The sequence below is a fragment of the Tenrec ecaudatus genome, chromosome 16 (assembly GCF_050624435.1).
Source record: "Tenrec ecaudatus isolate mTenEca1 chromosome 16, mTenEca1.hap1, whole genome shotgun sequence".
In the NCBI taxonomy this organism is placed as follows: domain Eukaryota; kingdom Metazoa; phylum Chordata; class Mammalia; order Afrosoricida; family Tenrecidae; genus Tenrec; species Tenrec ecaudatus.
In genome coordinates this window covers 51444596-51516525 of record NC_134545.1, presented here as the reverse complement: position 1 = coordinate 51516525, position 71930 = coordinate 51444596, and positions in this window count along the sequence as shown.

Genomic DNA, 71930 nt, shown 5'->3' with positions numbered 1-71930 from the left:
GGACCCTCAAGAGGGGCTAAGGTGAGCATGCACCCTAAATGTGTCTGTCTCCTTTGTCATATTCTCTCTCCTACCTTTCCTATCCTCTATGACTGCGCTATAATCTTTATATGTTATCACCGTGCAGTTGTGCCCGCTGGTCCTTCCGTTGCTGGAGGCTGGCTTCCTCTGCCCGTGGGGTCTGCACGGGGTTAGGCAGTGTTTCCTGCTGTGGTGCATGGGCCGCAATGAGACGGAAGACGCGACAGCACCCGACAGCAACAGATTCATCACGGTAGAAACAAAAACCGAAAAGGCCTTAGAATCTGTTTTAAAATAGCTATCTGTTAACATACACAGCATCTGTTTATGAACAAAGCCTCTATTTTCTAAAACAAAAATATTTCGTGTAAAGAATGGCATTGTTTTATACATCGGCAAATCTTGCTGATGTCCGGATTAATGGAGCCCAGCTGGAGCTGCAAGCCGGTTTGCGGATCCAGTCTCTTCCTAGAGGTTGTTTTTGGTTGAAGTACATGAGACAATTTGGTTTCGCATAGATATGTGGTTTGAAAAGGAAGCCCCTGTTGACCTCTTGGAAGGCTTTTGGGAGCCCCACCAGCTCTTAGTCAGTATTTCAAGCGCTACTGCCTTTCAGCAATGCCTTTAATAGGCAGGGAAGCGTTCCTCACTACAATATTACGTTCAGCACACTAATGACTCCCAAAGGAGCATGACTTCTTAAAGATCTTACACTGGTTTAATGCAAGAAACACAACTGGGATCTGGCTATTTTGACTCCGGAGACAGTGCTCTTCCAATGGGAACGCAGGCACCCTTAGGAAGTCTTTTATTGAAAGTCCTTTACTGAAAGGAAAACTAAAATTTTACATACTGAAAATGCTCTACTTACACTTACGTAAGGTAAAAAAACTTTTTATTGTGATTTGGATTAAAGTTTACATGGCAAAACAGTTTTCTGTTTAATAATTCATGGATGTTTTGTTTCGCCATTGAGTGCCACCCCCCACAGTACAGCACGCACTCCCTCACTCCCACATTTCCCATTAATTTTCCTTCTTATCTCTTCTTGCCTGTGAGCTTCGCCTTTGAGCAAATCATGCTCGTCTGATCTCAAATTGTGATTGTTTTAAGAAGGGCACACTACCCCCTTCGTGTTACTGTTCATCTTGTACATCCTTTGTTTATTGTTTGGTTTAAAATAGAATCAAGGGGTACGTTCAGTTCAAGGGTAGAAGAGAAACTAAGGGCCACAGGCTGGGGTGGGGGCGGCGGGGAACGTTCCACCAGTCTCTATCTAACCAGTAAGCCTGATCTTTTACACTGTTATTTATTATTTTGAGTTTTGTTCAATGTTTTCCTTTCCCTCTATCCAGGACCTTCTGGTGTTATCCTGATCAGGATGGCTGGTAGTGGTAGTGGGACACAATCTATTTCTTCTAGGTTGTAGAGGCTGAAGTTCATGAGGCCCATTTGTTCTTTGGACTAATTGTTTCTTTTTTGTTATTAGTCATTTTATTAGGGGCTCATACAACTCTTATCACAATCCATACATACATCAATTGTGTAAAGCACATTTGTACTTTCATTGCCCTCATCATTCTCAAAACATTTGCTCTCCACCTAAGCCCCTGGTATCAGCTTCTCATTTTACCCCCTCCCTCCCTGCTCCCCTCCCTCTCCCTCATGAACCCTTGATGATATACAAATTAGTATTTTGCCCGATCTTGCCCTGTCTGACATCTCCCTTCACCCACTTTTCTGTTGTCCGTCCCCCAGGGAGGAGGTTACATGTAGATGCTTGTAATCGGTTCCCCCTTTCCAACCCAGCTTCCCTCTACCCTGCCAGTATCGCCACTCACACCACTGGTCCTGAAGGGAAAACGCGCCCAGGATTCCCTGTGTTTCCAGTTCCTGTCTGTACCAGTGTACATCCTCTGGTCTAACCAGACTTGCAAGGTAGAATTGGGATCATGGTAGTGGGGGGGAGGGAAGAAGGAAGCATTTAGGAACTAGAGGAAAGTTGTATTTTTCAGCATTGCTACATTGCACCCTGACTGGCTCGTCTCCTCCCTGAGACCCTTCTGTAAGGGGATGTCCAGTGGCCTACACATGGGCTTTGGGTCTCCACTCTGTACTCCCCTCCCCCCATTCACTATGGTAAGATTTTTTGTTCTGATGATGCCTGACACCTGACCCCTTCTACACCTCGTGATCGCATAGGCTGGTGTGCTTCTTCCATGTGGGCATTGTTGCTTCTGAGCTAGATGGCTGCTTGTTTACCTTCAAGGCTTTAAGACCCCAGACGCTATATCTTTTGATCGCCGGGGACCATCAGCTTTCTTCACCACATTTGCTTATTCACCCGCTTTGTCTTCAGTGGTTGTGTCAGGAAGGTGAGTATCATAGAACACCAATTTAATAAAAGAAAGTGTTCTTGTATTGAGGGAGTACTTGAGTGGAGGCCCAATGTCCTTCTGCTACCTTAATACTAAACTTATAAATATATGCACATAGATAGATTTCCCCATCCTCATATATGAATATATTTGCAGATATGCAAATCTTTATCTAGACCTTTGCCTCCCAGCTCTTTCCTCTATTTACTTTGACTTTCCTCCTGTCCCACTATCATGCTTAGTCTCCATCAGAGTTTCAGCAATTCCTCTTGGTTACATTACCTTTGATCATGCCCTACCAGGCCTCCTACAACCTCCTCACCACTGATTTGGATCACTTGTTGTTGCCTTGTCCCTGGGTTTGTTAACACCACTACCTTTCCTCCCATCTACCCCTCTTCCATGTCCCCCCCCCCCCGCCCGAACTGTTGGTTCCATTGTTTTGCCCTCAGATTATTCATCCAGCCTGTCTTATTTACATAGACCTGTAGAGATAATAACATGCAGAGCAAAACCAAGCAACAATATACAACAAAACAACAACAAACCAATGACAGAAAATCAAAACAAAATACAGTAAGTAAGGAAAGCTTGTAGTTAGTTCAAGGATTGTTTGTTTGCCTTTAAGAGTGTTTTCCAGTCCAGTCTGTTGGGGCACAATGCCATGGCCCAAAAGTCCACCTTCAGCATTCCCTGGGGACCTCACCGCTGCATTCCCTTACTGTTCTGTTGCACCCCCTTAGTGTTTTGCCTCGGTGTGGTGGGATCAGATCGGGTGAAATTCTCACACTGTGTCTCTGGTGTCGCCTGTAGGGCTATGGGTCAGTGAGAGGTGTCATGTCTCATAGTGGGACCGGCCATGTGGTCCTCTCTGTGGACTGGCTGCTCTAATTGGTAGCATCAACCTCACGGCCTGGTGGGGCAGGGTGTGCTCCACTCTCTCCTCCTCCCCCTTATCTGCTCCGATCAGATATGTCCCTCTTCCAGAGCTGTAGATTCAGTGCCGTCCTTTGAAATAAATTCTTCTAGGGGGAGGGGCAGGTGTCCATTTAGTAGTTAGGATTGGGGCCAGCTCCCCAGACCTCTCCACTGGTTCCCTACTCCATGTTGGCATGTTGCATTCACATCTTGGAGCACTGGATTGGAATCTGGTCCCTCTTTCCCTGTGGAGATATAAACAATGCCCTCCCCGTGGGTGGGTCAGTGCCCTGTGCCCCGCTACTTATTTATTATTATGTTTTTTCCTTTGCCCACCTCCTTTTTAGTTGTCTACCATGTGTATCCCTGTGTTTGGTCTGGTCCCTGCCTTATTACCTGGTCCTCACCCCAGGAATGCTTTTATACAGTAGCTTTTTCCCTGTGCCACTTTTGCATGTTTTTTTAAAGCTTACCTCAGTGGACTCATGTTGTAATTGTCCTTTTGTGCTTGGCTTACTTCGCTTAGCATGATTTCCTCCAGTTCTTCCCATGCAGCGATGTGCCTCATACGTTCATCACTGCTTTTTAGTGATGCGTAGTACTCCATTGTATGTATATACCACAGTCTTTTAATCCAATCGTCAGTTGATGGAAACTTGGGTTGCTTCCAGCTCCTTGCAATTGTGAACTGTGCCGCAATGAACATTGGAGCACAGATGTCTGGCCTTGGTTTGTTTCTTGCCTCTTCTGGGTATATGCCCACTAGGGAGATTGCTGGGTCATATGGTAACTCTATTTCCATCTGTTTTAGATATCGCCAGATCGATTTCCTTAGTGGCTGTAAATACTTACAGGCCCACCAGCAGTGGATGAGAGTTCCTGTCTCCCCACAGCCCCTCCAACACTTGTTGCTTTCTGATTTTTGAATTGGGCTAGCTTTGAGGGTGTTACATAGTACCTAATTGTTGTTTTAATTTGCATTTCTCTTATCGCTAAAAATCTGGAGCATTTTTTCATATGTTTGTTGGTGCTTCGGATTTCTGCCCCTGTGAAACTTCTGTTCAGATCCTTTGCCCACCTCCTCATTTGGGCAATTAGATTTTTTCTTTTTGGAAGCTAGCAGAGTATTGTAGATTTTAATAATAAGGCCTTTGTTTGATGTGTCATTGCTAAAGATGTTTTCCCAGTCTGTGCACTCTCTTATTACTTTCCGGGTGAGTTATTTCGATGTACACAGGTGTTTTATCTTCAATATATCCCATTTGTCAATTTGTGCCTCTCTGTGTTTGTGTCTTTCCCTATTTCTTTTTTTTTTCCTCACAGAAATGTCTCACAGGCAGCGGAACTGACCCCCACTGGCAGAAGGGAAGCTCACAGGGCTCGCCTGGGAATGTGGCTCTTCTTCTCCTGCGAATCCAACAGCTGCCACCAGTGGCAGAAAGGAGCTCATTGAGAAGCGCCTTCCCTGTTTCTGATCGCCCGTGTATTCCCTGTGGCACAGTTCTCAAGTTGGTCCCAATTCCCTCATTGATGGCCCTCATAGTTTGGGGTTTAACTTCAAGGTCTGTGATCCACCATGAGTTTATTCTTGCGCATGCAGTGAGATAAGGGTCTTGCTTCATTTTTCTGCAGGTAAATATCGAGTTTTCCCAGCACCATTTGTTAAAGAGGGCATCTGCTTCCCACTTGATATATTTTTTTTTCCCACTTGATATTTTTGGGGTCCTTATCAAAGATCAGTTTCCATCTCTTAGCTATTATGAATAACGCTGCCATTCACACGGATGTGCTCACATCTATTTCTGTCGTGGTTCTTAGTTCTCTAAGATGTTTGCCTACTGATAGCATTCCCAGAACATGCGGAATTTCTGTTTTCAGTCCTTAAGGAAGTGGCATACCTTGATCCATAGTGGCTGCACCAGTTTTCAGCTCCACCAGCAATGCACGAACGCTCTAGCCTCCTCACAACATTGCCGGCACCCGTTGGTTCCCTTCTTTGTAATGTTTCCAGGAGTGCTGGGGTGAGATGAAGTGTCCTTTTTGGGCATCTCTTTAATGCTGTTCATTTCTTCATGTGTTTGCTGGTCATCTGAGCGTCTGCTGGGGTGAAATGTTTGTTCATGTCTTCTGCTCATTTCAAAATTAAATAGTTAATTGTTTTGTTGTTGAAGCCTTCTCTAATTTCTAGAGATTAGTCTCTTGTTTGATCTATCCTTGATGAAAATTTTCCCCAGTCTGTAGGCTCTATTTTGATGCACATAGATGTTGAATTTTAAGGAAGTCCCAAACATCTAGTTTGTCTTCTGCTATTTACGCATGTTCAGCTATATTTGAGAATGTATTTATGTCATGTACTAAGACCCTGTACTTTTGCTTTGACATTGTTTGTAGTTTTAGATTTTACATTAAAGTGTTAGATTCATTGAGTTAGGCTTGATATAGGGTGTGTGATATGGACCCTGTTTCACTTTTAGTAAATGGATATCCAGTTTTGCTAATACCATTTGTTAAGTAGACCACCTCTTTCCTGTTTAATGGATTTTAGCCCTTTGTAAAAGATCAGCTGTACATAGGTGGATGGACTTCTTTCTGGGTTTTCGGTTACATTACATTGATTGATGTGGCTGTCACTGTGCCAGGAACGGACTGTCTTGACTACCATGGTTGCGGTTTTGAGATTGGAATGTGTGAGACGTCATACTTTGTCCTTCTTTAGTAATTCTTTACTTTCAAGGTCTCTTTCCTTTTTATATAAAGATGGTGGTTAGTTTTCCCATCTCTTTAAAGAATGACGGTGGACTCTGAATAAGTTTCAGATTGTATCTATACATTGTTTTGGGTAGCATCAACATTTTTATAATGTAAATCTTTGAATCCCATGAGTATGGTACATTCTTCCACTTATGTCGATTTTGTTTGGTTTCCTGTAGAAATGTTTTGTAGTTTTCTTTGTACAGGTCTTTTGCTTCTTTGGTTAGATTTAGTCCTAAATATCTTATCTTTTTGGGTGGCTATTCTAAATGATGACGGGTTCCTGAGTTTCTTTTAGCGCTCTCTTTGTTAATGTAAAATAATTTGACTGATATTTGTATATTGGTCTCATACCCTACCATTTTGCTGAATCTTTCAATTATTTCCATTGATATTCTTGCGGGATTTTCTATGCATAGGACCAGATCATCTGCAAATAGGGAAGATTCTGCTTCTTTGTCAATTTGGACAGCTTTGCTTTCTTTTTCTTGCCTGGTGTTCTGGTTAAAACTTTCAATGCTAATATTGGATAGGAATGCCTGGTTCTTGTTATCAAGGAGATTTCCTTCAGTTTCTCTCTATCGAGTGTAATACTGGTGATTTTATATATATATATGTCTTTTATTATTTTAAGACATTTCCTGTCAACTCCTATGTTGCTGAGCATTTTTATCAAGAATGAATATTGTAATGCCTCTTCTGCACCAGTTAATATAATAATGTAGTTCTTTCCCTTTGTTTTATTTATGTGATGGATTAAATGTACTGTTTTTCTAGTGTTGAACTATCCTTGCATAACTTGTATGGATCCTACTTGTTTATGATGGATTGGTTCTGTGTGGCATATTGCTGGATTCCACTGGTTAGGATTTTGTTGAGAACGTTTGGATCTATGTTCACAAGGGACCAGTTATATTCGTCTATAATTGCGTGTTCTGCTCACCTCACAAAATGATATATATTATGGCGATTTTCTTCTTGGATCTGTCCTGTTGGGTGTACATTCAGCTTTGTGACTGCATCGTCTCATCTTTTATGTTAGGTGGTGGCTGAGGTTAGGGTGCTTGTTCCTGGGAGAAGAATTTCCAGACCCAGAGTGTGGTTGGAGGGAGGGTTGGTGGTTGTGGAAGGAGTTCTTACTCAGCAGGGTGGCCAGCAATGGGTAACTCATCTGGCACTGTGAGTTCTGCTGTTCTGATGAGGTGGGGCTCAACCATCTTCATGTGTGAGGTCTTGTACCAGGAGCCCAGTCCACAAGGATGCCACCGTGACTCTAGGCAGAGTAGATTCATCAAGTGGGCGAGGGAGGGGGATGGTATAACTGGCCACTGCAGGGCTTTGTGTGGTGATGGCCACTATGGCCACCAGAGGGTGCAGGGAACAATAAAAGATGCCACCTTTCCCATTTTCTGCCACTGCTATGGGTGCAGCGCTGAGTACGCAGAGCTGATGATCAGGGTGCTATTTTGATTGAAGGCTGTTACAAAATTCAAGATGGCCGCACTGTGTCCACTCAACGGACAGTTCAGCCCTCTGTGTCTCCTCTCTGGCCACTTTGGTTCATCCTGTTCTTCTGGTTGGCATTCAATCCACTTCTCTTTCTCTTCTGAATTCAGGCTTCCTGAATCATCATCCATATCTGCTTCATTTGGTCTCTATGTTTTTGTGGGAGATGGTCTATGTAGTCCACCATCTTGCCAGAAACTCTATAATTTATTATTTTCTTCTCCCGTTTAAAACAGCCCCTTCTAGCCTGATACTTCCTTGATCTCTCCATTTGGAGACTCTGTAGCTGGACCAGCTAGTCCCTCTTTGTGCTTTGTAATTGTTATCATCTACAAATTGATGCCTCTGGTTCTGTATTTTTAGCCTTTGGCAGTTTTATTTTCTTTTGGATACTTCCACGTGAGGATTGGTCTGGGGGATGTTGCCATTGGTGTGAATTGGTGGTTCTCTGTACAAGGGATTTCCTTTAGTATTTCTTGTAAAGTTGGTTTAGTTTTTATCACTCACTCATTTACTGCCATCCAGTCGATGCTGACCCATAGTGACCCTGTAGGGCAGGGTAGAACTTCTCCTGTGGGTTTCCATGGCCAGAACACTCCAGGAATAGAAAGCCCCATCTAAAATTTTAGCATGAATCTTCTGGAGTTCTAATTTATTTATTTCTAATTTTGCATGGTTTCTAATTTCCCATTTATTTCCTCCATTTATTCTTATACTGCTCCCTGAAGAGTTTTGTTTGTATTTCCCTTGATCTCACTCTCAATTCATTGAAGGGACTTAAATGCAGTTAAAAAATTTTTTCTCAAAAATTTTTTTTTTTCTCAAGTCATCCCAGTACCATTTTTTGGCTTGTATTTTGGTCACTTGTTGGGGCCACCCTCTCTTCTTTCTCCGTGTGAACTGAGGAGGTCTGTTATCTCTGGGACACTATGGTGTTTGGGGGCTTGTAGAGAGCTGAGGATTGAACCTTGCTGTGTTTCAGTTAGGGTTTTCCGGTTTTATTTCATATCCCTGGGAGAGCAGTGTGCTACTCTGCTGGTTAGTTTGGCAGCTTGGAGCATCCGCCACCTGTCTCCTGGTGCGCGCGGTAGAGAAGGTGGGGTTGTGTGTGTGGTTTCCCGCTCACCGTTCAGAGGGAGCCGACGAGGGTGGGCTGGATTCACGGTAGAAGAGTGGGTGGTGGCACTTGCACAGCATGCGGGGTGGCCAAAGGGGTGAATGTGGTTTGGTCGTGTGGGCATCGGTGCTGCCTCCCTCCACGTGGGACCCCAAATAAATTAAATAAATAAAAGCCTCAGCTGTGGTTGTGGTGAGGTGCCGTTGAGTCTGTTCTGACCTTGTGACAACAGAATGAACTGCGGCCTGGTCAGTGCTATCGTCTCACGTGTTCCGAGGCTTGAGCCCATCGTGGAAGCCGCTGTGTCCACCCACCTCCTGGTGGGACGTCCACTCTCCCCCTGCTCCTTTGCTGTGCCAAGCAGGAGGGCCTTTCCCAGGGTTTAGTCTCTCCTGGTAACATGCCCAAACGACGAGACACGAAGCCTCCCTATCGATGCTTACTAGGAGCAGTCTACTCCTTTCAAGCAAGCTCTTTTATGACACATTTTTGGGCAGTTTATTCTTTTGGCCACCCAAGGTAGTTTCAATATATTCACCAATGCCCTCATTAAAATGCATGGCTGCTTCTTCGGTCTTTTTTCTTCAGTGTCTAACTTTCACATGTATATGAGGGAATTGGATCAGGCACACCTTTGTCCTCAAAATAATATCCTCACCTTTCAACACTTTAAAGAGGTCGTGTACAGCAGATTTACACCATGTGATGTGCTGTCTGATTTATTGACTCCTGTTTCCATGAGCATTGGTTGTGGACCCAAGAAAGACAAAATCCTTCACTGTTTCAATCTTTTCTCCATTTATCATGATGTTACCCATCGGTCCAGTTGTGTGGATTTTGTGTTCTTTACATTGAGTTGTCATCCATACTGAAGACTGCAATCCTTGATCTTCATCAGCAAGGGCTTCAAGTCCTCCTCATTTTCAGCAAGCAAGGTGGTGTCATCGGCAATGACAAGTTGGTCATGAGCCTTCCTTTAAGCTTAGTGCTACCCTCTTCTTCAGACAATCCAGCTTCTCTCAATAAACATTCAGCCTACAGATTGAATAAGTAGGGTTGAGAGGCTAAAACCTAGTTGTACCAGCTTCAAACCTGATTTGAAACCATATAGTACTTCCTTGTACTGTTGGCACAACTGCCTCTTGATTCCCTGTACAAGTTCTGTGGAAGCACAATGACGTGATCTGGGATTCCCATTCTTCTCAAGGCTATCCATTCTTTGTTAAGACCCATACAGTCTAATGCCTTTGCCTAGTCAAACACAAGTGCACATCTTTCTGGAATTCTTTACTTTCAGCCAAGAGTCATTTGACATTGGCGATGATCTCTCTTGTTCCATGTCCTCTTCTGCACCTCTGGGAGCTCTCTGTAATGCTCTGCTGAAACATTGTTAGAGGTCTTTCAACAAAATTTTACTTGCATATGATTGATATTAATGATATTGTTCTGTAATTTACACATTTTATGGGGTCACTTTTCTTTAGAATGGGCACAAATTTAGATCTCTGACAGTCTGTTGGCCCAGTAACTGTCTTCCAACTTTCCTGGCATAGACGAGTGAATTCCTCCAGTGCTTCGTTGGCTTGTTGGAACATTTCAATGGGATTCCATCAATTCCTGGAGCTATGTTTTTGGCTAATTCCTTCAGCACAGCTTGGACTTCCTAGCTGCCCTTTGAAATTTTCTGTTCAGCTTTTCTTTGATCTTATCACTTTTCCCATTTGCCTTAGCTACTCTACAATTAAGAGCAAGTGTCAGTCTTTTCTGACATTGACTTTGATCTTTTAATTTTTCTTTCCTTTTAAGTGACTTTTTGCTTTCTTCATGTGTGATGTACTTGATGTCATCCCACAGCTCATCACGTCTTCTGTCACTAGGGTTCAGTGCAGTAAATCTGTTCTTAAAATGTTCTCAAAATTCAGATGGGATTTGCTCAAGCTTGTATTTGGCTTTCGTGGACTTGCTTTCATTTTCTTCCGCTTCAATGTGAACTTGCATAGAAGCAACCAAACTGTTGCACAGTCCGCCCCAGTCTGGTTTTAGTCGCTGATAATGAGCTTCTTCATCATGTCTTCCCACAGATGCAGTCAGTTTTATTTCTGTCAATATTCCAGAAGCTCATGTATGGAAAAGTTCATGTATGGAGTTGCCTTTTGTGATGCTGATAAAAAGGTATTTGTAACGAAGAAGTCATTGGACTTGCAAAATTCTACCGTGTGACCTCCAGCTTCGTTTCTGTCACAAAGGCCAGGCTTTCCAACTCCTGCCGCTTCCTTTTTGCTTCCAGCTTTTGCATTCCAATCCCCAGTGACTATGAATACATCTTGACTGCCTGTTTGATTAATTTCAGATGGAAGACTTTGGGAAAAAAAGATCACATTTCTTCATCACGAACTTTGGTGGCTGGTGTATAAATTTGAATAATACTGTACTAACTGGATTTCCTTGAACTTGGATAGAGATTATCAATCACAGACAGCATCGTACCTGACGCTGTCCTTTTTGAGGATGAATATAAAGCTATTCCCCTTGAATAGGTCATTTCTGGCATAGTAAACCATATGACCATTCTGATTGAAAATGGTCAATACCAGTTCATTTCGGCACACGAATGCTTAGGATAATTTTATTTTTGATAATTTTCTACTTTCCAAGAATCATAGTTTGCACATTCCAAGTTCCAGTCATTGATAGATGCTTGTAACCGTTTCTTCTCATTTTGAGGCTTACCCCACGGCAAATGAAGGTGCTGAAGATTTACGTCTGCAGGCTTACTCCATCCGTGGTATGATGATCCACTTAGCAGCCTTTGCCCTAAAGTTCCCAATTCAAACCAACACCCCATATATTTCCAAGTACCACCAGAAGACAGGAAGTACCACCTGGTTGAGAAAAATGTGAGAGCAAATAAACACTAACTTCAGGGTAAATAAAAATGAGATTTTGGGTTCATAACGTGAAAGTACAAGTTTAGTGCTATTATTGTAAAAGAAATAGGTAAGTAGATTTTTGAAAAACATACATTAAAAACATCACTGGGAGTTCACCATATGGAAACCCCTGGATTCAAAACATGATCTTGAGCCATCAAGAAGTTTAGACTCAATCTGGGAGAAACTTGAAAAGCAAAGGATGAGAGGACAATTCAAGTCACACATTCCATATATACTTGAGTATAGGCCGACCCCAATCTCAGCCGAGGCACCTAATTCTGCCACAAAAACTGCATTAAAAATTTTCTGGAAAAACTCAGCTTATGCATGAGTATATACAGTCTATCATATATACTATAAGGTGCCCTAGTACAAGGTGAGGGAACAGCAGCTTTCTGAATATCATTCAAGTGTAAGCTACTGCATATTTTCCCAAGTATTCACTCTTCTCTAAAATTTGGGGAGGGTATCAACTGGCCATTTCTTCTTCCAGAGACAACTTGTGTTTGTTTTTCTGCGAGCTATAGAGATATTTCTGACCTGGAACTAATGGGACACCTTCCAACCGTCCCAAGCTTAGTTTAGAGCATCAAGCTCAGCTCTTCCCTTTGCTGTTGCTAGTAGATGTACAAGGGGGTGACCCCCGCACCCCCAATCAGAATTGGTCTGGGTGGAGAGGAGCTTTTGTAGTATGCATTTTCCCCACTAGGCGAGCATTGAGCAACTTGGTCTGAGTTAGTGCACCCAGTGGCATTGCCTGGGAAGGTTCTCTCTAGTCACGGCGAATTTTTCGTTAAAGCCGGTTCGCATGAACCTTGGATTTTGTGGTGGCAGCTTTAAGAGAACAACGTGCAGCAGTGAAATCTTGCTTTCTGCTAATGGCATTGGAACCGTGGTGATGTGGAGCACAGCTTACAAGACAGCGCTGCGGGAAAACTCAAGTGGACAAGTGGTTTCTCATTTCAAAACACGTGAATTCTTGATTGATGGCAAACCTCATTCTGGACATCCATCAACTTTCCGGATGGACAAAAATGTCAGCTATTAGTGCATTTGGAGGTCATTCCATCAGGTCAGACTGGTAATCAAGCTTTCTGTTTAGAGGTTCTGAAAAGACTGCATAACAGTGTTGTGGTTGTCACCTAATTTGGTGTTAATTTAAGGTTTAAGAGTGTAGGGGTGGAGTCTGGGCTGTCAATCTGGAGATAGCCAATGAGACTTCAAGACAAGCCACATGGATGCAGCCAGACCTCGGAAGCTGGAGAAGGCAGAGAGAACCCTGCCAGCACTGAGCTGCTTACAACGCCACTGGACCCAAAGACTTTCTACCAACTGGCTTATGATTGCCCTGTATTTGGCTTCATTGCATATGTTTCGTGAGTCTGAAGAGGACGTTATAGATTGGTATCAGACATATGGTCTAATATTAGATTTATGGCCTTGGACTGGACTGGGATGTTTTCTCAATGTTCAATTGCTCTTGTATATAAATCTCTTTCTTACACACATATTTGTGTCCATGGATGTGTTTCTCTAGCCTACCCAGACTAACACAAGTGTGTAACAAAACAGGCCTGTTTTGTGGCAGACGGGGGACTGGTTCTGCCACCACAACAATGCACCAGCTCAGGCAGCCATCTCAGTGTGCCAGTTTTTGGCTAAAAAACAGCATGCCTCTCTTGCTCCATACACCTTAGTCACCTGACCTCACTCCATACAACTTCTTTTTGTTTCTGAAAATGATGAGGGACAGGAAAGGACAGTGAGTTGACAACTTTAGAAGAGGTAAATGAAAACACACACACACACACGAGGGAGGTGCTGTCAGGCATCCAAACAAATGCGTTTGAAAAATGTTTCTAATAAAAAAAATCCATCAATCAATAGACTATCAAGGAAGCATTTTCCCTCCTGCAAAAAAAAAAAAAGAAAAGAAAAATGTTTCCAAGAATGGAATCGCAGATTTGACAAATATATTAACTGCAATGGAGAGTACTTTTAGGCGATAAGGTTGTTTTGTAAAAAATCAAATTAAATTAAATACATAGCTTTGAAAAGAAATTTCTGTTTTGGGGGGGGGTACCCCCTCTTATTTGTCATCAGGCCAATACCACCTTGGGGTTTCAACTCCGTCACAGTTGCTCTCTCAAATATTTCCCTAATGCTCTGCAAGCCCAGAGTCGTAGTTTACAAGGTGTGTTAACATGTCTACAAGGCTTGGTTCGTAACAGGAGGGCCTTTTCACTGCCCAGTTGCCTGATTGTTGGAATTAGAAATCCTGACTTTCTATCTCCCCAGCCATTATTTCTTACGCATGATCCATCCCTACAAGATACTTCAGAGAGAACAAGAGCAGGTCCTCCTGTTAGGTAGCTACATTTAGGGACAGAGGGCTTGTCACTTCCCAGGCCTGCAAAAGGCCCCATAGTCATAGAGAAGGCTGGAAAGAAAACAGGCACACCATCAGACACCTATGGGAGAAACCCAGAATTGCGCATGCTCAGACACAAGGCCCAGGTAAAACCAATACCTTGAGCACACCCACCTTAGGTATATCACACAGGTGAGGCCGAACTCTACTAATGGAATCAGCAAATACCTTCAACCATGCCTCCCCCAGTCAAGAGGAGGGATAGAATACAGGCAAGGATCATGTCCCGGCACGCTCTCTTGCTCACTTGACTTCTTGGTCCCTGGTCCCCCCCAGTTCTGAATGTGTGGGTACTCTTTTCCACGTGGTTGTTCATGCCCAGTTTTGAACCCCAGCGTGGGTTCCCCGCGGCTTGGCACGCTTTCCAGAAATAGCGCGTACCCTTTTCCACTGTAAACCCTGGGACCGTCCTGCCCTTAAAAACTCACTGGGATTACAAGAGGTGCTTCGGCGTGAATTCTTTCAGCGCTGTGAAGCAAAGACCCGAGGGACAGCCCACTCCAGAAACCTCACCCTTCCCTTCCCAGAGCACCTCCCAGGAGGAAACATGTGTAATGTCCTGCCTCACCTGCCAGCCCTCCCGTGTCGACTGCCCACGCCTTAGCCTCACGTCTCAGGATGGGGTTGCAATCTCCCTACTGGTTTCAGCCCAGCCCTAGACTTCAGTGGGCAGAGTGACCCTCGGGAGCCGAGGCCTGCCGCATAGCCAGCCTGCCCCACAGGCAGCCCGCCCCACAGACAGCCCGTCCCACAGACAGCCCGCCCCACAGACAGCCCGCCCCACAGCCAGCCGGCCCTCGATCCTCCATGCAGCCTCAGCTCCAGGGCTTCCTTTTGGGAAGCACCACAAGTTCATGGGGTTGTAGGGGAAGAGAGGACAGGGTGGGAGGCTCTGGGATGCTTAGCGCTGGAGAACAGAATCGGCAGGTGCAGCACGGGCCACGCAGCCCCAGCAACATATGCTCACAGTCCCTGGAACAAGCGTCGCTTGTTAAAGGAGAGAAACAAAACAGCCCGTCTTTCTCCGGGTAGAATTAATACGCCTCTGAGGCTGCGTAACTTCTCAAGGAGTCCAGCATGGCTGCCGTTGATGTGTTTGGTCAGGCTGACTGCCAGCCGTGCCCCGTCCCCCGTCCCCTCCATCCCGTAGGGTCTGCCAGCAGTAAATCACTCACAGGCTCTGGCTGAGGGGGGCAAAGCCCTGGGACGTCTGGGGGCCTGGGCCGAAAGGCTCCTCTCACAGCCTCCCTCTGCTTCTTCCCAACTGCAGACAAGCAACTGGTGGCTGAGAAGGATTTGGGGGAGGTAGGGCCAGGGAGGACGAGGTGGTAGAGAGGAGAAAGACCCTACGCGGTGGCCCGCTCTGCTGAGGTCTGTGGGTCCTCCAGGGCCTTTCAAACGTGAAGGTGCCCTCACATCTGGTGGCCTCGCTGAGGTGCGGCTTGGGGGTTGGGCCTGAGGCTCTGCATGTCTAACTAGCTCCCTTTGCCGCTGGTCTAGGATAAAGGGCGTTACCAGTCTAAAAAGGGTCGCCGTGGTAGACGCTGGTGGAGCAGCCCCATAGAATGATCTGGAAGGTTTTAAAATATGCCTAGTACATCCCAGTCAATTGAATCAGAGTCCCTCTACAGGATGCCTGGGACCTCCCTACCCTCAACATCCCCCACTCCCCACCCCCTTCCATCAAGTCATTTCTGACCCATCGTGGTGTAGGGGTTCTGAGCCTGCACATCTCTACAGGAGCAGACAGCTTCTGCTTTCTTCAGAGGAGAGGCTGGGGGATTTGAACCACCAACCTGGCTGTGAGCAGCTCAAACAAATTTTTTTTTGAATGTGCAACCAGGACTGAGACCCACTAGACCAGAGTGTGGAACAAGTGGAGCATCATACGTTCCCTTCCTTGAAGTTTGGGGCCTCTGATCAACTAATTAGGGCTCCTGCAGGAATGGCGGGAATGGCTTCACCTGGTGCTCTTTGCAGGCTCATCTTAAATTGCCCTGGGTGGTGGGGGCGCGCTTCACCACAAAGAAATGCTGAAGCGTTCAAGTCAAGAAACCTGCGAGGACAAATGACCAGGTCACACCTTGCCCACATGGTGATGCTACGTGGTCTTGTCCCAGCAATGTCATGCCTCAGTCCTGCATGGCAGAGCTCCTCTTTGGGTTTGTCTGTTCAGGCCAGGATTCTCAGAGGCCCTGTGCTTCCCACTGCTCTGGGTCTTCTCTTCCTTGCTAGCTCCTCTGAGCGCCCCTTCCCAGGGGCAGCTGGGAAGACTGTGCTCTCCCCACCGAAGGCCCGAGTCCCAGGTGAGGACAGTGGGCATGAGGGGCGAATGCCCCAAGACCTGCTCATCTGGTGCCCGTTGTCCCCTGCAGCAGACTCAAGGCACCTTGCAAGAGCATCTTCAAGGACCAGGCTCGGGCCGCCCTCAGTCCTGAGCTACTGGGATTCCTTCTGCATAGGCCCCAAGCCCCTTCTCCTTGGTCTTGGGGAGCCAGGTGGAGCCAGTTCCACAGGGGAAGGGCATTCTTGCCCAAAGAGTTTCTAGAGGATTAGAGAAGCCAGAAGGTTTTAGGTCATGTAAAATGAAGAGGGGCACATGGGCACATCAGGGAGACGGCGGCACTGGGCGTGGGGCCTGCCCATGACTTCAGTTGGAGAACGTTCAGCCTGCTCCTTCCTCGGGGTCATTTTCAGCTCCACAGCAAGAGCAGGTGCTCTGCAGCGATGGGAAGGAGGGCTCTTGGGATCCAGTGTCGGGGTGCTCGTTGATTGGAGGATCCTTCCCCTGAGTCATGGGGGTACTGCTCTGCGGTGGTCAGGAGTGCCAGCTCTGGGGCTCCCAGGCCTGGGCTCAATCCTGGCCGTGCACTTGCCAGAGGTGGGTCAGAAGACCTCTTTGAGCTGGTTCCTTCTTCTGCAAAATAACGGCAATAAAGTAAAAATGGAACTGAATAAACACAAAGCAGGTATTCCGCCTAGCGCATATGGTGCCAGACATCAATGAAGGGGCTTCGAAAAGTTTGTGGGAAAACTCCATGATCTTCTAAATTCATTTCCAGCAAAGCTTTAAGCCCGTTCCTATTATCCATCCACCCAACCACCTACCTATGTAAAACTGTATCCAACCATCTATCCATCCATGCACCCATACACCCATTCAACTGAACTTATATGATTAGATGAAGGGGCCTTCAGGTTCACCTAGACATGTGCGTTGCTCGCTGTTAGGTGTGCTCACCCGGGACCTCCTTCAGAAGTCCGAGGCACGGTCAGGCAGCTGACAGCTGAACCATGCTGATGCAAACAGTCTTCCGACTAGAACATACTGGCCTGGTAACCACTCCTCGTCATAATGAGGAGGAAGCTGAGGAAAAGAAATACCAGAACACCCGCCCTCAACTCCACCCCCCCTGCCTCCACCACCACCATTACCACCACCACCATTACCACCAGCACCACCACCCCTCCATCAGCAGCCCCGCCCTCCACCAGTTCTGTGGCCCAGTGACAAGGCCAGACTTGTGGGGGTGGTTGTTAGGTGCTGCAAAGTCGGGTACAATTCCTAGGGACCTTATGACTAGGCCCCCATCTGGGCTCTTTCTCCCTCCCATCCTCCCCTGGTGGTGGTGGTGGTGGTGGTGGTGGTGGTGTGTGTGTGTGTGTGTGTGTGTGTGTGTGTGTGTGTTTGTGTGTTGGGGCGGGGGGTGTAACCCAGCAGCCGGCAGCCACCACATGGCCTTCCCTCCTACGGACCCCCTCACCCCCTGACACTCTCCTCACGCCCACACTGAGCGCTGTCGGGGACAGGGATTTATTCCTTCGGGCCAGCTTTCCACCTTTTATTCCCTGTGTTATTTATGGCTCCCGCCTTTCATCTTTTGCCTGACCTGCCCAAAGCGCCCATTATGTCACTCTGGCTATGGCCGCATCAATCTCCAGCCAGAGAGCCCCCAGCCCCACCCTCATCACTTATTTATTGGGGCTTCTTAGGGCCCCACCAGCAGCTGTCCTTGTGTGTGGATGGTGCTGACTGGCATCCTCCTCAGAGAGGACCATTGTGAGGGGCCTTGGGACCAGCAGTCAGACGGTCTATAGCAGGCTCATCTGGGGCCCGGGAGGGAGGGGGTTAGAACAGTGGTAGGGAGCAGCCGTCTGAATGTCAGGGGTCCCGAGTCCCTTGGCTTGAGGCAAAGAGCAGCTCTTTCTGTAACAGGAAGCATGGAGGGATGCAGATGGGAGTTTCCCGGGCAAGTGCGTCCCAAACGGTTTACACATTAGCGAAAGCTCATGAAAAAGAAGGGTTCTTTAAGTAAGCATGGGAGGATCTGAGTTGAAAATCAGGAAACCGATGTCTTTACTGGGGGTTTGGCCAGATTCTTGCCCTGCTGTTGTGCCCTGGATATTGTGGCTGTTTGGTGTCGTGGAACCAGTTCTGACTCACAGTGACCTGATGTACAATAGGGCGAGCTACTGCCTGGTCCTGCACCATCCTCACAATTGCTCTTAGGTTTGAGCCCATGATTGGAGCCACTGTGCCAATCCATCTTGTCGAAAGGCTTCCTCTTTTTTGTTGTTCCCGTACTTCACCAAGCAGAATGTCCTTCTGCAGGGACTGGCCTCTCCTGACAACATGTCCAAAGTACCTGAGACCAAGTCTCACCATCCTTGCCTCTAAGGAGCATTCTGGCTGTAATTGCTCCCAGACAGATCTGTTTGTTCTTTTGGGAGTCCATGGTACTTTTAATATTCTTCACCGAACACTATCATTCAAATGCATCCGTTTTTCTTTGGTGTTCCGCATTCAATGCCCAACTTTCACATGCATATGCAGCGATTGAAGTCAAGACCCTGGTTTGGATCAGGTGCCCTTTAGTCCTCTAAGTAATCTCCTTGCTTTTCAAGACATTAAAGAGGTCTTGTGCAGCAGACTAACCAAATGCAATGCATTGGTTGATCTCTTGACTCCTGTTTCCAGGAGCATTGATTGTGAATCCAGGCCAGATGAAATCCTTGACCGCTTCAGCCGTTTCTCCATTATCCTGATGCCACCTCCTGGTCCCGTGGCAAGGGTGGGGGTTTTCCGTACCCTGAGCTGCCATCCACATGGAAGACTGCCATCCTTGATCTCCATCAGCAAGGCCTTCAAATCCTCCCCACTTTCCTTAAGCAAGATTGTGTCATCTGCATATCATAGGTTGTTAATATGCCTTCCTCCAATCCTGATGCCACATTCTTCTTCATATAATGCAGCTGCTCTGCCTGCGGCTGCAGGGTGGGACTGTGGCATGGAGAATAGACAAGGGGAGGACCCCGGGCCCTGCAGGGTTTGTGCCTTGCTGAGTACACTTTGGGGAACACTGGGTTAAGACATGGTGGGAAAGGTCAAGGAAGGGGGAGAGGTGTGGGAGGAAGCTGCCTGGTCTGGCCTTTCCTGGGACAGTCCGTGGTAACAGCCAGGAACTGTGCCCGGGTTTGGGGCCATGTAAGGTGAGAGAGGTTGCGGGTCACGGGCCAGGGACGGTCCCCTGCAGCTCCATCCATTTGCAGAAGAGGTTTGGACCGGACTCCAGGCTCCCCAGGGTGACGCGACCTGACAGCACTGTGGGTTGAACAAGGTCTGTCCGACAAAGAACTGTCTCACCTGACAGACAGTGACCTATCTAACTGCAGGGGCTTCAGAGATACTGTCTGATGAATTACGAAGCCTCCCAGGAGCCTGCCCAGGGGCACCAGCGGAACACTGACTCCGCTCAGCACCGAAGCAGCCTCTCAGAGCCATACTGGGAAGATAGTCAACTGCAAAGCCAAAGCCATTGCATCCGAGTGGATTCCAATTCCAAACACGGCTATAGGACCGATTAGAATGGCGCTGTGGGATTATCAAGGCTGTGAACATGTATGGGGGCAGAATGTCACGTCTTTCTCCCATGGAGTGGCTGGTGGGTTGGGACCACCAGTCTTTCAAGTTACAGCCACATGGGTAATCTCGGTGCCACCAAGGCTCCCGGGCAATACAGTAGGGAGCAGAAAACAGTAGTTAGGGGTTTCTGTTATTATTTGCATGATTAGTTATTCTGTCCGGAACCATGAGGAAAGCATTTCACCTGATAGTCACGTCCAGATCCATCTTCCCAGAGCTCTTTGTCGCAGGTGGATTTGCTCCTCAACAATCCTCAAATGCCTCCCTTGGTCTGCAGGAGAAATGCCCTCTCAATGGTTGGCTAAATCTCTTCCCCAGGTGGGTGCCCTCCTTCCTCCCTGGACACCATATTCCATCATCTCCATTCCGCACTCTGCCCCGCCACAGCGCTTCCCTCCTGTAGGCCTTTGATCAACCCTTCCTTGCCCCCTCCAAAGTTTCCTCACTCTCCGCTGAATCGACCTTCAAGGCTGCTGAAATTCCATCTCCTCCAAAACTGCTCTAGCCTGCCAAGGCGGCCAGTTTTTCATGGCCTCCCCCCGTTCTTGCTGCGTCACCTGCTCACCCCTGGGGACTTGCCACTAGCAACCCAACCACAAAGTCAACCTCTTGATGCCACGAGTCAGCAGCTTGATTTCTACATGAGCACTCCCTGAGTGTTAGCGAGCCCCTTCCTATGTCCTGGTAATACAGATTCTGACTCCGCGGCGGCGAATACAGCATCCAGGTGATGCTGATGCTGCTGGTCCTGAGACTATACTTGGAGTAGTGTGAGTTGAGGGTCCTCAACTCTAGGGAACTTACAGCCAGATGTAGTGTTTTCACCAATAAAACTCTTCAGGTGATTCTGATGTGCGCATGCTTCCTTACCCCCTAGACTGCAGGTAAGTGAAGTGATGTGGGCGAGGAGGCTTAGGTGAGAAGCCCTGGGCAGGCTGGGGAAGCCAAAGCACTGTAGCATTTTATGGGGGAGTGCCCATTAACTGCCAGACATTTGGAGGCCATCTAAGGAGAGCATCTCCCCCTACTGAGACGTCACCCCCTGCCCTCGAGGCACAGATAGATCACAGCTCTTTCAGGCCCCGCTGCTGCCAGTGGAGCCGACAGAGCGCTGTGCCAGGAGTCCCCTCCTCCTGCGCACCAGCCCAGTGGGGCACTTGTCTGCCGGGGACCCTTGGCACCCAGGAAACAGGTCCTGGTGGTGCTGAGTTAGAAGGCACAGGGCGCCCTCTGCTGGGATGCATGAACTACTTCTCCCCAGAGACCCCCTGGGAGCAGGACACCCAAGAATCAGAGGAAGAGGGGTGGGGTAAGGAGATGGGGGAAGATGGGGAAAGGGCAGGGCAGGGAAGGTTTTTCTGCCTCTCCTCCCTCTGTCTCCTGATTCCAGGATGCACAAAACCAAAATCAAGTCAGAAGCGGGTTCCTGTTAAGACTTAGGGGGTCGAGCCAATTTGCTATTGCCCTCACATGGCCAAAGCACTGGCGGCTGGCGCCTTCTCCACTGTCACCTTCTCTCTGTCACTCTCAGGGGCACAGACACGCAGCGGCTCGGGCTTGGAGAGGACCGATGGAAACACGAGTGCTGCTCTGGGTCCCCCTAGAGGGGTCCAACTCTGTGCACCCCCAGATCCTTGTCGTGGCACCTTTGTGGTTCAAAGCAACTGGGGTCAGTGTGGGGTTTGTGGGGACGGGCGTTAGAATTCAGTGTGGGGGCCAGAGTCCAAGGGCATTCTTGCAGGGTCTGGAGTCAACTCGTACCCACAGCTGAGGCTCAGCAGTCATGAGATCAGCACTGGGTGACCAGGTCTATCTCAGTAAAGGTAATGGCGTGGGTCTGTCCACTGGGGAGAGGGCTGTGCTGGGAGCCCCAGGCAGGAGAAGACGGAGAAAGAGGAGCTTGCCTGGGTCTCTTCTCGGTTCCTCCTGCTCCCACCCTGGGCTAGGTGGTGGCATTCTGGGCGGGTGCCCCTGGGTGGTGCGGATGGGTAAGGCGTTTAGTTGGACGTTGGTCTCTACCCAGAGGCCCCTCAAGCCTGGTGATCGACTTCCCAGACCTTGGCCACTGAGAACACGGTGGAGCAGAGTTCTCTGCAGACACATAGCGGATGGTCACGGGTCGGTATTGACTCAATGACAGTGGGTTAATTGTTTCAGGATCAGTACATAGTGCGGCCAAGGCAAGCCCCCTGGTTGGGTTCTTCAGTGGGTTTAGCCCTTGGCTTTGTCTCAAGTAAGCAATGCCCCTCTCTAACTTCACTGGCCTTGTTACAAGAACAGGTAAGTATAGACAATGCTGAGGAAGATGGGCCCGGCTTTGTTTGGGACAAATAATTAGCATATTCACATGTGCAGTGATTGATACTCCTGTGTGCTTTATGGATGTAAGACACTGTGGCTCTTATCAGAGTCTCAGAGGACCATTGCTGTGAGGTGCTGATGAGTCAGGTCCGACTCAGCAGCAGAATGAAACTCTGTGCCATTATGACAATTGTCCTCATGTTTGAGCAGATCGATGCAGCCGCTGTGTCAATCCAGCTGTCAAAGGTCTTCTTCCTCTTTTTCAGTGTCCTGATACTTTACCAAGCATGACACCCACCCACAGCTGTTCTCTCCCGATAGCACGTTCAAAGTCAGACCAACTCTCACCATTCTGGCCTCGAAGAGCACTCTGGCTATCCCTTTTCCCACACAGAATTGTTTGTTCTTTTGACAGTCCATGGTAGTTTCAACATGATTTGCCAGTTCCACAGTTCAAAAGCCTCGGTTCTTCTTCAGTTTCCTTAGTCAAATCCAACTTTCACATGCACACGAGGCAATTGAAAATACCATGTCTTGGGTCAGGTGCACCTTAGTCCTCAAAGTAACCTGAGTTCTCTTTGCCTTTCCATCTTTAAAAGAGGTCTTGCGCAGCAGATTGACCCAATGGCAGGCGTCCTTTGATCTTGACTGCTGCTTCCATGAGCTTTGGTTGTAGGTCGAAGTAAGACAAAGTCTTTGACAACTTCAGTCTTCCCTCCATTTGTCATGATGTTGCCTCCTGGTCCAGCTGTGAGCACTCTGCCTTTCTCTTCATTGAGTGTGTCCCGTCCTGAAGACTGTGATCCTGGGTTAACACAGAAGATTGTGTCATCTGCATGTCCCAGGTTGTTAAGAAGCCTTTGTGCAATCCAGATGCCACATTCTTCTTCATGTAACCCAGCTTCTCTGGTGATTTGCTCAGCATCCAGGTTGAATAAGTGTGGCGAGAGGATGCAACCCCGACACACACCTGGCCTGATTTTAAACCAGGTGGCATTCCCTTCCACTGTTTGCACACTGCCCCTTGATCCATCTGCAGCTTCTGGGTGAGCACGATGTAGCGTTCGGGGCTCCCGTGCTTCTCAAGGCTGTCCATGGTTTGTTATGGTCCACACAGTTGAATGCTTTAGCACAGTCGGTAAAGCACAACTCAACACCTCTCTGGTATTCTCTGCTTTCAGCCAAGAACCACCTGACATCAGTCATCCTATCTCTTATTCCATGTCCTCTTCTGAATCTGGCCTGAACCTCTGGTAGCTCCGTATCAATGTACTGCTGCAACCATTGTTGGATGATCTTCAGCAACATTTTACTTGCCTGTGATATCAATGATATAGTTCTATTATTTGAACATCCAGTTGGGTCACCTTTCTTTGGAATGGGCACAAATATGGGTCTCTTCTACTTAGTTAGCCAAGTATCTGTGTTCCAAATTTCCTGGAATTGACAAGGAAGTGCTTCCAGTGCGTCAGCAGCTGGTTGAAACATCCCAGTTGGGATCCCATCAGTTCCTGGAGCCTTGTTTTTGGCGAATGCTTCCAGTGCGGCTTGGGTGTCTTCCTTCAGCTCCATTGATTCTTGATCATATGCAACCTCTTGGAGTGGTTGAGTGTCACCTACTTCTTTTTGGCCCAGTGACTCTGTGCATTGCTTCCATGTGCTTTGATGCCTCCTTCACCGTTCACTCTTTTGCCCACAGGACCTTTCAATATTACAACTTGAGGCGTGGATGTTTTCTTTAGGGCTTTCAGTTTAAGATATGCCACGTGCTCTTCCTTTTTGTCACTCTAAGTCTAGTGCTTTGAACGTTCATTATAACACTTTACTTTGTCCTCGCAAGCTGCCCTTCGAGATTTCCCGTTCAGCTCTTTGGCTTCATCATTACTTCCATGTTCCTATGTACTCTGTGAATAAGAGCAAGGTTCAGAGTCTCTTTCGACATCCACTTTGATCTCCTTTTTCCTTTCCTGTCTTTTAAAATTACCTTTTGCTTTCGTCATGGAGGTGTTTGGGATGTCATCTCACAGCTCACCGGGCCTTCTGTCATTAGTGTGCAATGCATCAAATCTGTTCTTGAGATGCTTCAGAATTCAGGTGACATCGACCCAAGGTCTTATTTTGGCTCTGTGCCCACAGCCTATTACAATAATGACCAACTTAAGGATTGTTCGCTAGGGCTATCCTCAGCTGTCTTACTATGTTTTTCATTTTATAGCGATCAACTTGAGGGGAAATAAAGAATATTTGCACAAACATAGAAACTCTTACAAAAATATCAAACTGTGAAGAATTTGTTTCTAGCCATGTCCTCCATCTAGATGTGCACTTGTCTACAGGCAGGGTTTCCATCTCTCCGATCTTTCCCCCATTTGCCACCTAACCAAGCACAGTGTCTTTCTCCAGGGACTCGTCTTTCCTGACAATACATCCAAAGGATATAAGATGAAGTCTTGCCATCCTTGCCTCTGAAGAGCTCTCTGGCCAAACATCTTCCAAGACAGATGGCTTTATCCTTGTAGCAGTCCATGGCACTTTCAATATTCTTCTCCAGCTCCACCATTCAAGGGCATCTGTTCTTACACAATATTATTTACTCAATGCATATGAGGCAATGAGAATTTGAAATTTCATTCTGCATCCTCCCCCCACCCCGTCTTTGATCAGAATTCTTCTATGGAATCTTTGATCAAAATATTCAGTAATGTTAGGAAGGCACCACCCAGTGCTTCTGGTCATGTGGCAAAGAAGGGAGTTTGTTCATGGAGGTAATGAACCACACATTCCATTCTCCGATAACAAACTCACCTCCTTCTTCTGGTTCTCCTTGTGAGTAGAGACTAATCATTGTGTCTGGGATGCCCACTTGCAAGACCCTAAGCACCCCCAGTGAATTAAGAGATGGAACGGAAGGTAAACCTGTCATTAGTCCAATTAACCAGGTTGACCCATGGAGCCATGCCCCCAAACCTCCAAGTCAAAGAATCAAATCCAAGAGATGTTTAGTTGTACATCAGCAGGCTCAGAAGTGGCTTTTCTTTGGCCATTGACACTATAGGACGACCCAAGAAGAACCGATGTATTGAAGTTACGGTGCTGATGAAGAATCTTGAAGGTGCCACGGGCTGCCAAAAGAACCAGCAAATCTGTCTCGGAAGAATCCCTCTTAGAGGCAAGGATAGCAAGACGTGGTCTCCCTTACTTGGGGCATGTTGTCAGGAACGACGAGTCTCTGGAGAAGGACCTTAAGGTAAAGTATCAGGGAAGGAAACTAGAGGGAGACCTTTGACAAGATGGATCCACACAGTGACTGCATCCATTAGTTCAAACATAAGAACCAATTGTGAGGCTGGAAAGGACTGAGTGGGGTTTCCTTCTGTTGCCCATATGGTCACTGAGTTAGACCACCTGGATGGCACCGTGTTAGAGCGGGTTGACAAGAAAAACAAGTCTAGTGGCACTCATACATGTATAGGAAAGAGCTTTATATTATGAAGTAATTGGATCTCAAGGAAATGTCCCACTCCCGGGAGGTCTTTCCCCGCCTCAATAAAATCTGTCTTAACTTCAAAAAAAAAAAAAAAAAAGAAAAGAAAAGAAAATGTCCCAGTCCAGTCCAGATCAAGCCCTTAAGTCCGATACTACTCTGTAAGTCTGATGTTAGTCCATAAATCCCTCTTCAGACACATACAACCCATGAAATGATGCAAAATGCAGGAAGATCACAGGCTGGTGGGTGCAAAGTCTAGTGGATCCAATGGCAGTGGACGCATCACAGGTATCTGGCAGTTCTCTAGTGTGGCTCCAGCAGCGCTGAGTGACCCAACAGCAGGAAGGTGAAGGCAGAGAGAGAGAGGAGGTTCCCAGGATCCTCCTCATGAGAAAGCCACTCCCACAAGGACGCATCACCAGGCTGTGACCTCATTGACAGCTTAAACTCCATTCTTCCACTCTATTCATCAAGCTGACATGAGATTATGTAACTACCATAGCACCTAACAATAACAACAACAACAACACTAATTACTTGCTATTCATCCATTCTATTTTGTGTGTCAATAGTTAAGTGATTTTTTTGTTGTCTGAGTGTATCCCATTTTATATGTATGCTCATCTATATGCTGATGAATACATAAGGGGGCTTTGAAAAGTTTGTGGAAAAATCCCATGATTTTTTCTATTCATATTTCACAAACTTTTTGAAGCCCTCTCCTATGAAGTGTTTCTAGTTTTTGACTCTTACAAATAAAGTCGCTACGAGTATCTATCTGTGTGCACACATTTACATGGCGACATGATTTCATTTCACTCAGGTGAATACCTCAGGGAGGAAATAAATGGATCAGATTTCTTCACAAAGTGATTTTGTCATTTTTTATAATATATTTTTATTTGGCACAGGTATAAAACCAAGTTCAAGTGTGTGTGTGTGTGTGTGTGTGTGTGGGTGTGTATGAACACCCACTTGTTCTAGTGTCATTTGGCGAAAAGAGTATCCTTTACCTACTGAAGTTCCAGCACTTTTGTGAAAAATCAATTGACCAGCTGTGTGTGGGTCTCTTTCCCCCCTGTCTTGGTGGCTGTAGTTTTACGATAAGTTAAAATCACAAAAAGCACCTTCTTAATTTTGTTCTTTTTCAAAGTTGCGTTGGCTTTTCTAGCCCCTTGCATTTCCATAACATTTTCAAACCAGTTATTCAAATTTTGCCAAGAAGCCTGTTATTTTTATTAGAATTTCATTGACTCCATCGACCAACTTTGTCAAAATGGACACCTTAACCATATCAAGTCTTCTGATGGTTTGTATCTATTTATGTAACTCTATCTTTCAGAAGTGCTCTGACATTTCCAGTATGCAGACCATATGCATCTTTGGTCAGATTTATCCCTACTGGCTTCCTACTCCTGGACGCCCTTTTCTTCTTTTTCTTGCCTCGCTGCACTGGCTTCCATCGCCAGGACAGCGCTGACTGGGAAGGGAAGAGCAGACAGCCTTGCCTCGTTTCCAGTCATTCACACGCGAGTATTCACTCTTCACTGCTTCTTGGTTCCTAGTATCCTGCTAAGTTCTCAACACCCTCAGGGGCGGTCTTTAAAGACGATTGGAGAAAGAACCTGAACTATTCCCTGCCCTGGGGGCATGTTCTGGTTTCCCTGGGTGCAAGGCTCCCTCCAAGGAGACTGCAGGTGCCCTGAGGGCAAAGATGGGATCTTTAACTCCAGGTTCCCACGCTGTGCCTGGTGTGACTCGCGATTGCCCCTGTCTGTGCCTACTCTGGGGGCTCATCTGCTGTGCTTTCCTCTCAAACCAAAGGCAGCCTTGCTCCCCTCCTTTCTCTTTCTTCCCCCTCCAGAAACCTGATGGCCAGGCGACGTGAAAGAACAAGGACTCCGGCTTCCTCAGCATCAGATTACTTTCATGGAGCATCGTCATTCAAAAATAACACCGAGAGGTAGGGTGGGGGGGGAGGGGGGCTGTTAGCATAGCTCTGCTGTATTTTTAGGGCTGGCATTTAGGCTTGGCCTTGGGACAAGTGGCTGGAAAATGCAAGGCATTTCCTCTTCCTGTCAGCTGAGACACTGAGTGTGCATGCAAGTGTGTGCGCTTACGCGGGCCCCTGCCGCCTTCCCAGTTAGCACCTGCAGACAGCAAGCAAGATCCATTTCCTCACAGGCCTGCTCCATTCATGGGCCCGGCTGACCACCAGCCCTGCCTGACCCGTCTCCTCTTCAGCCACTCCGTGACCACTGTCACAGCACCAAGTAGCTCATCAGACGAGGGCGGGGGTTCCTGCCTGGGGTCTCGGAGGTCCTAGTTGGCATATTTCAGGCAGCCCCAGTGACGATGACAAAGCAGCGCCCTTTGTTTACTTATAGTGCCTTTACTCATTTGGCACCTACTAGTTGTGTGTGGTAGGTTAACTCTGGAAAATGGGGATCATAGTCAGACCTGCCGCACAGGGCTGTTGGGCACTGAGTGAGTCAGTGCATGAAAGGTGCTTAAAGGAGGGCTCCAGAAAGGTTAGCCCTGTTGCACATCAGCCTGAGCAGCGAGCCAGGGGCTGTAATGATGAGCTGAAAGACTTGCTCTCTGGCCTCTCAGGGCTTATCCATTTGGAAACCTGGTTGTTGCCCTTGACAACTTTCAACTCTCGACTCCAGATTGGGACCAGGACCCAGCAAACGGTCTCCTGAAAACACTGCGAAGCGATGGGAGTTTTAATCTCAGGCACAGTGATATTGGTATGGCTGGCTTTGTGGAGCTCCTGCTGCTGGTGCCAGATGGTTGGTGGGCCAAGCCCTGTCTCTGCTGCCTACAGGCTGGGTGACTATGGGAAAGGCGCCGAACCACTCTGCGCCTCAGTTTCCTCATTTGTAACGTAGGAGAAGGAGACTTAGTGGCTATGTCCCTCAGGGGCTGCTGGGAGGGCTCCGTGGCCTGCAGCTTAGATGAACATGTCAGCTACCCAATCCTCTGTCAACTTGAGCAAAGGGGTTGAGTCCAGCCTGTCAATCAGGTTGCAGCTTGATGGCCCCATTTGGAGGCTCTATGGAGATAAATAGCCAGACCCATTCTCTCTGCCTTCCCTTTCCTGCTGTTGAGACACTCAGAGAGCTGGAGGAGACCCGGGAAGACCCGCGCCAGTATTGAGATGCTTCTGCCGCCACTGAATTCATCCACAAGACCTTCCACCCACTGGCCTGTGATCTTCCTGCATTCAGAATCATTGAGTGTGCTGCGTGAATCTAAAGAGGAATTTATGGATGAATATTGGACAGATGGACTCTATTGGACTTATGGACTTGATCTGGGCTGGGCTGGAATGTTTTCTCAATATAAAACTGCTCTTGTATATAAAGCTGTTGCTTGTACACATGAGTGCCTGTGAATTTGTTTCTCTAGTCAACCCGACCCGGACTAACAATTAAGGTTTGAAGTGGAGAGCACGTGCTCCCCGATCTCCTTTTCAGGGGGCTTGCGTACCCACTGGAGGGCTTCTCCCAGTTGTCAGGGTTCTCTTTCCCAGCTCCACAAACAGGTTTGAGAGCAAGGGGCTTGGCCTGGAAGAGGCAGAGCTATCCACATATGGTCTGGGCGTGTGTTAGACGGGGTTCTCTAGAGAAACAAAACCAGAATGCTAATAATTTTATATATTTTATACAGATAGATATATAACATAAGAAATAAAAATTTAATTAAATTATAAAGTAGTACAAATGGCTCAGTGCAACTCACTCCCACGAGACAGCTGTGAGACACTGGCAGTCCTTCAAGTCTTGAGAGCCGCCAGGTAGTCAGTCCTTTGTAGAGCAATTCAGGCTATCCGGGCACAGGCAGCCAACAGCAAGGCAGGTCACCAACAGTCAGCCAGATGGCAGGGTCCGACAGTCCCCAGCTCAAGAGATGTAAATTTCAATGGTGTGGCGAAGCATGTCTTGAAGAAACCTCAAATTGCAGTGACACAGTCCACAGGTTAGGTGTCCCATAGGTAGTGTAGCTTGAAAATTGAGGCACAGAACAAGCAAGGCAGCCGCACACTGGTCTGATGATCAAAGAGCAAGAGACAAGAAAGGCGAGGCTCACCAAGCCATTTATCTCTCTGCCCTTCAATTAATCCCACATGTGTTTATCGGCCAGGTTGGCACAATAAACTAACTACCTCAATCCACCCCTTGCCAACTTGGCACCTGTACACAATTCTTTAGCCATATATAATTATTTAATTTCCAGGCATTAATGAAATCACACTTATACTTATCATCAAACATCAATCATACATATAAATAAAAACACACCAAGTCCAATTGTAGCTGATATATCAAAATAACAAAGGAAAGATATGCAATAAGCACATAAAGAGAAAATGTGTTGACAATTACAAACCTCACCTTTGCAATTGATCACATGGTCGTAACTGATAGGTAGAACTACCTTCTTCTACTACCCATTCTGTATTACCTTTGCCCTCAGCAAGCACCTCAGCTGGCTGTGGCTTTTGGCCTGGCGGGGTGACCCAGACCTTCATTCCTGAGGGGTCTGGGTCATTATAAGTCCTGTTAGGATTGGGTTGCTGTAACTTACCATTTACTTTAATAACAGGGCATGGTAAAACTAAGAGTCAGCCTATGGGATCTCCTGAATTCCAGACATATTCTTCTTTACCTCCATTATGTAGCACCAGTCCAATTTCTCCTTGGTAATCAGGATCAATCACACCACTCAGTACAGTGACACCCTTCCTGACCTGTTGATCCAAAGGCAAGAGAAGCCCAAAATACCCAGGGGGCATTCTCAGCTGCCAGTTCTATGGAATCCGTTCTGTGTTTCCAGGTGGGAGAGTTCCTTCCTTCGGGACCAGGACCTCTGGGCCTGAGGAACACAGGGTTGCTGGGACAGGAAGCAAAAATGCTGCAAGGGGATCACTAGGAGTAATAGTGAGTGGTGCCACTCCAGCTTCCACCCCTTGGTTCCTGGACCCATGAATTCTGGCTATTGGGGACACAGCACCATATATTGGCCGCTGGTTTAGAGCGTATACAGCTTCCTGGAGAACATTGCCCCAGCCCCGCAAGTTGTTGCCACCTAGTTGGCGCCGTAATTGTGTCTTTAGGAGCCCATTCCATCGTTCTATCAAGCCGGCAGCTTCAGGATGATGAGGAACATGATACGACCAGTGGATTCCATGGGAATGGGCCCATTGCCGCACTGTGTTTGCTGTAAAGTGAGTTCCTTGATCTGAAGCAAAGCTATGTGGGATGCCATGCCTGTGGATGAGGCATTCTGTAAGTCCATGAATGATAGTTTTGGCAGAAGCATGAGTGTCTATGAATTTGTTTCTCTACTGAACCCGACCTGGACTAACATTTAAGGTTTGAAGTGGAGAGCACGTGCTCCCTGATCTCCTTTTCAGGGGGCTTGCGTACCCACTGGAGGGCTTCTCCCAGTTGTCAGGGTTCTCTCTTCCCAGCTCCACAAACAGGTTTGAGAGCTAGGGGCTTGGCCTGGAAGAGGCAGAGCTATCCACATATGGTCTGGGGGCATGTGTGTTTCTAGTATGTGGGAGAGGGATGTGGGGACAGTATGGACAGTGGTCCCCTGATTGTGGGCACCAGTGTTTCCACATGGGTTTCTAGGCTTGCCTCTTGAAGATAACATTCTTTACCGGGTTGTATCACTAAACCTACCTGCCATCCATCCATCCATCCATCCATCCATCCATCCATCCATCCATCTAACAAATGTTCTCTAGCACTTACTTTGTACTGTGTAGAGTGCTGATTTTACAAAGGCGACCATCTTAGCCTAGGTTCTGCAGACAGGAGAGCGTGAGGCCAAGCTTCTGTCTTGTGGGGTGCAATCCCAGGAAGTAAGAGCGAGGGGAAAGGGCAGCAAGCTAGAGAAGGAGTACACAGAAGCATGGTGTTTTGGGGTGTGTCCCAGCTGGCCTCAGCTTCTTCAGGCAGCCCAGCTGGTTGCTCGTTCATGAGCACAGCCTCTGGAGCAGGCCTCTGGAACCACTGAGCCTCCGAGTAAGCCTCTGCTGGAGAAGGACCAAGTCCTACCCACGAGCCTCGACTCCCCTGTAATTGTGGGCTGTGCTGGGCAGCTGCTGGGCAGGCTGCAGGCTCAGCAGGCCCCGGGGCTTGGGCTGGGCCCTGCAGCTGCTGTGGTCACTGCAGCGGTTCCCCTGGGCGCCGCTCTGCTTCGCCCTGGTGGAGCCTGCACCCACAGAGTGGAGAAAGAAACACATGAGGTACACAAGAGAGTCACAAGAAACACATGAGGTACACAAGAGAGTCACAGCAAAGGCCACTTCTGTCGGCAGGGCTGAGAAGGCTTCTTGTGGGGAGTCCTGTTTGAGCTGAGACCTGAAAGATTAAAGGGAGCCGCACTCATGGAAAGTCAGGGCTGAACAGTCCCCACAGAGGCTCCTGGGGGTTGGAAGCATACTAAGTCTGAGGGTGGGTGTGGGAGGTGAGGCTGGAGGGCTGTGTCGGGGCTGGCTCTCGCAGGACCTTCTGGGCCAGGGTACTAAAACCAACCAACAAACCAACTCAAACCACTGCCTTCGAGTTGACTGCCACTTACAGAGCCCCTATAGGATAGGGTAGAACTGCCCCCCGATGAGCCCCTGAGACTGTAACCCTTTGTGGACAGAGAGTCATGGCGGTGTAGTGGTTACGTGTTGGGCTGGGATCCACATGGTCAGCAGTTTGAAACCACCAGCAGCTCCGCAGGACAAAGACTGGGCCTTCTACCCCTGCCAACAGCTGCAGTCTCAGAAACCGACAGGAGGTCACTATGAGTCAGCATTGACGCCATGACAGTGAGAGTTTGCATCCTTTATGGGAGTAACAAGCTCTGTCTTTCTCCCTTGGAGAGGCTGGTGATTTCAAACTGCTGACCTTGCAGTGGGCCACCCAACGCATAACCACTGCCCCATGAGGGTTCCTTTTGGGCTAGGACAAGAAGTGTGAATTTTGTGCTGAGAGCCACAGGGGGCGTCTAAGCTGTAAGTGACCTTAGTGAGGTGCAGAATTAGAAGGTCACAATGAAGACTGGGCGGAGAACAGTCCACGCCAGAGGACAGTGCATCAGGAAGGAGAACCGGGAATGACCGCAGTTCCGGCCTGCCTCTGCCACCACAGAGAGGGTGGGGGAGCCCCCCAGGCAGGACCCCCAGACCTCCGACACCATAGAGAGTAGGCTTTCTAGCCGACATACAGACTAGAGTAGGTGCAGGCCTCTGGACCCCGACGCCAGCTGGGGAAAACAGCAGTGCTCTGGGGCTGCGGAGAAGAAAGGAGGGACCGTGTTCAACAAACACAAGCTGCAGCCTCGCAGCCACCCCTCCGCCTGCAATGCACCTAGGTGACCCTGGGGAACCAGCTGCTCACTGCCATGCTGTGGGCGGCCCGGACAGGGCGTTTGGCCCACCTTGCTGGAGCTTTTCGAAGGATGTGTCCAGAGCCTCTGGGTGAAGCCTGGTACTCTGGAGAGCACGGTTTAACAAGAGGGTGCGCTGCGAATGCCAGAGGCCCCCAGATGAAGGGCCTGCCACATGCAGCCAACGGCCTCCCCTTTGAATGGCACGGCGGTATCCTGGTGTGCTACTGGCCATGCCGCCCGCCCTGTGGGACAGTGCCGTTACCCACCTGCACAGAAGAGGATGCTGGGACTTGGAGCCTACCCGCTGGCTGCCGTTCCAGGCGGCACAGCCTCTGTTTACCCTCCCTCTTCCCTCAGCTCTTCTCTCTTCCATTTGGGAAGAACCCTTCCTCAACAAAGGTAGCGCCACCCCAGTGCCCATCAATGGACGCGCGGGCTGAGCGCACTGGGGCGGATCCCTGTCGCGGAGCCTTCCCCAGCCTCCAGGAGACAGGGGGCGTGGCTGCACCCTGCCGCATGCACGGAGGCACCTTGGCAGTCTTAGGCTCGCTGACGTAGCACAGCCACGTTCTGTGTGACCCCTTAGAGGAAAGATCTAGAGGAGGCCAATGCACGGAGGGTAAAGGAGGGTGGGAAGTGGGGAGTTACTGCTGCAGGGGTACCGAGCTTGGGGTGATGGGAAGGTTCCGGAAACAGACCGTGCTGATGGTTTCATACACGGTGAATGTAATTAGTGCCATTGAATTGCACCCTCAAAACTGGATAAAACGGTCCCTGGGTGGTGTCGGTGTTAACATCGACTGCTTCCTGATGCTCAAGTGGAGGCTCAGGTCCACAGAGAGGCACCTTGGAAGACAGGTCTATAGATTGACTTTAAAAACAGAGCAAAATGGCTAATTCTATGTTACCTATGTGTTAACCCGATAAGCAGTGTTACAGCTCGCAGTTTGAACTCTGGCTCCACTTGCCATGGAGATGAGGCACCAAGGGACAGTCTCGGCCTGGTTGTGCCATGGCAGGAACCAGCACTGGAGAGTCCTGCCACCAGGCAGGAGGCGGCCAATCATAGCGCTGGGGCCAATGTCAGCCCACCACCGCTGCGGTGCACAAATCGGGCGGGGTTTCACGTTCCTAAATGGTTGGGGGAAATAAAAGATGTATCTGGTGATATGTGCAAATAATATGAAATTCAAATGTCAGTGTTCATGAACCATATTTTACTGGAGCCGCAGGTGGACAGAGCTGCCTAGAGAGAGCTGGCCGGCTGCCGCCATGCTTGCCAAGACCTCTTTGGAGTGTTGAGAAGCAAGCTGTCACTCTGAGGACTAAGGCGACCTGACACAAGCCATGGAATTTTCAAGGGCCTCATCTGCATGTGAGCGTTGGACATTGAATAAGGAAGACTGAAGAAGAATCGATGCCTTTGAATTCCTGAAAGTACCATGGACTCTCTGTGAGTCCGGGTAGACAAGAGAAACAAAGCCAGAGACACTCAGACCTATGTAAGAGGGCTTTAGTTCAAAAACTAATTGCTTATTAAGTAAACATCACAGTCCAGATCAAATCCCTAAGTATGATATTAGCCCATATGTATGATATCAGTTTATAAATTTCTCTTCGGATTCACGCAACACATGCAGTGATGCCAAATCCAGGAAGATCACAGGCCAGCGGGTGGAAGCATCTCAGCACTGGCGTGGGTCTCTATGTGGCTTGTCAACAGGAATGATTCATAGGAAGGGAGTGTATCCTGCCTCTGGGGAGGAAGACAGGAGTCCCCAGAATCCTCAGAAGAAGGCCATGCCCACACATCATTGGCTATGACCTGATTGACAAGCGAGACTCCACCCCTTCGCTCATGTTGACAGAAGATTATGTAACTGCCACAGCCTGCTAAAAGGACAAACCAATCTGTCTTGGAAGAAGGATGGCCGGAATGCTCCTTAGAGGCAAGGCTGGTGAGACTTCATCTTACATACTTGGAACATGTCCGGAGAGACCAGTCGCCGGAGAAGGACATCAGGCTTGGTAAAGGAGAAGGGCAGCATAAGAGAGGAAGGCTCTCAGGGAGGTGATCGGCACAGTGGCTGCAGCAGGGAGCTAAAACACGGGAGCACTCGTGAGGAAGGCACACGCCCAGGTAGTGGTATGAGGTTGGAACCGACTCAATGGCACCTAACAACGCGGCCAGACTTGACCCTCTCTCCTGGCCTTCTGTGGCTCTGCGCCTGAGTCCCTCATGGTGTTCTTTTTCCCGTGTCCCTTCTCCTCAGCCCTGGCGCCTACAGAATAGCACCCTCCTAAAATCTGCAAATGCACGGAAAATAGTTAACAAGCAAACCAGCCCTGACTCATGAGACCACGTGTGTCCGTGTGGAAAGATGCTCCGTGAAGCTTTCAATGGCCGTGCCCTTTCAGCAGTAATCACCAGGACTTTCTGCCGAAGCACCTCTGCGTGGCCTGAATCAGCCAGCTTTTCAATTAGCCCTCGAGGGTTGAGCTCCCTAACCCAACCCAAACCTCCTGCCCTTGGGAGGAGACTGAGTCACATGGAACCCATACAGGTACATCTTCACGGGAGCAGATAGCCTCGTTTTTCTCCCTCGGTGCTGCTGGTGGGTTTGAACTGAAGACCTTGAAGTTAGCAGTCCAACGCCTAAACCACAGCACCCCCGGGTTCCCTGGCACTTTGCTAGCGCTCAGTAAACGAGAAGGCGGCCCTATTGACACACGATGGCTCTCTGTCCTGTCTTTGTTGCCTACCATTGGGTGACCTTGGCCAAATTGGGTCACTTCCCTGGGCCTTTGGTTGCTGCTGTAAAATGGGACTTAGAAGAGTAACTACCTCTCAGAGTACTTGGGAAGATCACATGAGCGATTGCGGGTAAAGTGATTGCAAAGTGCGGGCCACCTAGGGCGTGCTCCTTACACTTCTCCTTGCTGCGGTTAGCTTGGGTTTCGCTGCCAGGAGGAGGAGCCTGGCCCAGGCCTGGGGCTGTGCTGACGTCCTGATGGCAGAGCCTATGCGTCCTTGTCAGGTGAGGCCCTCACGATAGCCCGAGCGATGGCAGCAGAAGGGCCTGGGATGGTCTTCAAGCCAAGGTCTTTGTCACGCATGCATGTGTGTGTATGTGAGGAGCTGGAAGAGACAGACTCGTTTTGGGGAAAAGAGCAAGCAATGGATCCAGCCCAGTGCGGGGAAAAGCAGCCCAGTGACGGGGCATTTCCATAGCTGAGAAGACAGCAGGGTTATTGGGGACCTTGCTCTGTCCACACAGTCCAGCCAGGCAGCCCCTCCTCTGGGCTGACCAGGGCCCAGGGCAGTAACTCAGCAGCTGAAGTAGCTCAGCAGCTCGGAGACAAAGTGGAGGAAAGCAGGATAAGATGGACCTAGACGTGCAGGCAGCTCAGGAAAGCACCCCCCCACCCCGCCAAGCCCCAACTCTAGATCACCTCCTCATCTCCCAAGGCACTTAGCCACTTTGGCCCAGGGAGAGGGCTGAATGGAATCAGGCTGGCCCAGGGGAATGTGTCTGGGCCTCAGCCTGGAAGTCTTGAGGTCTCCGTGGATCTGCTGACCCCTGACCTGCAATGCTCCAGCATCCCGGAGACCTGGGTGACTGGCCAGTCCCAACCCCTTCCCCAGCTACTCACTTGCAGCAGCAGAGCCCAGCCCTGCCATGTGCCCCTCACTATAGCTGTGCCCTCGCAGACAGAGGGAGGAAGGCATTCCTGGCTGGTTGCTCTCTTGCCAGCTCAGTCCCTGCCCCTCCCCAGCAGTATCACAGAGGTGGCAGGCAGAGCAGTGGGTGCTTTAAGAGGCCAGCTTGCACACATACATGGGCAAATGTGTGGGGTACAGAAGGATTTCTCCCAAACTGTCTCCCCAAAATATATGCCAGACAGCTGCTTGGGAATGACTATACTTGGAGGTCATCAGAAGTAGGTCAGGGGTTATTCTCCCTGAGAGCTATCAGCCATCTAGAGCAAGTAGTTACCACTGTTTATCCCACAACAAATAGGGCCCACTCCTTCTGATAAGGATAGTAGATGTCTGTTTCCTTGTAGGAGACCCCTGAGGTCAAACCCATCCAAGGATGATCAAGGTTAGGTAGTCATCTTGAATCTAGGGTCCGCCCATCTTGTCACATGTATAACCCCAATCCCTCCCCTTCCTATTGCATGTATGTCCCTAGACCACCCCTTCTCATTACTGTATTACCTATGGTACAGCCCCTTCCTGTGACGTATGTCCTCACCTGCAATTAGGGGGCTTGCATGTCCCCAGAGAATATAAAAGGGGCCGGGGCTACCATTAAACTCTCTCTCCCTCCACGTGGACCATCGAGTGGACCTGAGGTGAGCATGCTACCATGAATTGTGACTGACTCCCATTTATTTCAACACTTCACTTCTATCTCTCATGCTCTCTATAACTTTGCTATAATCCTTACTTATTACCGCTGTACAATTGCGCCTACCGGACCCGTAATGATGTGTTAGGGGCTGGCTTCCCCTGACACACATACACAGAAGTACACATGTACATACACACTCACAGGTACTACCTACTTAGTACTGAGACCCAGGAGCCTTCTCCCAGCCTGCCCCTGCCCCCTTCCCCGCAACACATGCCTCCAGCAGGCCCACTCTGCCCCCGTGGTGCCTGGGATGATGAGATCTATTCCTGAGCTTGTCTGAGGGCCAGCTGACATCAGCCTTTCTGTGAGAATGAGGCCCAGGTCCAGGGGACAGCACACAGAGGCCACCAGGAGGTCAGCAGGTCCTGACACACCATCTAAACCCGTGGCTCCTCTAACGAGGCGCATGCAGGGGCCTCGGCGACAAGTCTTCCTCGCAGACCTTGTGCACGTGAAACTTGCGGTGGTGGTGGTAGCAATGGTGACTGGGCTAGGTGGGTGGGTGGGACCGTACTTTCGGCTGACAGATGTAGTCACCCTGTATCTAGAACACCCATATTGTCCAAACACAGAGCAGAGGCCAAGAGAGGGAGAGCACCTGGTCCGAGGTTGCAGTTACTACATAGTTGGTCCAGGCCTAGAACCAGGTTCCTCACTCCCAACACACACATGCCCCACCACCAGCCCTGAGTGCCTTTTCAGCTGGCTACCACATCTGCAGGGCCTACCGGGGACAGGGAGCACCCCCCAGCTGGCAGTGCCTGGAACAGAAGATGATCGTACTGCTTGCAATCCCCTTTCTGTCTGGAGGGCCCCTGGTCGGGAGGCCCAGTTTTGGGAAGACAAAGCTGGGGCCTCTGTAATCACAGATGTTTGCCACACCATGCTGAGCCCCCACCCGGGACGGGAGGCCGGAAAGGCGGGTCCACACGGTGCCCAGACATCTGCACTGCATGGAGCGAGCCAAGAGGCACCATCCAGATGTCCGAGAACAGCTGGGTGTCGGCGGCAAGCAGACATCTGCGTGGAGGCTGGTGCTTATGTTGGAGGGGAGAGGGAGACTTGTGTTCAGGGTCGTGTTGGCAAAAAGCGGAGTTTGGGAAGGAGCCCAGGGCCTTTGGTCCTGCCGGCCAGGGTTTGAAGTGGGCGGATGTGGCCTCTTTGGGTGTGATTCAGGTTTGAAGGGCAGCGGCAGGCACCGTGGCCCTAGCAATAACACAACGACCATAATAGCTGCCATTTGCAGAAGAGTGATGATGTGCCAGGCGCTGCTCTGCTCCTGGACCATCCCCTGTGGGGAGACACCCTGACTGCCCGGCCTGGTCAGCTCCTAGTCCCGGTGGAACAAAAACTCCCTGAATGGGTGCCTTGAAACTCAGGCATGGACTTACTCACCATTCTGAAAGCCCAAGGCGGGTGTCAGCTGTGTGGGTGCCTTCGATGGTCTCTCTCCTAGCTCCTAACGATCACTGGCGATCCTTGACTTAGAACCCACCCTCCTGCGGGTCCGTTTCTGAGTCTAGGTCTTTTGGCAGCTCAGGAGTGGTTGGGCTCAGGACCCACCCTACTCTGGTGTGTCCTTTCATTAACAACACCAGAGAGAGCCCTTGTTTCTGAGCAGGGTCATATAGGAACCCACCCCACAAAACCACTCTGCTACCGAAGCTATTCTAACTTACAGCAACCCAGACAGGGGTTTTCGACACTGCACATCTTCCTGGGAGCAGTTTCCGCTTTCTCCCGAGGTGGCTTTGAACCATTGACCTTGTAGTTAGCAGTCCAACGCCTAACCCACAGCACCACCAGTCTGACTTATTTATAAGTACAAGTACGGGGCTTGGGATTTCAACACATGATTTCCAGGGACACAATGAACTCCCTAATCCTCAACTCATGGCTGGTTGTCTGGGGCCCCGGTAGAGCAGTGGTTAAGCACTTGGCTGTTACCCAAAAGGTCTGCAGTTTGAACCCGCCTGCAGCTCCTTGGGAGAGCAAGCCTGTCAAGCATCACAGCCTGAACATCCTCAGGGGCGTCAGTTCTCGTCTGTCCTGTGGGGGTCACCGTGAGGCGGAATGACCTGTACACAGGTGCCAGGCACAGTGCTGGGCGCATGCTGAAGGCAGTATGCATAGCCACTGCCTGGGTCCCCTAAACCTAGGACTACAGGAACGGGGGTCTCCTCCCACCATGCCCCTCTTTCCCCCAATCCATTTGCAAATAGGGAAATTTTGCATGAGGAGAAGAGGCCTCTGGGGGTGGCCTTTTGCTTTGTGGCTAGATCTTAGGGAGGGAGGGGCTTAGGAAGACACAGCTGGCCTCCTCCAGACCGCTGCAGGGGTCCCGGGCTCCCCTGGCCTGAGGAGGCTGGACCCATTCCCCAGGGTCAAAGTCAGGGCTCTGCGTGGAGGCCAGCTGGGGCTACAAGGCTATCTTTGCTCCCCTAAGCCTTGAAGTCATCTGTTTACTCTGGGAGGAAAGGGAGCTGGGCTCTCTTCCAGGATGAGAGGAAGACCCCTGAGAGGGAGGTCAGCAGACAGTGGAATCGGTGTGGGGCCACTCAGAACTAGCACTCTTTCTCTTATCCCCCACCCTGCTCCCCCATCCCAGGGAGGACTCCCAGCCCGAGAGCTGGACCGAGTGGCACACCTGGAGCCGGGACTCTGCTTCTCCTCCCCACTGCCCTCCAGGAGGTTTCCGTCAGGGCAGCCATCTGGGCTCTGACCTGCCTCCCTTCAAGAGTAGAGCAGAGTCATTTACACCCTGGGGAGAATCTGTACCCTGCCCCAGTCTTCTTTCTCCTGGAGGTATGAAGTGGGAGGTGAGGCGGGCATGGCTGTAGTCCACTTTGGCACAAAGATGAGGATGGTGTGCTCAAGGAACATGGAAACTCCAAAGTCTTCGCCATCGAGTTGAGTTCGATTTACGGCACCCTTATAGGACTGGGTAGAACTGCCCAGTGACTTCACAGGAGTAGAAAGCCTCATCTTTCTGACACATGAGCCACTGGTGGTTTTGAACTGCTGACCTTGTGGTTAGCAGCCCCACGTGTAACCACTATGCCACCAGGGCTCCCAGAGCCTACAAGGGACTGGCTCAGAGGATGAGGCCAGAAACTGGGCTGGGCTGGGCTTATAGAGCGTCTTGAATGCCCTCCCCCAAGAGTTTGAACCAATGGGTAGTCACAGAAAGCAGCAGGATCACAAGACAGTTTAATAACAGAATCTAGAGAGACAAGGTGTTAACAAACCCAGGGACAAGGGAAAACATGGGACCCCAAAGGGTAGAGAAGTGGGAGCGGCAGGCCTGCTGGGAAATGATCAAGGGTAAGGTTGCTTAGAGAAGAGGTATACTCTAGCCCAGGTGGCGATGAAGCATGGTAGTAGGGCAGGAGGAAAGTCAAGGGAGATGGAGGAAAGAGCTAGGAGTCAAAGGGCATTCATGGAGGTCTAGACAAAGACATGTACATGCAAATATATATAGGAGGATGGGGAAATAGATCTATGTGTCTATATTTATAGGTCAAGTATTAAGGTGGCGGAAGGACCTTGGGCCTCTACTCAAACACTCCCTCAATGCATGAATACCTTCTTTTATTAAATTGGAACTCTATGATGCTCACTCTCCCGACACAATGGCTGGAGCCAAAGTGGGTGAACAAGTAAATGTGGTGAAGAAAGCTGATGGTGCCCGGCTATCAAAAGAGATAGTGACTGGGGTCTTAAAGGCTTGAAGATAAACAAGCGGCCATCTAGCTCAGAAGCAACAAAGTCCACATGGAAGAACACACCAGCCTGAGTGAGCGAGTGGTCCCAAAGGGATCAGTTACCAGGCATCGAAGAACAAAAAATCATATCATTGACTGCACACCTCCATGATAGGATCGCTGAAGACAAATGGGTGCATAAGCAAATGTGGTGAAGAAAGCTGATGGTGCCCGGCTATCAAAAGAGATAGTGTCTGGGGTCTTAAAGGCTTGAAGGTGAACAAGCGGCCACCTAGCTCAGAAGCAAATAAGCCCACATGGAAGAAGCACACCGGCCAGTGCGATCATGAGGTGCCCAAGGGACCAGGTATAAGGCATCATGCAAAAAAAAAGATATAAGTGTGTGTATGTATGTGTATATATGTGTATATGTATATATGTATGTGTATATATGTATATATATCATATTAAATGAAGGGGGAAGTGCAGAGTGGAGACCCAAGGCCCAAGTGTCGACCAATGGAGATCCCCTCATAGAGGGGTTTAGGAGAGGAGATGGGTTAATTAGGGTGTGAGGTAGTATCGATGAAGAACACAGCTTTCCCCCGGATCCTGGATGCTTCCTCCCCCCCACTACCATGATCCGAATTCTACCTTGCAGGGCTGGATAGGACAGAGGCTGTACACTGGTGCATATGAGGGTTGGAGGTACAGGGAATCCAGGGTGGATGATACCTTCAGGACCAAGGGTGTGAGGGACGATGCTGGGAGAGTGGAGGGTGAGTGGGTTGGAAAGGGGGAACTGATTACAAGGATCCACATGTGACCTCTTCCCTGGGAGAGGGACAGCAGAGAGGGGGGGAAGGGAGACTCCGGATAGGGCAAGATATGACAAAACAACGATGTATAAATTACCAAGGGCATATGAGGGAGGGGGGAAGGGGGAGGGAGGAGGGGGAAAAAAAAGAGGACCTGATGCAGGGGGCTTAAGTGGAGAGCAGGTGCCTTGAGAATGATTGGGGCGGGGAATGTATGGATGTGCTTTATACAATTGATGTATGTATATGTATGGATTTTGGTAAGAGTTGTATGAGTCCCTAATAAAATGTAAAAAAAAAAAAAAAAACAGAATCTAGAGAGACAAGGGAAGAGGCAGCTGACCCCTTGAAGCCATACCCAGGCCAGGGGCAGAGGTGTGAGGGGGGAGCAGGCTGAAGAGAATTCATATTGATCATGTTGTAGAAGGACCTTAGAAGGAAGCAGGGGTTTGGGGAGGTGGGGGTGATGGAGCTTCAACCTCACCTGCCGCTCGCCCTATCTGTTCATCCAGGCCACGGTGACTGGTCTCTCTGCCTAACTCTGGGCTCTGCTGGGCAGCAGGTTGACTGTTCATTCTGGGTATCAGCTGTTAACCCTTCACCTGCTGTAGCCCAAGTCTGGGGTGAGGTGGGGGTGTGAAGATAGAGGGCTGAGGAGGGTCGAGTCCCTGCTCACAGAAGAAGGTGGGACACGTTCACTCACAGACATTCATGGCGCCAGGCGAGGTCATGATAAGGTGCTGGGGCAACATTTTGAGCAAGTGCACAGAGGAGGAAGAACCATGAAGGGGTACAGAGAGACCTCAGGATGTTCAGATGCCCCCAGCATTCCTCAGCTTCCATCCTGGTACCAGTATGGACAGAGAGGACCCCCGGGGATACAGCCTTGTGTCTTCATTCTGTCACTCATGTGCCATGTAAGCCCCCCACTGACTGTCCAGGGCTCCAGCTCTCTCCTCATGCGGTCTCTCTCTCACGGCTCCCTCCTTACTTCTGCCACCCGACAGGCCGGCCTCAGTCTTCCCCACTCAGGGAAAGCAGGTCAGCCCACCCAGCTCCTTATCCTTCGGGCCCTCTTTGGCTCCTCCCTTGATCTCACACGGGAGCAAATGCATTGGTGTTTCCCTCACAGATGTCCAGCTCTGGAGTGCGGCGCCTCTAGCACGAGGAGATCAGGCAGCACAATGGTTATGCTTCAGCGGCTCTCCAAAAGGCTGGGGGCTTGCTCCTCCCCAGAAAAGACCGAGTGGCCTGCTGCTGTGGAGGTGACAGCCCAGGAAATGCCATGGGACAGTCAGGTCCCCCCTGCCCCCTCGGGGGGCTGTGAGTGAGGGGGACTCCGTGCTTCCTGACAAGAGTATGTCCGGAGGAAGACCTCCTCTCCCTCCCTGGACTCTGGCTTGGGCCCCTGCTCAACACGGGGAAGCCACAGGAGCTTGCCACCCTGTCATCTGTGTCACTCCTCACCTGCTTCACCCCTGGTGTCCCTTCCTCTAGCGCCAGCCCTGGTAGCTCTCCTGGCTTCCTGGTTGTTGGGTGAAGGGGCCAGGTGATGTTCTGGATTTGGGGACACTATCTTCATGCCCCTGCCCATGATCCCCCACATTGCACTCATGGACCTAGATTCTGCCATCAGGGCCTTGGAGACCATGTGACCTGCTGGGCTCTGAGGGGTGGGTCAGGAGAGAGCATGCAAAAGAGAAGGTGGTGTCTGTAAAGAGCTGCCTGGCTCACTTTTCCACTGCCACTTACAGGCCATAGGAGCCCTAGTGGCAAGATGGTAAGGTATTAGGCTGCTAATGGAAAGGCCAGCCGTTCAAACCCACCAGCTGCTCAGTGGGAGAAAGATGAGGCTGTCTGCTCCCATAAAGATTCGTCCAGTCTAGGAAACCCGGTGCAGGCTCTCTATGAATTGGGATGGCTTTGTTCTGTTCCCCGACCCCTGAGCCCACCCATGCCTTTGTGTAGCCCAGGGCTCAGCTTGATAGGGTCTGTCCTGAGTCTGATATGAAGCTGGGGCCTGAGACAGAGAGCAGGAGGTGGCTGGGAGCAGAATGGAGCACTCCAGAGTAAGCCACTAGCTCCCAGCTGGGACTGTGTAGTTGCCAGTTTCTGGGGGATGGGCGAGTGGAACAGCTGTGACTGAGCACTGGCCTGCAGCCGCTGACCTGGCCTGGCGGGCCTGGCATGCTCTGGGCTTCCTCTCTGGCGGCCAGTCCATTATACAGAGCCATTCCTGGTGGGACAGCTGGGGCCTAACCTTCCCAGGGAGAGAGGGCCATCCAACTGCCCCTTCATCTCCCCCTGCAGTCAATCCGCAGTGGCCTGCTGTCCCCACACCTGTCCCTGGGCAGCCTGGGGGTAAGGGGGTTGGCAGCAGCCTTCTTTCTGCCTTCCCAAGCCCGCCACCATCCAGCCGAATGACTGATGATAACCTCATGTGCACCAGAGTCCCACTGTGCTCCCGAGAGTGCCCCCACCTTTCCTCTTAAGCTTTATGTGATTTGTTGTTGTTGTTGAAACTATACACCGCAGAATGCACATCAGTGCAACCATTTGGCATTGATTACATTCTTCCAGTTGTGCAATTACCAACGCCCTTGTTAGACTGGTTTCTCCCCCATTCACACACACTCACTACCCTCCAAGGCTCCCAGCTGAGTTTCGAAGTTGTCCTTGTCAGTTTGATTCCGTCTAGATCGTTCTTGAAGGAGCACACTGTCCAAGGCTCATTCTTTGCTAATGAATCTAGCTATTGTTTGGACGTGTTCTTAGGAGAGACTAGTCCCTGGAGAAGGGCATCGGACTCGATAAAGTAGAGAGGCAGCGAGAAAGAGGCAGATCCTCAATGTGGCGTGGACTCTGGGGCTGCAGCAGTGAGCTCCCACAGGACTGGGCCCCACTTCTCTCTGTCATATGTAGGGCCACTCAGGGGTGGAACGGCTTCCACAGCATCCGGTGACCACAGCATTGCCTGGTCACTCCTTTTCTTTCCTTTCATTAAGCATTTTATTGGGAGCTTTAACCGATATTGTAACGTTCCATAGTTCCATCACATCGAGCAGTATGGTACAAATGCTACCACAATTAGTTTCAAGACATTTTCTTTCTTCTTGATCTCCTTGATATCAGCTCCCCTTAATCCACTCCCTCTCCCCCGCCCCACACCCCTGCCGGAATCCACTTTTTAATATATAATAGTGGTTGTTGTTTTTTTTTGCCATATCTCACAAGATCCAATATTATCTATCCACATACAATCTGTTGTTATGGTCACCCATGCTATCTGCTCTCTATGCCCCCCTCCCCCACTCTCTTCTCGCACCCCCAAGGGCCATTAGTCCAATTACTGTTTCTAAAGGGCTATCTATTATCTTGGCTTTCATGTACTGAACAATCTCAAGTATACAAATGAATATACACAAATCTAACATGACTAATGAAGTAAAACAAATAAAAACCTTAATAGTAAGGAGTAACTATAAAGAACAAGAGGATAGTTATGTGGTTCATCAGTGCTATCCTACACCCTGGATTTTCCATCCCTTCTTGTGGCCTTTCTGAGAGGGACTGTCCAATGACCTTACAGGTGGGTTTGGGGTCTCCACTACATCCACGCCCCTTCACATTGATTTGGTTGCTTGCTTTTGAACTTCTGATACCTCTTCCCATTGATACCTCATGATCACACAGGCTGGTGTGCTTCTTCCATGTGGGCTTTGTTGCTGCCCTGCTAGATGGCCACTATAAGCCTTTAAGACCTCAGACACTATTCTTTTAATAGCTGGGCACCATCAGCTTTCTTTAGCACACTTGCTTAGGCACCCACTTTGTCTTCAGTGATCGTGTCAGGAAGGTGAGTATCATACAATGCCACATTATTAGAACAAACCATTCTTGAATTGAGGTAAGATTTAAGCAGAGGCCCAAAGTCCATCTGCTTCCTTTTAAGGTGACCAGAAGTCACTCTTTTGGCGGGATAGTCCTGATTTTTAACAGTTTTTCCTGTGTCACGCAGCATTTTTAAAAAGTCCCAATTTTTGGAAAGAATGCATAAGCTAGGGTATATGGTTTTCAGCTGCCATGTGACTATTTTGCCAGGATATGAGTTTTATCAATGGTGTCCCGTTTTACCAATGTTAAAATCTGGTGACCTTGTCCTTGTTGCATTTGCATATATACACATACATAAACAAATACACATATGTATTCTTTCCTCTTTTCTTTTTTCTTTCCTCCTACACAACTATTATGTTTATCCATCTTTCACCTGTCAGGAATTCCTCTCAGATACAGTTCGACTGATTAAACTCGTAGTCATTCATTTTCAGTGGCTTATTTTTCAGAAGACACGTGTCACCTCTTCCACTGTGCATCTCGGTGGACTCAGCTCTCCAACCTTCTGACAGCAGCTCAGCACACGAACTGTTGGCTCCACCCAAGGGAGCCTCCCCTAAGGCAGAAGGTGCAGTCCCAAGGAGGGACCATTCGCTCTCCTTCGCTGCTCTGTGGTTGTCATTGGAATGAAGGGTAATCCCTCTGATCCAGGATGCAGTTAAACTCCTTGTGCCTGGCATGTCTGCATCAATTAGCACACTTCGATCACCTTCAAAGACCTGCAGTGTCAGGCCTCTCGCCAACAAAGCTGTCTTGTGACTGTTCCTAGGACTTCCCTTTCGGGACTAGATGAGAGACCCTGGAGATGGGCACAGGTAGGCAGCTGGGTAATGCTGGCTGGTTGGCAAGTCTGCTCTTTACACAACCTTAGTCATAAGACCTCTTATCCTGCGCCATCTACTTTCCCCAGCACTGGGTCCGCACAACCATGTGAGGCGATTGTCTGAGGCACAGAGAAATGACGAGTCTTGCCCGAGGCCGTAGTCAGAGAGTAGCTGAGATGGGATTCAGTGACCGGCAGCCTGGTTCCCCAGTCCCTGTTCTGACGCAACTTCCTGTGGCTTCTGGGGTGACTCAATGGCTCTTCTTAGTCCTGATTCAGTTCCCTAAAATCTTCCTGGATGGTTCAAAATGGCGTGGCAGCCAAGCTCTGTCATGAAGGATGTCAAGAAGATCTTTCCCAGCACTTGTTCCTGTCCTCTGCCATCCTCCTCCCTCTGCCTGTGGCCCTGTTCCCCCCCACCCCACCAGCCCTTCCACTCTTCTGATGCCACTCTTCAGGGGGCCCAAGGCCAGCATGGCTCCTCAGAAATCACAATGACACCATCCTTGTGGAAAGCCGCCTGCTGAGTCCTCCCCCCAGGCCTCTTCCTCCCCAAAGAGCTGAGCCTGTGCAGTGTGAGACAGGAGGGGGCTTGTCAGACAGAGGTTTCCGGAAAGCATTCAAAGGTCACTCTGGTCTGGCTGGAGTAAGCCGAACCCTACCCCACTGCTCTGAATAGCCACGCACCACGCCCTGGGCTCACTCCAGCAGCACCACAGAGGAGGCTAATTGGTGGGTGGGAGGTGGTGGAGGCTGATTTACAGCTTAAGGAGGCAGCCAGGGAGCCAGGCATTTGATACCAGATGCCAAGAAGAGGATGAAGCTCCTGGCATCACCAGCCTCAAAACAGGCCCAACTATAGTCAGTATACCAGCACGCTCACCGTGCCAGGTTACGCACCCATACTCTGCTGACCAGCCAGCCCTGGACCTCTCAGCTCACCATCAAGTGGTCCCCCTAACACCCAGTCCACCCAAGAATCAGAACACACACTCCCAACGTGCTATCCACAGTGCTTGCCCTAGTCTCCTAGAGGCTGGTACGCACAACTTCCCACCTGGTCTGCCGCGGGCTCTACCCAGGCCATGGCTGCCTGCACATCCAGTCACTGGGATCCCACCACCAGTCGCTGTTGAGTCAGTTTCAACCATGGCGACCCCATGTGTTGTCAAGAAGAGCTGGGCTCCCTAGGGGTCACGTGGCCGTGACCTTTTGGAGGATCATCAGGCCTTTTGCTAAAGCACTGCTGGGTAGGTTCAAAGCACCCAGGTGCTCCTGCCTACTATCAGCCCCTTCATTCCCAACACCTAAGCTGCCAGCCCTTCCAATGCTCATTATCCCATCACAAGTTTACCCCTTCTCAGCTTACCCATTTGGAACACCAAGGCACCACTAGCCAGCACCTATCCAGAACACTAGCCAACGTACCCACTACCCAGCCTATCCATAGCCCTGTTCTTACAAAGCCACGGTTTCCTGATCCGACTCCATCTACACTCAAAGAATGGAGGCCTGCGGACACTGTCTCAAGAATCATGGGAGATGGTTCAGAGCTGGGCAGAGGTTTCTACTCAGGTCACAGAGGAGTGGGGCAGGCAGCGCCAGGGGGCAAGAGAACAACAGCTAACTTCCCTTCCTTGTTCAAGTTCACCTCTCTGAGAAACCATATGATGGCCTTCGGGAGCCAGATTCTTGGCCCCGCCACATCTGAGTGATTTGGGAGGCCAGAAGTTTTGGGTCAGCCGCAGAACCCACTCACTCTGTGGCCTTGTAAAAGTCACCTGGGGTCTCTAGGCCCCTTAAGAAAACAAAAACAAGAGACCTGAACAAGGTGATATCTAACCTCCCAGGCTCTGTGGCACTGCAAGGGGGAGGAGGAGTCCTTGCTGAGAGATGAGGGGATTCAGTGTGAACTTGGCTAGGCTCCTGCCTGTGGACCCTGTAACTGTTAATGTTATGTATCAACTTGGCTTAGTTCCCAGTGATTTTCACCAACACCAAACTGGTTGTTGTTCCATAACGTAATCTAACACAATGGGATGCAGTTATCTTCCATAATGTTGTCTACTGTCATGCATCACTTAAGGGGGCGCCTTAGCGAGGCATTTGCCTTTATAAGTAGCTCTTCCTATAGGGTTTCCTTCGCTGCACTCTTCCTACCGTCCAGTCGACATCTCTTGTCCAGCCTATTTCTCTTGGGATACACACCTGCCGGTCTTCAATCTGCTGCCTGACCTCCAAAACGTGGGCTCTCCTACTACACACATACATATATACCCACACGAAGATGAGTCAACAAGCTTCGAACTCAGTTTCCAGTTCATACTTGCACTTACGGGCTCTATTTCAAGTAAACTGTGTTTAAATGTGGGTCTGTGAGCAGCCACCAGCTGCAGATAACTTCTCTCAGGAATACCCCTTTGTCTCTTCAGCACATAGCCCTCAAGTCGATGGTGACTCATAGTGACCCTATGGGACAGGGTAGAATTGCTCCTGTGGGTTCCTGAGACTGTAACTCTTTACAGGAGCAGAAAGTCTTGGTTACGGACTGCTGACTGTGGGGTTAACAGCCCCAGTAACCATTATGTCACCAGGGCTCCTTAGACTCTTTAAGGTGCTTAAAAACCCAAGATCCAATAAAAATAGTAACTTATGATGTGTGTGTGTGTGTGGGTGTGTGTGTGTGTGTGAGGGAGTGGCTGGGGTATCTGCTGGACCAGTTCAATTCAAGGCAGAGGTCACCTTAGAAGGAGATTGGTGATGATTGTTTTTTAAGAATTAATAATTTCACAATTGGGGATTTTTATTCAGTGAAGGTGTCTGTGGTCTTGTAGCAAAGCTTTTGGACTTGCCCTTTCTTATCTTCTAATTCCAGTTCCTCATAAACTTTTTGAAGGCCCTTCCCTGTACACACACACACACACACACACACACACACACACACACACACACACCTCGCACTGGTTCTGTTTCTCTAGAGATAGCATTAGCTGTCAATGAAGCCCCTTCCTGGTCTCTGTTTCTCATGTCATCTTCTGACCGAACAGGAGGACAGGCTAGCAGAGGCCTCTCCAAGGACCCCTCTGAGGTGAGGCTGAGTCAGCAGCATAACTGGCCAGATTATCTAGCCCAGAGGGGATAAACACAGTTTATTTCACACTTTAGTATCCACTGTTTGCTATTAACTGCTTGGAGCACTGTTCTAAGAAGGATCCTGTGCCCAGTAAGAAAGGATCAAGATCAACTAGTGATGTCTGCCACAGGTACCAGCATGGGCAAAAGGGACATGGATGTCAGGCAGGTGGAACCCTAGAGTTTCCCCAGTGCTGGCCTCTGGGCTTATGTCCCTACTGCTACCCCCCAGCCTATGCAGGCCTTGTGTGAGCAAGCCTCTCTCAGCGGCGCTTCAGGAAGTTACAAGGGAATGGTGAGTCTACTCCTGGGTCAGCAGCCAACTGGGAGCTGGTCCTCTGAGAGCAGCATGGCTGTGATTTAGTTACCTCCAAGAGGTAGCTCTCAGGAAACAAGGCTGCTATGGAACGGGGCCTCTGATAGGCCCTTTTCTCTTTTCACATATTTATATTTAAATATATTTACAAAGATCACATTTCTCCATCAAAATGCAGGCTCCTTGCGGGCAGTCTGGCGATCACTGCTTCCATGAGAAGGGGTGGCCGGCCCTGTCAGACCTGGGTGTGTTCCTCAGCATTCCCTCCCTCCCACCCTCCTCCCTCCTCTCCTTTCCTCGCCCATCTCTTGAATCTGCTCACTCCTTCATCCAGCAAGCACTCACAAAGACCTCTCCCAGCCCTCTGCGCTGCGCCCATGGGGAGTCTCGGCCAGGCCACGTGGCTCTCAAGCTCCTGAAGGCCTGAAATAAACAGGACGGAAGGAGCTACCCCCAGTGGGGCCAAGGACTTGCCTGGGCGGCCTCCGGAAAGTCACTGCCCCTCCACAGCCTCGGCTGGCTTCCGCATCTGCACACAGCTGGGGGCAGGGGCTCCAGAAGGATGGAACTGGCAAGGGGAAGGGGAAGGAAGACGCTTTGTGGATGTGACACTGAGCCCTGCTTCCTGTCCAGGTCTGAGGGAGGGGCCTCGGGAGTGGAGTCCAGACTGCCAGGGAAGTGGGGGCCAGAGCTAGGAGCTGCAGGAGGGCTTGGTGGGGTGTGTATCCCAGGGAGTGATTTCAGCACAGCTCCGGTGTGCGTGTGTGGTGTTTAAGCCTCATCCACTGATGTGCCTGTGTGTGTGTGTGTGTGTGTGTGTGTGTATACACTGGAGAACACTCTCAGGTGTCAGGGGTGGTGGACTTCCACCTGAGGCCCTGCTCTCCCCATTCCTTCTGCTACCCTGCCCCACCGCCCACCTCCATTTAGGAGGCTCCTTGAGTGGAGACCAAGAACTTGAACTTGATACTGCTGGGGTTGAACCCTAGTTCTACTATGACTAGTCACACGGCCTTGGGCCAGTTCGTTTTGTCATCTGGAATGAACCAATGGGTGAAAGAGTGAGGAGACTGACCCAGTGATGGGTGAGACAGCCAGGTCCCGTGGGGCTGGCACATCAGTCACTTGGAGACAGCAGACACTGCCTGGTCTCTCCGTGGAGCAATTTGATTGGTACAAGCATGTCTATGTGGAAAGTGCCATGGCCTGCCAGGCCCACACTGGGCAGCATTGCTTGCTGCCTGGGAGTCGCTTCCGGGGGTCACAGGGTGCAGTGCGTGTCAGATCGCCGCACAGGGCCTTCCCTGTGCCCTTGCGCTCCCTTTATACTAAACAACAGGGCCTTCCACTTGGCCTGATGGGAAGGGGGGAGGGTGGAGGAAAGGCCAATTCCCCCAAATATTGACTTTGACCCTGAACTCAGCAGCTGGTCAGAGCTGGTGGCCTCTTTTTGGGATTGTTTATGTCATTTTCCTTGTAAACACACAGGATGGAAAACAAACCTTAAAATGCTTAAAAATAAATGAATGAAGGCATAGGGAATCTGTGGGTGGCATGAACAGGGTGGGGGGCAAATGGGGCAGCCAGGGGCATTGCCCACAGATTGAGTGGGGATCTGAGAGCCCTCTCCAGCTGCCCCTTCTGGGCACATCTCCCAGTGCCCACCTTCCCAGAGAGACCTGAAGCCCACGGTACTGTCAGCTGGCCAGGGTCATAACAAGAGCCAGGGAGCCCTACCCGGGAATCACTCCAGCTCTGCCCCACCTTTCTTGGGTAAGTCTCCAGCCCTCTCGGGGATCTGTCTCTCTAAGGCTGGTCTTGGTGTGAACACGTACTGAGTCTCTCCCAACCCAGACAATAGATATGAAAACACTCCAAGAAAAACAAAGCTGGGGACCCCACCATGAGATGCTCAGTAACACGAAGTGGGGTGGGGGGGGGGCTGGGGATAGCCCCCCCCTAGGCTGATGGGAACGTTTATCAAAAAAACCCTCTAACTTGCTATTTTAATGTTATTCGGGCATATCTCAGTCTGGATGAACCCGGAATGTTTGTTGAAGAGGTGAGTGACTAAGAGGGGGTTTTCCCAGCCTGTTCAAGGGGCAGGTGGTGTATTCTGGGACTCCACTCCCCCACGTGCCTGCCTCCCACCACCATCAGCACAGTGTTAGAGCACGCTCCACTTTCCCAGGCTTCCTGGATGCAGAACTCTGGCCCTGGGGAGGTTACCCTGTGGGCTCTGGTCTCTCCCTGACCAGGGTTGATCCCACCTTACAAACCTGGTACTCCCAGCAGAAAAGCACAGGGCACAGCGACCTTCTTCCCTAGATTCTCCCACAGCTTGGGCTCCTTGCAGCTTTGGCTTTGGGGTACAAGGAGATTGCCCTGTGGTGCAACTATAGACACACATCTTGGGTTAGGAGGACGTGGACGTTTGACAAGATAGCAGAGATGTGTAGTCTAAGACTCAGGCTGACCATATGTCCTGAACTAGCGCCGCCCCCCCACCCTGCCCCCCCACCCCCCATTCTTGGATTCTGTGTCTCCGTCTGTACTTTTCTTTGCTATAGCACACATGGTTATTGAGCATCAAGTTTATAGCAAGCATTGCACCAGGCCCTGTGGGTACATCGGTGAACAATACTTGATCTGCACTTCAGTACAGTAATGAGTAAAATCCCTCCTCACTCTTGCATCCAGGGCAGACATCACTAATCAACCACTGCACTCTTTAATGCTGAGCCCAGAGAAGACTTTAGGGTGTCTTGGAACCCAACACTCCAGTACTGGTAGTGGGAAATATTCCCTGCCCTGCCTTTCTCTCAGGGAGCCTCAGAGAATAAAACAAGAGTGTAGCTGACTGAGGGGAACATGGGCTCACATCAAGTCCAAGTGCAGAGCTTGTTAGTAAGTCATGAAAGCCCATGGATCTGCTGGTAAGACAGGAGGATCTCCCATGCTCAAATATCCTGGAGAATTCCACCCAAGTGCAAGTGTGGGGACAATGCCTGCCCCTCAGGGTCCAACACACCACCGGACACACTGCCTGGTTGACAAGTGTTTGCGGAATGAACGAGGGCCCCCTCTCCTCTCTGTCTAGATGTGCAGCCAGCGGCCAGACAAGGAGGCCTGCTGTCCCACACAGCCTTTCCAGACTAAGTCAGCCTGGGCCTCAGGCTCCGAGGAGACTGGACCTCAGACAGACAGCTCCTTGGAAGGACACTCAAGGTTCTTGGTCACAGAACGGTAGCCAAACACCCCTTCCCGGCCGTATGCCAGGCAGTCTCTTTTCCTTCTCAGGCAGAGACTTCTCGGAGGCAGACAGCTGTGCTAGGTGGGCCGTGCCAGGTGCTGTCTTCCTCCTGCTCCCAAGCCAGATCACGGGATTCAGGCAGCCCGAGTATCACTTATGGTACTCTGGGGTGTCAGGGGCCCGAAGATGACCCCAGAATGTCACCAAGCTGTGTATTCACGGGGAGGGACGTAGCTGGGGAGGGGTGGTGGTGGTATTTACTCTCCAGTTCCTCTCACCCTGATTTCAACAAAAGGCAGGTGAGGAGCAGGCAGGTGGAGCCCCCTGGCTGGGCTTGGCAGGAGCCCTGCTCTCACCCGGGGGTCTGGCCTTGCAGACTCTTCACGGCCCTCGGCCATCCTGTGTCCAACGGAGCCTCAGGAAGGCTGGGGAGAAAGGCCAGGCAAGCTGCTGCTGCTCTGCCTGCGAGGAAGTGGGAAGCGGGGGAGCTTAGGCCAGGTCACAGCCTTTCACACTCATACCCATCATGCACCACTTCTTTCGTTAAAAAAAAACACGTCTTATTAGGGGCTCATACAGCATCACAGTCAATTTCAGAATATTTTTTTCTCATACACATTATTGTTAGCTCCACATTTCCCCCTAGAACTCCCTTGCCATGCCCCTAGGTAATTATTAATCCAGTTTCTGTCTCCACAGATTTACATATCCTGAAATTCATATACTTAGAAAAAAATCAGACAAAACACAACCAGGAAGCAAATAAACAACAAAAACAACAACAGCAACAATGATTCGATAGAGCAGAGAAATGCCTCAATTGAAAAGAACACAGAAAATATCAAAACCTGGAACGATTTTAAGATGGGTTAAAAGGGAGCGCAAATGATCAAGTATTACATTTTTAACCCAATTAAATATGCCATAACCGACTTCACAATGCTCTCTGCACTGTGGTCAGAGGGGGTCCACCGGGGGTTAACCCACGTAGAGACAAGCAAGCCGGTGTGCGCAGTTTAAGCTCTGATACCATTTCCCCTTTGGACTCGGGTTTTATGATTTACAATACATGGGTCGTACAGGCTGGTGTGCTTCTCCCCTGTGCACTGAAGTCGATGCCACTTAGCAGGCTGCTTGTTGGAAGATAAGCCTTTGAAATTTCCGGCGCTATTCTTTCTGTTAGCCAGGCACCATCTCGTTTCCTCCCCACCCTTTACTGCAGCACCCATAGCTTCAATGTCACATCCATTATTTCTGTCTTCTTCAGGGAAGCCTCCGGCTGCCTGGGCGTGGAGTCCACAGAGAGTTGCTCCATGGGCGCCGTGGGACCTCGGGCCCGTCTGGACCCTGGAGTCAGATGGCCTGTGCCCACATGTTGCCCTCCTTCAAGCCGTGTGACCTTCCCGGGACTACCTCACTGGAACAATGAGGAAATATTCCCCATTTCATGCGGCTTTTAGAAAACTAGATACAAACAATTCAAGAAACAGAAAAGGCTTAAATCCGCGATATCTGTCGTTATGGCTTCTCTTTCCCTCCAGAGACCTAAGTCAGTCCCAACCAGAGCCTGAGACTCAGCTCTCAGTCGTGGCAGCAGGAGTTTTGTCCTTCCGAATTTGGCCCGGAAGACCCCATGATGGATCCAAATGCAGCCCTCGTCCCTGGCAGTCGGGGGCTGGACCCCTGGAGCCAAGCAAGCCTGCTTTACACTTGGTCCATTTATACCCTCCGGGGTCTTACCTTGGGCAAGCCTTTTATTCCCAGAGTCTTTGTCCTCTCCCGACTAGGTAGCTGTAGGAAGGATGGACTTGGGCCACATTAAAAAGAAAAAGGGCAGGGGGTGAAGCCAGCTGTCCTTGAGTTGGCGCTGATGCTCAGTGACCCCTTCTGTGTTGGAGTAGAATGGCTCCGTGGGGTTTTCACCATGGTGGCCTCTCTGGGGCAAGTCACAGGCCTTTCCCCTGACATGTCTCTTGGTGGACTTGAACCACCAACTTTCTGGTTAGTAGTTGCACTCTTAACTGTTTGCACTACCCAGAGAATCTATCCCTAAATTAATCACCCTGACCAGGGGAATGGAAAAACCAGACGGGGCCAGCCCAAGCTAGGTGCCACCCTTTGGCTGAGGGGAGAAGGCAGGCAATCTGATGGAACCATTTGGAGAAGGTTTTTTGTTCAAAAGACAGCCTAGGTGATGCTGGGAGAAAAGCAGCCAGGTGAGAGCAGCTGTCTATGCCCCGCCACCAGCCCTGGAGACTCTACTAATGTGGTTGGAGTCATGGTTCTACCCTCTGGTCTGGAGGTGCTGAGAAAGGGAGGGCTAAATGTGGGCAGCAGCAGGAGGGTGGAGCATTGAAGGATGAGTAGGAGTTCACCAGGTAAGCATAGCAAGTAGGGTGAGTATCGGTGGCAGGGAAAATAGCAAGTGCAAAGACATAGAGGTATGAAAGAAGATGGTGTGATGGAACAATAGAGATCATTTAGTTTGACGGGGCAGAGCTTCCCTGTGGAGAGAAGCCAGGCAGGTGGGCAGGTCAGAGTGTGATGTACTCCGCAGCTGGCCAGGTCCAGCAGTGGGTAGGAAGTGAGGCGTAGAGTAAGACCCAGGAATGTGGTCTGATCTGCTAGTGGAGCCAGGAGCAGACACTCCAGGGCGCTGCTGCCCCAGATTTCAGACTGACCTAGAAAAAGCCTAGCTCCGCATGAGAAACACAGGGGCCAGCTGCGGAGAGACTCTACCCTTTGTGTTCTTGCTCCATGGCCTCCTTTCCCAGGTTCTGGTCACCCCAGAGAGGAAGCCTCCTGAGCAGTGAGGACCAGATGCCTCAGTTCCCTGAGCAGAGACCTAGAAACTCAGAGAGGTCAACCAACTCACTCAAGGGAACCCAGTCAATCTCAGGTCATCCGGGGACTGAAGGGAGGGCTTTCTGAGCTGGTAGCTTGGTCCCAATCTTGTGTGGGAGACTGGGGCAGGGCCAGTGAGGAATGGTCATACAAGCAGTCCAATGCACCCCTCTCAAGGACACCTGGTGGCAGTGTGAGTTAGGCGTTGAATTACTAACCCTACGTTAGCAGTTCTGAACCACCAACCACTTCTTGGGAGAAAGATGAGGTTTTCTACTCCCGTAAAGATTTACAGCCTCAGAAGTCTACAGGGGCCATTCTGCTCTGTCTTGCAGGGTCACCATGTGTCCCAATGGACTTCAGAGGCAGTGAGTTTGGGTTTTGGTAACAAGCAGCTCTGAGTGGCTGCAGCAGAGACAGAGGAGGAGGCCCTGGTTTCTGGGGTAAGGCTGCAGAAAGGCCATTGTATTGCTTGTCTAGGGGCCGGGGGCGGGGGCATGGAGATAGAGAGGACTTGCTGAGAGGAGATTTGGAGAGGCATCCCAGGCTGGAGAGGGAAGTGCTCTTGTGGCACGCAAGGCTATAGACCTGAGCCCACATTCATGTCAGGTCCATGAGAAGTGACGGTTATCTGATAGGAGTGCTCCGGGGAGGGCAGAGTGAACATTAGGAACAAGAGCCTTGAGAGCTACCCACTAAGGCCCGCCCTATGGAACAATGGAGAAGTCACCTTCCATCAAAGCCCTGGGAGTAACCGAACACCCAATGCAAAGGGAAGAAAGCTCTGTTGGGCAGAACTTTTCTAGTATGCATTTTGGTGAGAATAGAGCAACTCACTCTGAGTTAGTGCACTCAGTGGCATTGCCTGGGAAGGTTCTCTCTGGTCTGAGTGCATTTTTTCATAAAAGCAGTTTGGTTCAAACCTTGTTTTTTGGTAATGTCCGATTTAAGAGAACAGCATGCATCTGTGAAATTATGTTTCCTGCTCAGAAAAAATGGGACAGAAACTGGTGTGATGTTGAACACAGCTTACAAGGACAGCGCTATGGGAAAAACTCAAGTGTACGAGTGGTTTTCTCATTTCAAAAAAGGTAGACTGTCAATTGATGGCGAACCTTGTTCGTCAACTTCCAGAACGGATGAAAACGTCGACAGAAGTCTTGCGCTTGTGCTCAAGATTGACAACAGCCATTGAAGAGATGGGGAAGTTATCTGGACTATCTTGGGTCTCGGTTCAGTGAATATGAATGGGGGGGGGAGGTTTGGGAATGAGAAGGGTCACGAGAAATTGGTGCCTCGGATTCTGACTGACCAGGAAAAAGAACATTGAGTGGAAACACGCTGTGCTCTGAAAGAACAGCTTCGAAGCGACCCTGACTTTTCCCCAAGGTCATTACTGGAGATGAGACCTGCTGCTCTTCTTACAGCCCTGAAAGCAAACATCAGTCAAGCCAGTGGGAAACATCATTGTCATCTTGCCCCCAAAAAGCTCATTAAGTGAAATCAAAGATCAAGGTGATGCTCTTTTTTTTTTTTTAATGTGAGGGGGAAAGTGCATTTGGAGTTCATTCCACCAGGTCAGACGCTTAATCAAGCTTTCTATTTAGAGGTTCTGAAATGATTGCGTAACTGTGTGTGACTGACTATAAAGGCCTGGTTTGTGGCAGGCGGGGGACTGATTTTTCCATCACGATATTGCTCATGCAGCAATATTAGTGCACCAATTTTTGGCAAAAAACAACATCCCTCTCTTGCCCCATGTACCTTACTCACCTGACCTCGTTCTGTGAGACTTCTTCTTGTTTCCAGGAATGAAGTGGGACATGAAAGAACAGTGATTTGATGGCGTAAAAGAAGTGAGGAAAAAAGCGAGGGAGGTGCTGTCAGCCATCCAAACAGATGAGTTTGAAAAATGTTTCCAAGAATGGAATCACAGATTTGGCAAATGTCTTAAGGGTAATGGAGAGTACTTTGAAGGTGATAAGGTTGTTTTGTTAAAAAAAATTAATACATAGCTTTGAAAAAACAATTCCACTTCTTTTGGGTACCTCCCTTGTACTGTCAATTAACCCAAACCAAAAAAACCCAAACTCACTGCCATTGAGCTAATGTCGACTCATAGTGATCTTACAGGACAGGGTAGAACTGTCCCTGTGAGTTTCTGAGACTGTAACTCTTCACAGGAGTAGAAAGCCTCCTCTTTCTCCCACAGAGGACTAGTGGTTTAGAACTTCTGACCTAGCAGTTGGTAGCCCAATGAGCAATCACTCGGCCACCAGGGCTCCCGGCAGCTGTGTTTCTCTCGGATGATAAAGAATCGAGAAGTGGCAATTGCTAGCGCTGGGGCAGCTGCTCCACAGAACGTCTCAGATTCTCTCGACTCCCCTTTTGCTCGTTGGCTCACGGTCACAAAACGGCTCCTGCAACTCCGGACGTCACATGGGCTGTCAAGGCAGAAGAAAGAGGGAAGTGAGCGGATCTTCTACTCACAAAGTCTTGGCTTCTCCTTTGGCAAGGGAGGCCCTCGCCAGCAGCCTTCCCTTTATATCTCATTAGTCAGAACTGAGTCATCTGCTGGCCTTTAGACCTTTCTGGGTAAAAGGATGAGATTATCAAGAAGCATTTGGAGTAATCATGATTCATTCCGTAGGAACTAAGGCCGAGGCTTACGCTCCCTGGCATTTACTTTCCTGCCCATGGAATGAACAACATAGGGTTGGGTCAGCAGGGAAGAGAGGGGTGCCACTGGCTATTGGGCAAGCAGTGGACGATGTCTGAAAAAGACAATGCACCCAAGCGTACAACATTGCAGGCTCTGGGGCGAAAACACAGAGGTTACCTGGGGGGGGGGGGGCGGGGAGGAGAGGAGAGATGGCCCTGGGAGTCGGGCTCAAAGGGGACTTGGGGTTTTATCTGTGATGCTTCATTTTTAGAAGAGGTTGTATTCATGTATTGCGCGTGTAATTAGAAGTCAGTTTAAAGAGTCCAAATGGCCTCCCTGGCAGTGAGTTTTTGGTTTGGTTGCTAGCCAGTTTTGGCACCTCCAAATTTGGCCCGATTTCAACTCAGCCTAACACTACAGAAGCAAAGGATACTCTAAGCTCAATCCACATCTCCTGGGAAGACGAGTGAAATGACCTGAGCGGCACTCGGCACCGAGAAGAGTAAGAAGCCGCCCACCGAATGCTCCCCAGCCTTTTACCGTGGGGTGGGCTGCCTTTGACAGACAGACAGTCGGCCCACCGGCATTTCCTTGCAAATTCTCAGCATCCTCTCTGGGGCCCTCCCTTGTTCTTCAAACCAGAACCTCCAGCCTCTGATTAAGCCACCTGTCAGATTCTGACAGATGCAGCTGGTGTCCTTAAAACCACTTACGCGGCTCTGGGGCCCACGGGGTGGCTGGGAGCGGGCTCCACGGCCTCAGCAGAGGAGACATGGGGGGGTGTGCTGCTGTGCCCCTCTGCCTCCTGCCCACCCCAGACTCGCTTCTGGAGTCATGGCCTCTGCCTTTGCTCCTCAGCCCTGCCCAGCAGACCGCCCCCCGCCCTATCATCACCGCAGTCCAGCCTCGCACTTTCTGTCAGCCCCATTGTGGCGTCGGTCAGCTCCCACCCATGCAAGGGCAGCAGATGTGCAGCCCAGAAGGCAGCACTGCCTGGTCCACACCGTCTTCATGGTCATGCGTGTCTGCGCCCATGGGCTGCGGCATCTCATGACAGTTTCCCCCATTGTTGCCGACCCTCCGCCTTACCAAACATGGAGAATCTTTCTCCCAGTGTCCTGCCTAAAGTAAGCGAGGTGAAATCTCCCCATCCTCACTTCTAAGATCGTCTCCGCCTATTTCCTCTCTTGTCCCCATGTTCCAGGTGAAGATAAGGAGGTCCGGGGAGGGAATTTCCCAAGTTCCCCAGTACGAAGGATCTCAGACTAGTAACTGCCCCATATGAAGGGCCGCCCGGGGAAAGCCGAAAGGGAAAATCCAAGCAGTCAAGTCAAGGAGGAGAGGGGAGTTGTCAGGATTGGTTTCTCCAAGACCTACTTCCCTAGTCATTTTCCAAGCACCCCATCCCCGGCCCCGGCCCCAAACTCAGCCGCCTGCCATCTGAGGCTCACAGCCACCCTGAGATGGGGTAGAGCTGTCCAGTGGGTTTTCTAGATGGCAAGTCTTCACTGGAGCAGACGGCTTCATCTTTCTCCTCAGGAGCAGGCCAAGGCTTTGAACCACTGGCCTTGCACTTGACAGTCCAAAGCTTACGCGACAGCCCCACTGGAGCACCTTTCTGCTCAGAACCCAGACTCACTGCCATGAGAGGATGCCGACTCACAGCACAGGGTAGGTCTGCCCCCATGAGTTTCTGAGACTGCACCTCTACGGGAACAAAAAGTCCTGTCTTTCCCCCGAGGAGCGCCTGGTGGCTTTGAACTGCTGACCTCGTGGATCATAGCTCAGTAGGTGACCCCTGTGTCCCCAGGGCTCTTTTCTAGCAAGTAACAACATAACCCAGGCAAAAAGTCCCCCCACCCGAAGATTTAGCATCTAAGAAAGTCATTGGCTATCATCTTGTTCAACGTTTCTTTTTCACGCGATGTGTGGATAGATTAAAAAAAAACAGCTTTAAAAAAATGAAATACAGTAGAAACTCTCTGAGTGCATTATCTGTAGTAAGGGTCAGTATTGTTTTGTGACATTTCTTTATGGAGGTTAATATGGGTGGGGAGGCAGTGGTGGTCCAGTGACGAATTCTCACCTTCCCTGCAGAAGATCCAGGTTCGATTCCTGACCAATGGACCTCATATGCAGCCACCACGCATCTGGACAGTGGAGACTGGCTTGTTGCTGTGACTGAACAGGTGGCAGCGGGGCTTCCAGACAAGGAAGACGAGGAAGAAAGGCCTGACCATCTATTTCCAGAAGTCAGTTGATGAGAGCCCTATGCCGTGAGCCAGATGCATAAGCCTAATCTGAAATGGATGGTGGGGACGGCGTGGGGCAGGGGACAGCACAGAGGGTCATCACATGTCAGGGGCTAACTCGCCAGCAGCCAACAACACGGTGGCACTCTCTAGGGCAGAGATGTACTGGGAGTTGCAGCTTAAAAAAGGAGAAAGAAAGAAAGAAAGAAAGAAAGAAAGAAAGAAAGAAAGAAAGAAAGAAAGAAAGAAAAACATACGCGCGCCTCTGATTTGGTCTTTATGTTTTGTGCTACGGATGAGAAGACGGGGGCCCAGAAGAGCATGTGACTCTCCCGGGCTGGTACAGTGAGCTGGAGGTAGACCGAGCGTGGGTCTCCGTGGCATGCCTCGGGCTTCCCTGGGTACTGGGCCCAGATTCCCAGGCACTCCTAGGGGTGGGCCAGTTCCAGGAAGCTTGTCCTATCCTTTCCCACGTTCGGGCTGCTTGTTTACCCAGCCTGGCTCCTCAGCCCATTCCTTTTTGCTCCTGCTAAACACTCCATCTTCTGTAAATACCCAGCGCAGTCACCCCGGGACTCCCCCAGGCCCACAGCTGTCTCTCCTTACCCCTTGCACACAATCCTGGGCTTGCCCTGAAGCAACCCTGTTCTCTTTATAAGGAGATCGGCAGTGGTTTTCTGCAGCGGTGGAAGGTTGTGGCCCGAGGCCTCGGGTTGGTGAAGCCATTGGAAGGTGGGAACCAGATCCCAGATTTCCCCTGAGCAAGCATCAGCCCAGACCGACTCTTCTCATGTGGGGACCAGGACACCCAAAGTCTAATCCTGGGGCGCCTCCACCATCCTCCATGCGAGTGGACAATCCACAGGGTCTCCCAGACTCTGTTTCCTTCTCTGCAAAAATAGACCGAGGATGGGGCAAGGGTCAAAGGACCTCAGCTGTGATACGGGAGCTTAATGTCTGAGCCACATCACTTTCACCTGACCAGCATCCATCCATTCATCCCTCCCCGGCTCCGTCTGCTCACACTGCCTGTGAGAGATTGAAGGGCGTCCCCCGCAAAGATATGTTGAGACCCCTGTACCTACGAAGATGGCTTTGCTTAGTCTCTGAAGATGTAACTGGTTAGGTTAACATGAGGTTACACTGGGAGAGGATGGGTCATAATCCCATCAGAGTGATGCCTTTTCAAAGTGGAGGGGAGACCCCCGCACACCCTGCGTAAAGGCTCAGAGGAGGCTATGTCTGACCTCTGGGTTCCAGAGGTCAGCCACAGCTCACCCCTCCTTCCTTCTTTACCCTCTTTGATGCCAACCATCCCTCCCCTGGCACTCTACTTTCCTTCTGGGTCTCATCATGCATTGCAATCCCACTCCCTGCCACCCCCTGGATTCTGACTCAGAGCGACCCCACAGGACAGGGGCTGGGAGGACGGCCCCTGAGGGCTTGCGAGACTGTAACTTCACAGGAGTTGAAAGCCTTTGTGCAGTGGTCACCCAGAATTCACAAGCAAAACGCACAGATGTGGAGGTTTACCAGGGCAGGTAATGATTACCACTGCCAGAATTAGGAAACATAAAGATCCAGCACTGGTCCAGAGCATCCCCTCTTCTCCGTCAGCAGCCAATCTCTTCAGTCCTCAGCTTCTCAGTCCCAGGACCCCTTGGGATCGCCTCCGTGGACCAGGAAGCCAGCCTAAGGCTCTGCCTCACAATCGTAGTCCCAGCACTGTCCCTCTGTTCCGTCTCATGGTTGCCTTGCCTGGGCTTGGCCAGGCTCTTTTGCTTGGCCCCACAGTCTCCCTGCTGCGGCCGCCGGGGCCTGTCTTTGCCTCCATCCCTTCAGACTTCAGACAGAGAACTCAACTCTGCTCCACAGGTGGCGCTTCTTCCTCTGCCCCCCCCCCCCCCCCCGTGAACCCTTCCCCCCGGACTCATCTCTGGTCCTGCTTCTGAAATGGCTCTTACACACATGGAGGGGCAGCTATGATGGGGGCGTGGTTTTCAGTTTCCAGCCAGCACTGCTCTCCAGGAAGCAGAGGCTGGTGACTTGGTCCATGCCCTCTACCAGGCACTGACGCCATCCCATCTGAGTCGGGTCCATTACCATAGCAGAGAGTGCCTCTAAAATGGGATTCTAGCCACAGGCACAGGGGCCAGAAGTTACCATGTAAGCAGCACATAAAGGGCTATGGCTAGAAGGGTTATGTTAATTAACTACACCACACACATGGGGGGGGGGGGGGCGCAAAGGAAATCTCATGACTTCCAGAGACTGGGGTCTTCTCGAGTGGACAGAGCAGAGCGCGGTCCTGCCAACACCCTGCATTGGACTTCCTCCTCTGGCTGGTGAGCCAGTAAATCCTGTTCTGTAAAGCCACTCACTTTGGGGTTGTTGGTTCTGCCAGCCCCAGGAAGCTAATGCAAACCCTTTTATTTTATGAGGGGCCATCTCTACAACCGTCAGAACCTGGGTCCTCAGATGGATGTGGCTGCTTTCACCTTCCCCTCCTGAGATTTCTCCTCGACCCTCCCAACCCCCCTACTCCCCGCCCACCAGAGCAGGCACTTGGTCCAGGCCTGGAAATCAGCATGCTTTCGTCTCCTGTCCACAGTGAGAACCCAGGACTCAAATCAGACCGACAAGACTGGGTCCTCGGATGATGGCGGGCACCATGGCGAGGCTGTTGAGCCCTCTCTGAGGAGAGCTGACATGGAAAAAGACCACCAGGAAGCCAGAGAGGAAGGGCGTTCGGACGACTTGCCCAAAGCAAACTCCCCTGGGACTTTCCAGACTCTTAACCTCCAATGGACTTGTCTTATGGGGCAAGCCAACTTGCCTTGAGTTTCTTTCATTGGCAGCTGAGACTTCTAAGTCACTGCCTGAAATAAGTACATTTTCAAAAAAGCTTCATTTTCTCCTTTGGGGGTTTCTCAGGCCCCCTCCTGCTTCTGGGAAGTACCCTTGTGCCCAAGACTTCTTGACAAGGAAATCAGTTGCTCTTGAGTCAATTAGTCAGTTCTGCCTCAGGGCAGGTGTGTCAGGCAGGGTAAAGCTGCATGCGCCCTGCCTCGGTGCACAGTTACCAGGACAGAGTTTTCACAAGTCAATTGCCAGGGCTTTCCTCCAAGGTGGCCATGGGGGGACTGGAACCCCCAGCTGTTCAGTTAGCAGTCAAGTTCATTAACTGTGTGCCACCCAGGGACAGGGGCATCCCTAGGATTCCTACAGTCACTGACAAGAGAAGGACCTGTCTTTCCTTGCCTGGCAACCCACCCTATAACGACAGGGAGCCTCACTCATCTCTCGGTGATGTCATATTGTGGTGGCCGGTGTGTTGCTATGGTGCTGGAAGCTATGCCACTCTTATTTCAAATACCAGCAAGGTCACCCGTGGTGACCAGGGTTCAGTGGCACTTCAGATGAAGGCAGATTAGAAAGAAGGACTGGGCCATTTATTGATGAAGAAAACTGGACAGTGAAAACATCCTGAATAGCGGTTATGTTAGTCCGGGTAGACTAGAGAAACAAATCCACAGAAACTCACATGTGTGTAAGAGAGAGTTTTAACTAAAGAGAGAGATTTCTATAAAGGGTAATTGTACATTAAGAAAGCATCCCAACCCAGTCCAGTCCACGACCATAAGTCTGATATTAGCCCACATGTCTGATATCACTCTATAAAGTCCTCTTTGGACCCATGAAACACATGCAATGACGCTGAATACAGGATGATCCCAGGTCGGTGGGTAGAAAGTCTTTGGATTCAGTGGTGTTGTAAGCATCTCAGCACTGGCAGGGGTCTTCACGTGGCTTCTCTAGCACGCAGGGCTGCATCGGGGTAGGTCCATGTGTCTTGTCAGCTGCTATATCTCCCAGGGTCTGAACACAGAGAGAGAACGTGTTTCCCACCTCCAAAGAGGAAAATCCGGATTTCCCAGAAACCTCAGGAGAAGGGCATGCCCACACAAAGGCCTCACTGGCTAGGGCCTGATGGAAAGACTAGACTCCACCCCTTCACTCTTAATCCTCTCAAGTCCCAAATTGACACCAGATTATGTAACTACCACAGCAGCAGACTAGTGTCTAGAACAGTGATGCTCAACCTTCCTAATGTCACGACCCTTTAATACAGTTCTTCATGTTGTGGCGACCCCCAACCATAAAATTATTTTCATTGCTACTTCATAACTGTAATTTTGCTACTGTTATGAGTCGGGTGACCCCTGTGAAAGGGTCATTCGATCCCCGCAAAGGGGTCACGACCCACAGGTTGAGAACCACTCATCTAGAATATAGTGCCGAGAGCTGAGCCCCTCAGGTTTGAAGGCACACAAAATACAATCGAGGCAGAGCTGCCTCCTCAACGCAGGGTGTATCCTCATGATGTGGATGGAGCAAAACTCTGGGGACCTTAGTTTGCTGATGAGGCACAGCACTGTATGAGAAGAAACAGCCGTGGACACCCATTGAAAACCAGCGCTTGGAAAGAATGATTGGAAAACTGGAAGTCACCAAACACGACACGGAGTGCAGGGAGAGCGACATCCTAGGCAATCGTGAGCTGAAATAAGCCGGCACTGGCCCTTTTGAATCGGACAACCATACGGTTGGCGACCTAGGAATGGACGTTGAAGAGCGCGATGCTGTTAGTGAGAGGATACCCTAAGCCCACAAGGAAGACCGGGAACATCACTCGGATTCAAATTTACGCATCAACCACTGACGTCAAGCAGTGAAGACACCAAAGATTTTAACCAGCGCCAGCCATTTGAAATCGATCAAGCATTCACTGTGCATCGATCATGATTGGTGATTAGAATGTGAGAGTAGGGGACAAGGCCAGAGATTACAGGGTGGCATTTGACAAGATCAATGACTCATTCATGGCACATACACTTTCATCAGCACAAATGAGGACTGTACACGTGGACCTCACTGAGCAAAATAAACAGGAACCATGTCAACAAAATCTGTGGACGGAGATGATGCAAGAGCTGGGTAGCACCGGTCAGGAAAACGGGCTAGGGGCTAGCTGCAGCTCAGACCATCAGTGGCTCGCTCCCAAGTTCAAACGGAAGCTAAAGAAAGTGAAAACAAGGGCCCAAGGGCTGACTTGGAGTGTATCCCACCGGAATTCAGAGGCAATCTCAAGAATAGATTCGATACACTGCAAAGCAGCTGTTGGGGGGGAAGTGGGTGGGTGCGAGGGGTGTGTCCCTGAGTTTGTGGTGAACCGTTCAGTGCTCAACCCACAGTGCCACAAGGGCTCCTGAGGGGACAGTGCCTGCTTGGCAGTCAGGAATAGTGTGCGTCAGGGCTGCACCCTTTCGTTCCCCTAGAGAAGCTGCAGGGGATGAAGAGGATTGCTGTCTCAGGATTGGCGGGTGATTTAGTAACAATCTCGATATGTAGATGACACAATGTTGCTGGCTTGCTGGAAGGGAAGAAAACTGGGAGCCCTTGTTAAAGAATGAAGATGACGTCCTTCACGTCAATGTGGAGGAAAAATAATTCTTACAAGTGAACATCATGCTAAACAGAGAGAGACGAGGCTGAAGTTGGCAAGGATTTCATTTTTCTTGGATCCACAATCAATGCCTGTGGAAACGGCAGTCGGAAATCCAACGGTCTATGGGGAAGTTCTCTGCCAAAGCCCTCAAAGCAAAAATGGCACTCGGAGGTGAGGCCCACGTGGCCCAGGCCACGGTGTCCCCAATCGCCTCCTGTGCGTGGGCAGGCTGGGCAGTACAGAAGGAGGCTGAAGGCTGGGTTTGAATGATGGCGTTGGGGAAAGCCATGGCTCTAGATGACCAGAAGAAGAAGCGACTCCTTCTGGGAAGGACGACAGCCTGAATGGCCCTTGGACACGGTAGCGGGAGGGGTCGCTTCTTGGAAAAGGCTCTCGTGCTTGGGAAAGTTGGGTGTCAGCAGAAAGGGAGAAAGACCTTCGACAAGACGGATGGATGGAGCCAGTGGCTGCAACACCGGGCTCAAAGCTACCAACCAGGATGGGGACGGGGCCGTGTCTCATTTCCTTGAACAGAGGGCTGCCATGGAACCCGCTCACGAGCACCTCGCAGCAACACGGAGAGGAAGGAAGGAGGCCATGGACTGGGCACGTTGACCCCTAACCCCGCCCACCCCCCAAAGAGTTCTCCTCCAGGAAGCCCTCCAGGTGCCTGCTGTCCACTTTCACTTCTTCATGGAGTGCCTAAGTTGGCCTCAGAAATCCCTCACGCGGCCCTAAAACTGCCCGAGTCTGTATTCGACTCATGGTCTGCCTTTCTCCTCCCTCTTCCTCATACCCCCACCCCCCCCTTCCTCTCTGCCCTCATCCCCTGCCCTCTTGGGGATCTGTCCCTTGGCTGTTTCTTCTGCTAGGCTCCCTCTTGGCTGACAGCGCTTGGGTGTTGACAGGCCTGCCCCCACACCCCACTGCACGTCCTCACTAAGGAAAGAGGGCTAGCCCCACATCCTCGCTCCCACTGTGGGGCCGCCCGGCTGGCAGGGGCATCCCATCCTATCCCTTCTGACATGTGGCAGGCAGCAGTCATCAGGTGTCATGGTCTTTCACACCAAATGTGGCCTGTGCCCCAGCCTGGAGCTGGGCTGAGGGAGGTGGGGCAGCTTCTGGGGGATGTTGAGGGCTCTCAAGGGCAGCCACCAGATGCTCACAGTCTGTGATCAATGTCCGCCAGAAAGATGATGGGGTCGTGCCTGAAGTCACCCAGCAAAATACAGGCTGCCCAGAAAAACCCCAACTTCAGATCAACACAAATGATTGTTTTAGTACAACTCTGTCCTCCGTAGGAGTCCCTGGGTGCGTGGCTCACATGACTCTGTGCTGGACTTCTGTCCCAAAGGCCGAGGATTCGAACCCACCCAGAGAGGCCTTGGAAGAGAGGCCTGGCCATCTGCTTTTGGAAGGCCACTGCCCTGAAACCCCTGGGGAGTAGCTGGAGTCCACTCTGAAACCTCCGGGCCCCCACAGCGGTTTTAGTGGATGACAACTAACAACCACAGCAAGGCCCCAGCTATGACACGGGGTATGCTGACCCTTACAGACATGCCTGCTGCTGATCTGAAATTCAAATTTGACTGGTGTCCTATTTATTTGCAGCGGTTGCAACTACATGTGGCCACCATAGTCACACAGCTAAGCTGCCGAGACCCTAGAGAATGTCCTGATACAACACCTCCTACACTGGGTGCCTGTGGAGGCTCTAGCCCTGGAGTTCCTCTGAAAGGGGAGAGAGAGAGAGAGAGAGAGAGAGAGAGAGAGAGAGAGAGAGAGAGAGAGAGAGAGAGAGAGAGAGAGAGAGAGTTCTGGGAAACAGATCATTGTCTTGCTGGGGGCGGATGAGTTTCCAGAACTCTGAGTCTACAGCTCCAGGCTCTCAGGTCTGGGTTGGCGATCTGGGCACATTGAAAGAACTGTGGCCTCTGATGTTGTCCCCAGACCATTTTTCTGTCCATGGTTCTTCTCAAGATTTCATGGTTGTCTGTTGGGGCGACAGAAGACAACTGGCAGGGGTCCTAAGTGCCAGAGGGTCCCCGACAATGAGCCGTGCAGAGGGAAGATGTTAGCAGATCCGCTGCTTGGAGGGAAACCAGCTCCGAAATTAGTTTCTGCCTATTGAATTCTAATGTCTCGTTGATTTTAATTGTTCAATTGGGGGCTGTCTTCCTCTGGAGGGACCATTTGGACTCCAAGAGGTAATGAAATGACACGGAAAGGGAGAACAAGAAAAGAAAAGCTAAGCTGTCTATTTAAAAGAAAACTATTTTCCAGTGTAATAAAGGTAATATTCAAAATCCATTGCCAAGCACATAAAAGTGATTACAAGTATGCTTTTGCACTTGGCCCGTGGGCTTAAAACACTCAGCAACATCTTAATTGAGCAGAACACTCGGCTCATAAACCTCTTTCCTCAATCCCCCGCTCCCTGCCGTCCCCTGCTCACCCACCCACCCCCCGCAGATAATGCTGCCTTTTTGGCTACCTCAACTGCCTTTCGGGGAACACTGGTAGCTGCTGCTTTAATAGGCTGTTAAGATCTAGGTTCTTCTAGGTCAGGGGTCAGCAAACTTTTGAGATGGAAGAGCCAATCCTGTCCTTCATAAAAATTTAAAAATTAGTCAAGAGCCATCGATATATTTTACCAACCAATGAAATCACCATTATCTGAATAATACGCTTTTTAAAGCTTCAACTTTACTTTAGAGCCAGGTGCACCTATCAAAAGAGCTGCATTGGGCCTGAGAGCCGAAGTTTGCTGACCCCAGGTCTAGGTGATGGCAGGTGCGGAAGGCAGCAACCAGTGAATGGGTGAGGGAGGGACAGACCACAGGCAAGAAATGCTATTGGCATGCACGGTTGCAGAGGGGAGTCCGGGAGAAAGAACTATGGAATATGCTAGAAGGTGTGTGTGTAGTGGACTGAATGGGTCTTTCCAAATCGCCGTTGGATTCTCAGCCCCTGTGCCCATGGGGAAGAGCCCGAGGGGCAGAGCGAGTTCAGTCTTGTGCTGCCAAGAGGTGGCATTTTGAGCTCACTAGACAGACATTTGTCGGGAGAATGGTGAGGCAGTGTCCTAAAGACTGAGTGGCTCGGACATCGTAGGAGCACTTTAGCTCTGAGTCTCTCTGAATGGAACCAGCTTGATGGCAGGCACTGGCCTTACTTATCCCTGTGGACATAATCCTGCTGTTTAGAAATAGATTTTGTTGTGTGAATTAGATCCCACCTGGGTAAGATGGGTCCCAAATCTACTAACGTCTGAGCTGTGGAAAGAACAGATTAGAAACAAAGACACATACGAAGGGGGTGGACTCATGCTACGTGAGGGTCTCCAAGGAACCGGCGACAGGGAAGGCATTGAGACATCATCAGCCTCCAGGACTAAGTTCGTCCTCCTTAGAAAGCCCCCCAACATGTGGCCTGCCAGTGTCAGCAGCCTCGTATAAGTATGTCTAAGACAGAAGGTCTCCGGGTTTTATAGTTAGAATCAGCCTCCAGATTAATATGGAAACAAGAGTGCATTTCTGTTTATTGAATTTTTACATTTGGGGGTACATGTCTAAACAGGAAGACCAGAGCAGGAAGCCACAGCCCGAAGGAGACACCCTGGAAAGTAACTTTGCAGATGTGTGCTGCATGACCCGGCTCCTGGAGGGAAAGGAATTCCTCCAGGGCTGATTATAACGTAGGAGCAATGGACGTGATTGAGCCGTCTAGGGAACACAGGGGTGGGAGAGGGAGGGAGAAGACAGGCAGCGCTGGCTGTGGCTGCTGATATTTGCAAGTCTGGACCGCTCTGTGTCTCCATTTCTTGCCCCACCCTCCCTGGCTCCGTCACCCCCAATTTCCCCCATCCTCCTCCACTGGGCTGAGGCAGCAGTGCATTCTGGGTGCTGTGTGTAATCCTGTGTGGTGGGTGCACTGGGGGTGGGTTTGTGGCTCATTAAGATGGAAATTGTTTTTCCCAGTTTGGAATGCTGGCTGGGGAGGAGAGGGTGCTGAGCCTTTTCCAGACACAGTGTACTATGAAGGGCTCTGGATTCTCAACTCCTTGCAAAAGGAAGGCTTGGGTAGGGATTGGGAGATGGTTTTAGGCCTTCCTTCTCCCTCTGAAGAGAAGGGCATTGATTAGGGTAAATGGTGCCCTACTACAAAAGCAGCAGATCCAGCTGGCTCTTGGTCAAGCCCAGCGCTGAGTCCTGGGTGAGTAATAAAAGCAGAAAAGCAGCTGCCGTGGAGTTCGCCCAGCTCACGGCAACCCTGTGCGTTGCAGGGTGGAGTGGCACTGCACGAAAGTTTCCAGGCTGCCTTGGAGGTTTAAGCATTCGGTTGCAAGCTGAAAGGCCCACAGTTCAAATCTAACAGTCACTCCTCGGGAGAAAGTTGAGGCTGTCTGTTCCGGTAAAGATTAAGGAGCCTCAGAAACCTTACAGAGCAGTTCGGCTCTGTCCTGTATATGGATCAGCTTCAGGTTTGGCTTAGGATGTAGACTGCCAGGCTCTCTTCTGAGATACCTCGACCTACTGGGTACTAGGGGAGGGCTTTTAACCATCTGTGATGCCAAGAGACCCCTAGGCGAATAAAATCCACTGCCAACGAGTTGATTCGGACTCACAGTGACGCTATAGGACAGAGTGGAGTGGCCCCTTGGGGTTTTGAGATGCAATTCTTTACAGGAGTCGACAGCTTCATTTTACTCATTTAGAGAAGCTGGTGGGCTCGAATCGCTGACTTTGAGGTGCAGTGAATGGCAATCGAGCTTGTGGTAGTTACATACTCTGGTGTCAATTTGGGACTTGAGAGGATTAAGAGTGAAGGGGTGGAGTCTAGTCTGTCAATTGGATCATAGCCAATGAGGCCTCTGATTGGGCATGGCCTTTTCCGGAGAATTCTGGGAATGCCTGTATTTCTTCCTTGTGGGTGGGAGGTACATGCTCCCTTGGAGACGCTCTACTGAGAAGACACATGGCACTACGCTGATGGCCTCCATGCCCTGGGAGCCCGAGAAGCCACATGGACCTACCGTGATGCAGCCCTGGGTGCTGGAGAAGCCACGTGGAGACCCCCTGCCTCCGCCAGCGCTGAGATGCTTACAACACCACTGGATTTATAAGACTCCC